Here is a 72,089-nt window from a genome sequence, read left to right as displayed (position 1 = left end):
GCTCAACTTCTGAAGGCCATAACTCATGAACCATTGCTCTGATTGGCTATTAGAACCACTTTTTAGAAATGCTAGCTCCTGATCTACAGGCTTGAAATTGTGCTAGCACCCTTCTATCGAGTTTTCAGACCTCATCTAGGCACTCTAAGGCCTCCAACAGTGAGCCTAAAGATTTTTTTGCAAATTATTCCATCAAAAATCTGCAATAACTTCTCTGATACTAATGCTTGAGCAATGAGATATTTATGTTAGGCTTACAACTCTAAAATGAACCTTCCTGTAGAAAATGAGAACATTATAAGTTCATATGAAAAACTTACTAAAAAGAGTGAGTTCCCATAAATAGTCACCACCCTATCTACTAGTCCTTATTAAAATAGAAAAGGCTGAAAATAAAATATTTTTAGGTGATGCAAGATTGCCCTTACACCTAGGATGCTCCTGCATTACTTTCTATGGTTGTTGCATCTACTATTTATATGTTTCAAAATTAATAAGGACATTGAAAGTTATTTTAATTACATATCTAGTTCACCCCCACCAATTATCTTGGTGGACTTTACTTTCTAATAGGAACTATATATCAAGATAAGAGCTAATATCAATTTTCAATGCATCTCTCAAAAGAGAAAGGTTAAAAGAAGGTTTAAAGATACCTTCTTGCATTAAAATGGAGTCATTGAGATGGGGATCTTTAAGAGGACAATAAAGGGAATCTAGAGCACTATTACCTTGACAAAACAGATTTCTACTCTATTTGCACAAGTAGACATGTTATGTATAGACATTACAATAAATTAGATCTAACCATAAGAATATAGAAGACTGCTAATGAAAACAAGAGCATACAAAGTATATCTAGATGCACAAAGAATCAATCTAACTCTAGAAAAATAAGAAAGGAAATAAGAGGATCAAGGGATCTAACTACAAAATAAAGAAATGGAGACTATTTGGGTTCACCAAATTGTGTAAGGTGAAATCCCAATGCAATCAAATAAACTAACTTCAAATAGAAAGGTGCACAAGTCAGGTTCTTCAAAATGTTTAGGGGGGAGTTTAAGCAATAAATTTATTAATACAAACTAGATGAGATGAGTTCATTAGTTAAATAACTCCACCCTAAGTCATTCGATACAAGAGAAAGAGGGGCTTCCAAAGATAATTCTCAATATAACCCAAGTTAGATTAGCAAAACCCAAATAGGATGAAGGGATGCCAATACTAAACCTAAATCACACTAAGGAAGTATGTAAGAAAGTATTCTTTCATCATATGTTTATTCACCTTAGATTTGTAATTCAAAGATAAATTGATTAGATTGAATTGACTACATTGATTGAGATTGCAAGAAACATAAACAAAATAAGCACATGAAAGATTAGATCTAGAATATCAAGGTGAGATATATGGAAAAATAAATGCCTTAAGAGAGGAAAGTATATAGATAGAGAAGAATGTTGATTTTCCACCATCTACAAGTCATGAAAATGAAAAAGCTTTATGTAGGCCACACAAAAATTGAAATTTTAAACTAGGCCGGTCATTGATTTTTCCTAGGTGTAGGTTGATTTCCCAAGTATAGTTCAAATTTATGGGTATTGGTTGACTAGGTCGACCTAAACTAGACTTCCAAAATTCTATGGATCCAAAAAATTCTTCAAAAAGGGTATAGAAATATGTATTTTAAACTCTGATCATAAATATGTAAATAGAAAAAAAATGATTATGTTTATTGAGAGAGGGCTTACCTTAGTCAATCCCTAGATTGAAGAATCAACCTTAAAATTAAAATGTAAACGTATGTAAACAAGATAAATGTAAATATTTCCTTGTTTGTTGAGGACACTTAAATATTGAATTGCTTGAATCTCAAAATATGTAATGAATCTACAAAGCCTTTTCATAGATTTATGGATGAAACATGCTCAATAGAATAAGGATGAACAAAGATGCAATGGTGATGAGTGTATATCTCCTCCCTTGGTGACTGACTCCACTATTAACAATGAAAGAAGCTAGATCTTGAAGAGGAAATGTAAAATGAAAGAAGAGCCTCCAATGAATCTTTCATGAACTCCTTGAATGCCAAAATCTCCAAAATATTTCTTGAGAGCCAAAGTGAATGCTTGCATAATATATATATTGCTATAGGATGTTTACATGGCTTAAAGAGGTGATGCGAAAATGAAATGAGAGAGCTTCCTTTTATAGATATCTCAAAGTGGCCAATTCCTTGAACTTTAAAATGAGGCGAGACCCATCTTAAAGTGGTGAATTAAAATGATTGGGCATAATAAGATATTTTGGGAGAATAAACTAAAATATTATTTAAATATCAATAAAAAAGTATTAATTTAGATTAATAAAGGCCTACCTCAATTAAAAAAATTAGAGGAGACACATAATATTAATTTAAAAATTGATTAATAAATATTAATTAAGATATGGCCTAATTAATTCATTTAAATATCAATCTAAATTAATTAATAAAAGAGGACATATAATATTTAAGAGAAATCAATGTTCAAACCATTTTATATTAATTTATATTAATAAAAGGTCTAATGAGATGAAATGAATTATTTAATTCGAGGAAAAAATAGAGGAGCACTCTTAGAAATAAGTGATAATCTTGAGTTTTGAACCAATTGAGTTAATATTTAATACTACTAGTCACAAGTTTTTGTGCTTGTAATGATGAGCCAACAAGTGTTTACTTTAAGTAAAATAAAATTTAATTTTGTTATAAATCAAATCAATAATATTTATTTATTTAATTATCATATACTAATAAGTTATCATCTAAACAAAAGTCCCATAAAAAATCTATTATGAAAAACTAATAAGAAAATAATATGAAAAAATAACACGTATAAAGTGGAGCAAAATATATAAACTGAAATAATTATAAAAACTAAAAATTAAACTAAGGGAAGTCTTGGTGCTTAGCATCACCTAGATCCAATGACTGTGAACTGTTCTATTTATAATCATGAGAGATAGATTCTTGTAAATCACTACTTGAATTAAACATGAGTCAACGAGTTTGACTCAAAAACTACATAATTAAACTCTATTAACAATATCACAATTTAGATTGTTGTGGAAAAATATCTCCTACTTATTACTTTAAAGTCTATTAGCTTAATATTTCGACTTTGGTCAGGTGAGTGGGATCTTTATCTAGAATTTCTAGCGTGCCTAAAATTAGTTCCCTCTTAAAATCTACCAATTTAAACATATGAAAAAAAATCATTTGAAAACAATCTCCGTAAAAATTAATATGAAAAATATTGTTAAAAAAAATTTAAAAATAACAACTCCCACAAATATCACATCATATTGGCTAAACTAAAAATCAATATTTAAAGTGAAAAACTAAACTAATTTTAAAAAAAAAAAAAAAATTAAAATTTAAAAAATAATTATTAAAACTAAAAATTAAACTAATTTAAAGTCTATTGGCTTAAATATATGAAAAAATAATTATTTTAAAAAATCTCCAAAAATTAATATAAAATTTAATATGAGAAATGTTAAAAAATATAGTTTAAAAATAGGAACTCCTCCCAAAAATATCCTATTGGCTAAACTAAAGATTAATATTTGAAGTAAAAAAAACTAAACTAATTAAATTAATTTAAAAACTAAAACTTCAATCAATTTAAAAAATCAAAATTAAATAAAAAGAAAGAAAAACATGAGTTAAAAGTGGAGATAACAACTAAATAATTTTTTAAATAAATGGAATAATAATAATTCAAAGTATAGATAAACTAATTTATAAATTAAAAATAAGAGTTAAAAATGGAGATAAATAAATAAATAAGAAAAAGCAAGAGTTAATATTGTAGATAATAGCTAATTAAATTAAATAAGTAGGAAAAAGAATAAGAGTTAAAGTAGGAGTGAGATAAAACTGGTTGAAAAATAATTAACGACAAGGGTTGATAGTTTTCTAGTCAAAGGCTGACAATTTTTTGGCCAAAAAAAAAAAATTAACAGGAATTCCCACATATAGCATATTGGCTAAGTAACAATTAATTAAGGTTTTGCTACATTTTGTATAATTGAAAGAAAAATAAAAATAAAACTTGTTCATTTATAAAAATTACTATGATTAAACAAGTTATCAAGGAGTCTAAGAATGATAAATATTTATTTATTTATCATTCTAAGACTCCCTAATATTTCTAAACAATTATATTCTTTATATATTTTTAAAATTTTAGTATAAAATATTCCAATTATATTCTTTATATATTTTTAAAATTTTAGTATAAAATATTCCTTAGAATTTGAATAATGATTAAAAATTTAACATTTGTAATCAAATTTTAGTTTTCTTTGTTGAATTTCACGTGCAAGATTTATAATTTTTTTTTAAAAAGTTTCTGAATTAATCAACAACACACTTTAGTATAAATCTAAAACTAAAATAAAATTAGATATAAAATCTTTCTTAAATTATTTTAGATAATGTCTTTGTAAATTGTTTTAGATAATATCTTTCTAAATTTATATATTTTTTAAATAATAAATTTAAAACTAAAATCTAGATAGAAATAGAATATTTCTATAAATTTCTAGTTATATTTAAACATTTCTATAATTTTATATAGAAAAACATCAAATTTTAAAAGAATACACCAAGCAAAATGCGCAATTTTAGGCTCAGTAACAGTTCACTGGCCAGCTTGGACGGGGATTAGTTTTAACACCCTTCTTGTGACCTCTAAAGCTATTCAAATTCAAGGCACTTTTGTTGTCAAAAGTATTTGGGAAGCCTGGGAAGCTGTTAAGCCCTAGCTTCGCTAGGTTGGTGATGGGTTTAGAGATGGGCTCTCCATGAACCAACATAATCTCTAGTGGTCACCAATATTTGCTATCCAAGGTGTTCCCCTGGCCAAAGTACATGGGGCTAGTGCTTTATGTTTTTTCAAATGCAGCATAAGAACCCCTAAAGATCTTTTCTCCAGAGTTACTATGAGCTTATGGTCGTAGGAGGATATGAAAGTGCAATTCTGGCTCACTCGTCTAGATTGCCATACCTTTGATCTTCTAGTTTTTGTGGTGCCTCCCCATATGTTGCATAAACTTGGCATTCAGTCTACTCACCCTTGGTGGAAAGAATGGAAGTGGTATCTAGCCACTCCGATAACCAACTACAAGCCTAGGCTGGATTATCGATGGTCAGTTCCTCACCTGTCGATGGTCAAATTTCTCAACCAGATTGGTTTTCAGACCCTTCTTGTGACCACTAAACTTGTTTAGATTCAGGGAAATTTTGTTGCCAAAAGTATTTGGAAAGCCTAGGAAGCCATTAAGCCCTAGCTTCGCTAGGCTGGTGACGGGTTTAGAGATGGGCTCTCCATGAACCAACATAATCTTTGGTGGTCACCAGTATTTGCTATCCAAGGTGTTCCACTGGCCAAAGTACATGGGGTTAGTGCTCTACATTTTTTCAAAAATGGCATAAGAACCCCTAAAGATCTCTTCTCTAGTGTTAGTATGAGCTTACAGTCATGGGAGGACATGAAAGTGCAATTTTGGCTCACTCATCTAGATCGCTAGACTTTTGATTTTCTAGTTTCTATGGTGCCTCCCCATATGTTGCATAAACTTGGCATTCAGTTTTCTTGCCCTTGGTGGAAAGACTGGAAGTGGTATCTAGCCACTTAAGTAACTAGTTACAAGCCTAGGTTGGGTTACCAATAGCTGGTTCCTCACTTACCCATAGTCGAAGTGCTCAACCAAAGATGGCATTTGTAATCTTCTCACCATGCTTGGAGTCATAGGTTTTCCACTATGTGGAAAAACATTACTGAGGCTAAAATTGTACATTTCACCTAGTGTATTCTTTTCCAAGGCTTGCCTTTGGGCCCCCAACTATGGCATCGAGGAGTTCTTGATCACTATTGCCCTTTCTGTGGTTAACCAGAGACCTTTTTGCACTTTTTTTGTTTCTATCATTGGGCTCAATGTTGCTGGCCATGGATCCATGATTTCTTTTGCCCCTTCCACCCAAAACCTTTCTCTTGGCATATGGTTGTTCTAGGAGATAACACTAAGATTCCCTTCAAGTACTCCCAGCTTTGGCATGCTTTTAGATTAGAGATCTTATTTACCATTTAGAAAGATCACAATGTTGTCATCTTTTCAAATAAAACACTTGACATTAATGTTTCTATGTATGCTAAAGCATGTAATTATAACAATATCATGTTGCAGATTCAAGTACAGACAAATAAAGTGGCTTTGGAGGTGGCTCACCTGTAGGAGCTACTAGCACATTAGGGAAATGCCCCTTGTATGGTTTCTTGTGTTCCACTAGATTCTACCTATAGTGACTGTACCTCTCCTCATAGTCATCATCGAGGATGTAGCAACTCTACTCACCACTCGCACACGCCTTGCTCTCAGCTGTGTTGTTTCCCAGTGACAATGCTTTTGGTTAGCATCGCTCTCCTGGAGGCTCTGGTGGTTGGCACTAATCTACCTTTCCACCATGGAGGTTTGGTTTGGGGTGGTCCCCAATGGCTCCTCCTACTACTTCCACTATCAGTTGGTCCTCTGCTCATTCTGACCCCAAGTGGGTGTTTCTTCGGCTAAATTTAACCATTTCTTCTCCTAGACCTGAGCTGTAAAAGAAGATAACATTGTTGTTGTTGATGGATGGGCTCACCCTGAGCCATCTACTCACCCCACCCATGGGCGGAGATCTAATGATAAGGATCCTCCTCCCTTGGCTAGCACTGCACAAGTAGCCTAAGATTATTTTGTTTCTAAATTTTTTTCGATGAATAGTTGATCTCCGACCTTAGGCCGTATGAACTCGTAGGATGATCTTGTTTCCCCCAACCCCTTTTTTGTGAATATGTAACTTTATTATATTTGTTTTAATATAAGGAAGGGACTATTCATAAAAAAATAATTTAAAAGCAATAAAAAAATATTAAATATCATTGCATAGTTTCACAACAACATTTTAACAAATGAAAAATCACTTTCTGAATGAGTTGAGAAATTATGCATACGTAATTTCATTTTTAATGGCTCAAAACATGAAATGGTCATCACCCATGTAGTATATATGGAAAAATACTAAAAAATAGTTTCATAAATGATAATGGCTTGTTCGAATCATTTAACAATATTGGAATTGGCTTGACAAAGATTTATAATTGAACAAATAATTAAAATAGAAAGTATAAATGTAAACATTAATAAATAAAAAAATTCTTACTTGATATTGTAGCTACAACTCCAACTCCAATATAAATGTAGAGATAAATATTTTTTAAAATGTTCTTAATTTATATTGTAACTACAACTCCACTACAAACCTTGTTTCTACATACACAAATTGGTTTATTTTCTTAATGTTTCGCTCGTGATTAGTATTGTTAACCATTAATAGATTTCACCAATGAAGGGGCATTGCAAGGAAGAAAAAATGTTAATGAAATGTATTGCTATCCTTGGAAGAATGTTCTAAAAATTGGAAGCCATCTATTGGTCACTGTCTCATTAAGGGAGACAAAAGAAGCCCACAAATTAACAACTTGTTCCTTATACATGGTAATAAATGCATTGCTTATAAATGCCTACAACCATATCTAAATTTTTATATAAGAGATGTCTACTTATGAGAAATATTTCAACAAAATATGATTCAAGTGTATTGTGTCTAATTAAAGAAACAATGAGTTACACATGATCTAGGTATGAAAAATATGTGGAAACTCAGTACCAAGAGATCATGATAGAAAATAAAAGGAAAAAAAATGAAATGTCCATGGAGGAAGGAACTTGATATGCATAAACATTTATAAAAATCACATTAGAAACAAATTTTTGATGAATAAATCTAGGCAACATAGATATGTGTGAGATGCCTAAATAGGTATATTAATCAAATCATAAAATAATATTGGACAAAGAGATTCATAGTGAAAATACAAACATGCATTAGATACACGAACAAACATAAAAATAAAATAAGAAATAAGTACTTGACAAAGAGGCCCATTATGATAACGAAAATATAAAAATCATAATAGAAGTGGTTTGTTATGATAATCTAAATATAGATGAGATGCCTTAATATAAAAAATGACTAATGATGATGAGGTCAGTGGTGTGACAAAGGTTGCATTATATTATTTAGGCATTTAGCCATATCTTGTAAGAGAAATCAAAAGAAACTAGTCATTACAATACTCAAATTAGTAGATCGTGCCGTCAAACAACATAAAATCCAAATGCAAATATAAGATCAACAATATACATACAGAGAAAGAAATATTAATTTCTAAAACAAGAAAATTTATGAAACCCTTTAAATTAGAAACCAAAAACACCATATGAAAAAAAGGCAAGAAAAGAGAATATTCAATAAATAAACATTAGTCATTATTGTGGACCACAATGGACACCATATCTGTGGTGCAATATGCAATCCAATGGTTTAAAACTATAAAGTTTTTCTTTTTTTGAGTGAGAAAATCTAGCCATCCCTAATGAAATTTGAGGAGGTCCTCAAATAAAAGGGCTTAAAACCCCTAATAAAAAATTGCCTAAAACCCTAAATAAAAAATTTTAAATGCTATTTGTCTGACAAGGAACTTAGCAATAGGAGACATAAGAGAAATAGTAATGGAGACACGTAAGGAAAAATTTTCTTATTAGATAGAAGTGCAAGCATCAATGCTTCATCGCTTGATGTTTTATTCCTTAATTTGAATTATGCATCCTCCTTTCAAAGTTTGTCATTAAAGCCAAAAGACCTAAGCAATTCAACTAGAAAGAACTAAGAAATTTACCATAACATTCAAAAAATCATCACATAGAGGAAAGAATGCACAAGGACTTCAAGCTATTACCACTGAGTAGAAGAGAATGAGCAAATGAACAAATTGAAAGCCCCAAACAACTGTGCCAATTTAAGAACATGCCAAGCTAAAAGGTTGGGCATGAAAAAGGCAAAAACAAGAAAACCCTATGAAGAGGAAAAATTAAAAGAAATAAATATAATAATAGAAATAGAAATATTTGGATAAGAATTTATCATAAAATTTTTTTAAAACTGACCGACAAGGCTGACAATTTATCAGCGAGAATTAGCAAAAACTAGGAGCAAAGCTCCCACATATAAGCCTATTGGCTTAATTAATTTAAATTAATAAATGAAGACCCATATTATTAATTTAAATTAATAAAGGATGATGCATAATATTTAAAAGACCCAATTAGAACAAAAAAGTGAAGAATTTGAACTTGAATGCATCTATGTTCTTAGAGTTTACTAAAGAGGAGCTATAGTCTTTTAAGATCCCCCAAGTCAATGGGTGCTTTATTTTTAAGATGATACACTTACTCATATTTGTAATAATTTTTACATAGTTTACTTGTACTACCAAGAAATTATGGTGACACGCTAGGAGTTTCCATGGTTTATTAGTAGTCATCACCCTTGTTATCCATTTCTCCAATAAACAAACACATTGAGTTTTAGGGTCCAACTATGAGGCACAAATGGGGAAATGTATGGGATGAGTGTTTATTGGGATGATCTTGTAAGATGAGAAATAACTCATTGTTTGAAATACAATAGGAAAGGTAAACATTTTTTTTTTTTGGGGGGGGGGGGGGGGGTGTGAATCAGTAGTTTAAATTTGGACCCATAAAACTTACCATATATCCATCTCATACATTCAATGAATAATATATAAAGCATATACATCTAAATTATGTAAACACAAATAAGTAATCACACACATATGACACCATATATGATTACCTAGAAACCCTCCAAGTGAGAAGATCAAATTGGGGTGGGAATGACACCCACAAATCTTCACTATCACAATAATAAAGAGTATCCAATGAAGGTTACAATATTTTGACCATGAAAAATGATATACCCTATGAAAGGTCTGCCCTATTAAAGGTTTACAAAGGCTGTTAGGTCTCACCTTATTAGAGGATTTCAACACCCTATTAGAAGTGTGCCTAGTTAAAGGACTCTAACTTATAACTAAGTAAGCACCTTGTTAAAGGATTTCATATAGCCTATTAGGACTACTTTGTTAAGAGATTTTGACTGAAATCACTTGTTAGAATGTCTCAGCATAGATCCTACAGTTAGCACTTGATTGCTTGGTAACAAATCACCTCCAAACAATGTCTTCTTGATCCTTCTTGATCAGATATTTCTTTGTTGTATCCTTTTCTCTATCCTCTATTCTGTTCTAATTGATTCTGCAATGTAGTTTCAAATCATAACTTCTAAGCCACCATGACTTCTTTGTTTGCACATGAAAACTTCTCCTTTTCACTTCTTCAACACTCTTACATGCTCTTAGAAATTTTAGGATTTTTCCTCCTTAAGAAGACTATGGTGACTTAGGGTTAGGTATGAATCTATGATTGAGATTCATCTATTTTGCATGTAATTTCATAGGGAATCCAACTAGAGATTTGTCCTTATCTCAAAAATATCAAAATTCAATCTTAAGTTGGCTCAAAAATGGTTTAAATAGTTGTTTGTGTCTTTACAAACAAATATGTCAAAACTATCTTATTCAGCATCTGAAGTCTCTAATGCTTGGCATACATTAATCTTTTTGTTGTGACTCAACACCTATATTGCTCGACATCCACTGTTTACTTGGTTCTTGTGTCTCTCAGCATATACTATCTACTCGGCACTTGAGTGACTTGGCACATAAGTGACTCAACACTCACTATGACTCAACATGGTCTGTTATTTACATGTTGTGCTCAACATGTTCTAGTAGTTTGGCATGAACTAAGTAAATGACTTAAGTGTGTTAACACTCACTTGTCAAAACCAATTTGAGATAAAAAAAATCTCCCCCTTTGACATGAGTGTCAAAAACACTTGAGTATCCATTATCATCCTTAATCATACAAGCATAACATATGTCAACTTGGCTTACATACAAAATTTCAAAACATCAAAAATTTGTAATAACTTGTATACCTCAAATAACTCCCCCCGAGTTGATAGGTCTATTTTGTAACCAAAATTCTATACTCCTTTTGAGTAAATGTTTCTTTTCTAATATACTTTGACTTCATGCTCTATTTTGCTGATATTTTTTCATCTGATACTTCTTGTATTTTGATGCTCCCTCTTTATTTGTTCTCCCTTATGTCTCTTATTTCATTCTTCCCCTTTGTCCTATTTCTCCCCGAAAATATGTTTCCCCCTTTTTGACACTTATGTCAATGGGCTATACACTTATTATGTGTTTTTCCAGAAAAGATTTATGGACATCCAATATCATCTTAAGGGTTGCATCCCAATTATCACATGCTACATCCAATGATTTGATTTGGATTGCAAGTTTGACAAGGACTAGACCATCTAAGGTAGAAAGATTGGGGTCTTTCTTCATTATGGTTTCAGAATAGCCTAGTTCCTTGTGCAAAATTTCCATATGAGGGGTGAGAGTTTTCTAGATGCTAGTCAATTTGGCCCTTATGTTGGCCCCATCTACTGTCAATACAACTAACTGACTCTTGGTTGGAAGCAATGTCCTGAAATGCTTCTCACATTCCTCAAGCTTGCTTTATTCTACCATAAGGACTTGACTTGGACCTTTTCCTTGTGTTGTAGGTGTAGATAGTTTTGTTTAACCTATTTCTTGCTATTCTACAGTAGCAACATGTGTTTCCATTATGCTCTTCTCTATAGTATCAATCTTGGCAATCGTATCAACCTTATTAGATGTATCTTCTGGCATTTGGACCAAAGGTTGTACATTAATTATTGGAGGAATGATAGAAGGTGATCCTTGTGGATTTACCTTTTGCAACATCAGTCACTAATTTTTGTAGCTCATCCTGTAACGCCCCACCAAGGGATCCAAAGAATAAACCTAAAGTTTCACTAAGTTTGGTAGCATTTAAAAAAAAAAAACATGAAAGTAAATCCATTTACAACTTATACATAATAACGGAAGCAATAGCAATGTTCATCTAAAAGTAAACATAATAGGTTATATTCTTTAAGGATCCCTTAAGGTTGAATTACATCTAAATCAACTAACATTATTGAATCTATCTAATACAACAATTCACATGAAATAATAATGATAAGTCCAATGTTTATACATTACATTTCTAAATGCTCACTCATCCAATGTACATGTCACAGGGTATGAAAGGCTTAAAAGAATATACACATGTGAAATAAGGTACATCTTCCTATTCTAATCCATGATGTAACCAAGTAAAGGTAATCACATGTCATACATGATACATCATCATAGAAGATAGAGACATCCATCATAAAAGATCAAACATAATAAACTAAGTGCACGGTTCCTCCCAACTATAAATAACATCATTAGACCATCGTATGTCCTAGCCATCCCTCCATGCGTAACATTCCAAATCATTGAAGAGATCATCAATATTAACATAGTAGGAATGTCACTCCTATAAACATACTACATCATATGCAGAAAGTAATCTAACATGCAAAGTAAGCATAAGATAACATCATCTAACATATGCAAACCATCAATATAAGGATACATGTCCACCATCATAATAATGAATACATTAGCCACGGTGTTTCAAATGGATCTCAAATGATAAGAGTGATAAATCACTACCACCCGACTGCGTGGAACCTAAGTGGTCCACTCCCACCACGTTGAGCAGATAATCTCAAGTCCCAAACAAGCTATCAAAATCACATAGCATAAATACTCTCTAAGTCTAGGAATCCTAAAATTATACTAACTCAAAGGTTCCAACACATAAATTGACATCTAATTCTGCGAGGCACACAATGACATGTAGGAAACCTACTCTATAAGTGGGAAAATGTCATCACATTAATCATGTAGAAGTTACCCTGGCAGTTAGCTTAGGACTCCAGGGTCCTTACTGATTCTTATGCGGCCACTAGTATCCTCTCATACTAACAAGGCATACTATGGAATGCAAGGTTGCAACCAAGCATTCTCTCTACTCCCATCCTAGTCTATACTAGCACTCGAGGCATGGGCGAGAACAAAAAAATTATCTTATTAGGTTTATTTAGTTAGTATTAGGTGAGAATGTTTTCACTTATTAAAACAACTTACAATGAGTTACCTTGGAAGCCACTTAGGGCCCCGACCCCCATTGCAAGCCACTTCCTGACACTACAAGAAGATAACCTACCCTAAGCTCATGGAATCATAAATCTCATAATCACCCCAGTCCTATACAAGTGACAAGAAAGAAATACCAAAAGATAATCCAAAATAAGAACATCAAATATCCATAATAAAAGCATCAAATCTCCATGAGAAACTGAAAAGCATCCATAGATAATCATGACCACAACAATTCTCTATTGGCAAATGAAGGTATCACTGATAATCAAAAGTATCCATTGGTTCTCAATAACCAAAATATATCTCAAAATCATACTAATCGAAGACTCCAAAATGGTCGAGTCAAAACATGTCACAATATGACATCATAAATCAACATTTCAATCCCATCATGACAACTAAAAAGTAATCCAAGGATAACTGATCGATGACTCAAAATGGTTAAGTCAGGTGTTTCAGATACATATAACTCAGCTTCACACAAGAAGACTGGAAAGAAATAACAATCAATAAATACAAACATCTCATAGAGGATACCATCACATTACCATGGTTGGGTTTTAAAAAGATCGAGATTAAATGATATCAACATGCCATCACATTCGCATAACTCCCAAGCCTCTGGTAGACGTCCTAACTAGTCAACACCCTAGGACCACCCAACCCCAAACATGGATAGCATAAAGAACAAGATACAAACACATATTTTATTTTTCTTTCGCAATCACATGGTTAAGCCAAATATGAGGTTTCAGTTTTTTGTTTCAAGTATACTTCAAGTGTTTAAGATTCTACGTTTAATTTCCATGTCAACATAAAATTATCCCTCCATTGTTTTATAACAATCATAAGATAATTATATACTTGTATAAATCCTTGTACTAGCACCCATTGAATTTTAGATAAAATCACTCACGCTATTCAAAACATTAGAATAATACTTATCAACTTTCAAATAATTAGTTTACAATTTCCTTTAAACACTTCAAGGACAATCATTTATTTAAAATGATCCTCATTGATTTTAAGTAAAATCAATCTCATTAATAATTCAATTATTTAATTCCACTAAACACTTATTAATATCTCTTTTCTTTTAATTCACCCTCATTTAAAAATCCATTTACTTAAATTGACTAATAATTAATTACACTTCTTCTACTATTAACTAATCTTAATTAAATTAAATTAAATTAAATTAGTTAAAAAATCATATAAAACTAATGCATAAAGATAAGATTCCATTTTAATTTGAACCCAAATCTGCTGCAGTGTCAGGAAGTTTAGTGGCGATAGGAAAATAGCATACAAAATTATAAATCTAGATTTGCATTGCGATAAGAAGTCTAGTGGCGACAGGAAAATAGCATACAGAATTATAAATCCAGATTTGCATTGCAATAGGAAGTCTAGTGGTGATAGGAAAATAGCATATAGAATTATAAATCTAGATTTGCATTGTGACAGGAAGTCTAGTGGCGACAAGAAAATAGCATACAAAATTATAAATCCAGATTTGCATTGCGACAAGAAGTCTAGTGGCGACAAGAAAATAGCATACAAAATTATAAATCCAAATTTGCATTACGACAGGAAGTTTAGTGACGACAGAAAAATAGCATATAGAATTATAAATCCATATTTACATTGCGACAGGAAGTCTAGTGGCAACAGGAAAATAACATATAGAATTATAAATCTGGATTTGCATTGCGACAGGAAGTCTAGTGGCAATAGGAAAATAGAGAGTGCAAATGAAATATGTGACAATCATGAGTGCACTTGGATACTGATGCTAATTTTCTATGCCTAAAACTGTAAAGCAAGCTCCTTCCTTCTCCAACATTGCCGGGTCCTCCAAACACGCCCTCCAAACGCTCTCCCAACGCTCTCCCTAAGCCTCTAGGAATGCCTTCATATAAAGAATTCTCAGGAAGCACCTAGAATGTCTCTAGAAACAACTAGAAGGTGTTGACAACTAAGCATGAGCTCTTTCCAACCTTCTAGATGAGTCATAAGGTTGTAGACACCATGTGCTTAATTGGTGCACTAACTCCTGCGTTGTTGACATATGAGAAATCAAAAAGGTGTGTTAACTCTTAGACAAGCTTATAACTTTTATTTTAATTTTCTTATAACTTTTATTATTATTATTTATTTATTTATTACTTTATTATTATTTTATTAATTTTAATTTTAATTTCTTTTATTTAATTCTTTTCTCAATTAATTTCTATTTAATTAATTATAATCAACATATCAAAGATCATGATATTATATTAATTTTTCCCAAATAATTAAATCTTTTAATTTTAGACTTAATTAATAGAAAATTCACCATAGACCTCCAAGATAAAATATGAAAACCCATCATAGAACAATTCATACAAAATCAGTCTAAAGGGTTAAAAATCATGAATTATGTCATCCAACACATTTGAAAGGTAAAATATCCAGATACTTGTCCTATCTCTTTAGGACAATGGTTTTAAGGGTTTGGGATTTGGACTTGAGAATTTATCTCCCTTCTCTTATCATTGAGATAATGTAATAGGGTACGCTCATCCTGGCAATTTAGGGAAGTTGATACCCGGTACCTACAACCTGAATAAAAACCATGCATGTACATACAATATATATATATATATATATATATATATATATATATATATATATATATATATATATATATATATATAATGCTAAGCTAAACAGACAATGGCAGGAAGTGGTGCATCGTGTAGATCCCAACTAGCAGGTGACTACGACTCCCTTCCTTAACCACATTAGAAACACCATTCAATAGGAACAAACACACACACCATACACATGAAAGTATTGGGTAAGTATCCATAATAAAACACATGAGATAATAAACCATCTAACTAATCATCATCAATAACTGAAAGCAATGTAATCATCATCATGCATACATGAAATTTAGAATCTAAATAATCTCATCATACATCAATTGAATTCATAACATAATGTTTGATAGTCTTGAAACAATGCTACTAATCCACCAACATAGAACTAGTCTAACATAGTCTGATAATAATAGCAACAATATGCCCAGAAAGATGTGAACGAGGGTAGGCACTACACATCCATATTGACCAAAACAAGATTATCAAAAAGTTTGGCCTATCGTGTAGACTGATCTAATATCTTCTTTAAATCATCTTTAGTAAGGGGATTGATGTTCTAAGTTGATAGATCAAAAACATCTTTGATAGTTACTATTTTAGTAGTCTCAGTTGTGACATGTGGAGTTGTCATGTCCTAAATTTACTAGCTAAAATACAACCAATTTTTTTTTTTCTATTACTATTATTATTATTTTATTGAATAAAGTATTATAGATGTTATGTATAGATCCATGCTCTATTGAATGGTGACAAGTCGATGTGTATTTGTATATGGTAGTTAGTTGATGGACGAACTCTTGTCAATTGCCACATTTAACAGTCTTCATGAATTTATTGATTATATTTAAATTTTTTATTTATTTATTTGATGTTATTAAACTTAATCTTTAATTTTACTAAATGCATCCTAAAAAATTACATGGCCATCTATTAATGTCTAAAAATCTAGGGTATGATTAGGTACTCTCACATACAATTTGATCCTTCATTATTTATTCCCTCATAATCTTATACAGTGATACATTGAAAAGAATCATCATCCTTATTTGATAATTCTATTTTATTTTATTTTTAATCTTTTATTTCCTTATTATGTATTTATTTAATTATTTAATTATCTGATTACATCATGATAATTTCATTATTATTTATTTAATTATTTAATTATACCATGACAATTTAAATATTAACATACAAGGTGATGGTCTAATAAACAAGCTTAACAATAGACACCTGTATAGAAAAAATATCAAATACTCCTACTGTTGGAAATATTCAAGATAAGATAGGTTACTGAGAGGGGAGGGGTGAATCAGTAACCTCAAAACTTTAAACAATTCAACACTTCAAAATATTCACCATTCATTCATCTAATCTACTGCATAAATTAGAAATCAAACATCCATAACACATGTACATAGTGATTTGGTGGCCGAGAAACCTTCCAAATAGAAAGTAAAATAGGGGTGGGGGTGATACCCACAAAACTTTGTTACTGCAGTATGAAGTTGGCCTGTTAAGGCTTACATTGACCATTTCTGGTGATCTTCCCTGTTAGGACCACAAAGGACTACTAGGTCCACCTTGTTAGAGGATTTAAAAACATACATTGAAGTATGCACTCTGTTAGGAGATTTATACAAAGAATGTTAAGTCTATCCTGTTAAAATATTTAAAAAATTGATTCACATGTTAGGATGAAATAGTGGATCTACTTACAAACTTGATTTGTTGATTAGATCCTTGACATATAGATCACTTCTTGTGACTAATAAATCTTTACTACTCCTTGTAGACCTTGTTGAATATTCTACTATTCTGCTGATTTGCATTTATACTTCTCAAAACATTACATATCTCTCTTGATACTCTAATCCACATATCACATACATATCTTGCAAATTATATAATACATTACATATATACCATTCCAATAATTACAATTGCAAGGTCGGCTAAAACACAAGAGAACAAAATATTACTAAGTTGGCCAAATAGTAAATAACTCAAGTTCACTGAATTGACTTGGTGACCTTCTGATACTCGATGTCCACTGCATTACTTGACATCATCATGCACTTGATAGAAGTGAAGGCTCGATCCATACTAATCACTTGATGTATTTCTAAACTCGATAACCATTGGAGACTCAGTGGATATAGTATCACTTGATAAAAAATGAATCCTTCATTTATCTTGCTTTCACTCGATAAACATTATACTTTCATTACTCGATAAACACTGTGATTGCATCACTAGGTAGACACTATGCTTTCATCACTCGTTAGGCATTGTGCTTTCATCACTCAGTAAACACTACAAAGCTAGGTTAACACTATAAACTCGGTAGACACTACTGGATTGCACATTCACTCAGTAGCTATACTCAGCTCAGTTAACACTAGAATGCTTAGTGAATGCTCGATATACATTATAGACTGAGTGATGAGCTCAATAGCTATACTAATACAGATAAGTGTTGTCACTAATGGCAATAATAACTTAATGCCAACAATCTCCACCTTCGGCATTAGTGACAGAAACACTTATAAGCCAAAACATATGTACACAGCTTGATTGAATGAATTTAGATTTTTCAAAATTGATCTTTGTAGAACTGCTACATATACAAATATACTTATGTACACATGCAAACTTTATTGTGTGCTAACTCCCCATATCACTTATAGTGATGACTTTCCTCTGAATCTCTCCCCCTTTTTGAAAATAATGCCAAAGGACTACATATATACAATTTATATGGTTACACCAAAGTGAGATAGAAATTCTTGATGTACCTTAAGAATGGTTGCAAAAGTACTATCCCAAGTCTGCTACAAAATTTGATAGGTGGAGAGAGCAATTTGAACTTTTGCTAATAATTGGATCAAGTGATTAGCCACTGAGAAGTTCTGATCTTGGACCAATGTTTTGCAATGTACATGATGTTTTTGCATTGTGTCCATGATAGGAAGGATCATGTTCTGGATGTCTATGAGTTGTGACTAGATCCTAGCTTCCTCTCTCAATAATTTTGCCTAAACATTTTCCAAATATCTGATCTTGGTGTGATGGGAGGTTATGGAGGAGGAGTCCAGCTTTAGCTTGGAGGCACTTGATTGCATATCAGTGTCAATCTTATTTAACTTATCCTTTATTTCTTTGGTGAAGCTAGAAACATCACAAAGTTTAGCAAAAAGTGATGCTATATTATTAAAAGAATTTTCAAAATTTCCCAAAAATTTTGACAATTCAACTTGCTTTATTGCTATCTTTTGAGCAATATGCTCTAGCACCTTATTATCAAATTTCTGTACAGCCTCTTCTAATTGAATCAAAATGTGTTGAGTAGAATCTACGTCAACACCTATAGCATCTGTAATTATGTTCTTGGCATTCTCAATTATCTTGTATTCCTTATCCCTTTCAGACCTTAACTGCTTCTGCATAGATTTCATCTCTATTACTTGACTAGCTAACCTCATCTCTTCAATGGTAGCATTTTCAAGCCAATCTTTGGAATTACTATCTCTGTGTCTAAGTCAATATCTTCTTCAATTTCCTTTCCAATGATCATAAGTCTTAATGGATGCTTTTGTTTGAGTTCTATGATGACTAGTTTGACCTTAGGAACAGACACAATAGTGGAGATGGAAGGGCTAGCGGTAAAAATTGGGATAGGCCTTGAGGATTGAATGCCAAAAGGAGTATTAACTGGATCAAAAATTGAAACACTTCCCAAAAATGGTATCATACTCGGTAGAGTACCCATAGTAGAACTGATTAGAGTGGAAGTGGATATAGTTGATGCTAATGGAAACAAAACTGTAGAACTTGCTAAAACTGATGAAAAAAAAAATGTGGAACTTACTGGTACACTTATTGTTGATGAAGGAGCTAAGGAGGTTGGCTCGGTAGCTAAAGAAGTAACAGTCAGCTCGGTAGATGAAGTACTTGGCACATTTGTTTTAGATACCTAGAGCTGGGAGGTGACCGGTGAAGATTGAGCAATTGATGTGACTGTTGTGCTCACAATCTCACTTGCAGAAGCTGTCTCCATAGTGGATGTAATAGTCTTTGGTGGAGAGTGAGGAAGGGATGCAATCACTTCTACTACAATTTTAACTGGACCTTCTTCTTCCTCATTTTCTTCTTCCTCCTTGTCTTCTTCCTTTTTTTTTTCCATAAGTGCATGCAGCTCTCCTAGAGTAACTGTGATGGATGGAGTGTTATCAAAATAATCACCGTCATTGCTATCATCATTGTTGATCTCAATAGGATCTTCACTAGGCTTTTGTAGATGATGGATGTTCTTCCACATGTTTTTTGCATCATTTACAACATGCTCAATGTCTTTAATTAAGATCAAACATGTGTGAAATCTAATCATCATTTTACCTTCATGGTTTTTCATTGCTGCCTTTATTTCTGCTCCAGTGAGACTTGATAGAAGATTCTTCAGAGATTGCTCATATATGTCTTTAACCATTTGGGTGGCTGACTCCCATCTCGATTGCAATCTCTCTAACAGTTCTTTGGAGATTTGAGAGGCAAGCTGGTCCGGGGAGTATTTCCATTTACCCATCTTATTGAGTACTAGATCCTCAATCTAAATTTTCTCAGCATCAGTTCTTGTTTCAAATTTCAATGCCTTGAAATTTGTAATGCCAAATCCTTCTTCCAATTTTTTAAGCCTTTCCTCAAATGTGGGTAGAGGCTTGACCAGTACAGGTTTCTGCTCGCCTTTTTTGGTTCTTCTAGAGAATACTATAGTGGGCTTTTTCTTAGGTTTGGTAATAGTTACCTTACCTTTCTTCTTTGGCTGTTCCTCTTCAGATTCATGTTCTTCTTTTTCTTCTTCTCCTTCTTCTTCTTCATTATCTTCTTCATCCTCACCTTTTCCCTCGGTAAGCATAAGAGGACTGGTAGTAGTTTTTAATTTTGCTATCTTCCTCTTGCCTTTGCTTATGGCCTGGGGTAGCTTGATTTCAAGCTCAATTTTGGCTTTTGCCTCATCATATGTTCTGAAGATTGGTTTCCTTGGATCTACTGGCTCATTCACTAGTGCTTCAATAATATCCCTGGCCTCATCAATATTTACCTCATAAGGAAGAGGTTTTACCCATGCAACTCGGGGTTTGACTGCCTGAATGTATACCTTATCACAGTCAACCATAAAGCATACATCATCTTTGTAGCCTTCAACTAATTTTGGTGGAATTCGAAACCTATTATTCATTCTCTCCTTGAAATCTTCAAAATAATTGTCCATGATGCTATCAAAATTTTCACCCATTTCTGCTACAAATTCATTAATCTGATAAATAATGGGAATGTGTTTTGTCCATACAACTGTTCCTTTTGATGGAAAGAATTTTTGAACATAGAAAAATAAACAAATCAATAAAGAGCCAAATTTACAAGGATTATTCTTTGAAGTCCGTATACTATCCATATTTTTATTCAATTGTCTCAACAATAATTCTGATAGATCAAATTCAAGGTTTTTCTTTACAATTTTAAAAGCCAAATCCATAGCTTCATACAATACATTGTTCAGTCGACTAGAGCTATAGATTTTGTGGACAATGACATGAATGTTGAATCTTAGTTTGACATCTGATACAGTGGTGACCTTTAAAGCTCTACCATCCCACTCAGCTAGGGTTTGCTTTTGTAACTCCTCCTGACCTAGGGTTTTGGTGGTTTTTGCTTTGTTGAGCATAGGTAGACTCGTGACTTTATTAATCATCTTCTTTGTAATTAACACTGGCTGCTCTAACCATAGTTTCCCATTGTGCACCCGACTCAAAATACCTAATCCATTTAGTTTGGAAGCTTCTAGGCATATGCAACATATGAGTCAAACTTTTGGTTTCAAGATGCTTGTATTCGAGTTTCAGAGGGTCATCTACACTGATTTCTCCTAGGGCATTGTCCATCTCTAGATTTCCAATTTCTTGAACAGAACATTTCAAATGAGTACAAATATCATTGATAAGAAGTAGCTTAGGTGGAATTTGTGATTGAGCTCCATTCGGGTCGAGCGATTCTGCAATGGTTGGAACAATTTTGAAGTTGGGCACTTTCCATTCTATACCCTTTACCAACATTTTTGAACCTCTTTTTGCCCTAGTGCCACTGCTACTCCTAGATGCCATTGCTGCTCGATAAGTGTAAGAAAATTTTGAATAGTTTTTCCACTTTAAAATCGCTTGAAATCACTTGGAGTTGCTTGGAATTTTCTTGAAATTTCTTAGCTCTAAAATCGCAATGAAGAATGAAATCAAATTCTGCCCTTTTGATGAAATTTTTTCCATAAATGCTTGGTACAAAGGTAGATGAGATGAAAGAGTGTTTGATAGGCTGTCATTCATTTTCTCGGTAGAAGCTTGCAACTCGATGGTCGAACAAAAATTTTTAGTCACTCCCAACCTAGTTCGGTATGGTCTTCAACTGAATTTTCTCAGTAGATGCAACTCGGCGAAAGATACACTTTCTTTGATCTTTGTGTATATGGAATACTGATTTGATCATTTTTCTTTCTTGCATCTGGAACTACTCTGGATATAGCTTGATGATACAGTTCCAAATCTTTTATGAATCTAATTGGTAATGATGGAGTCACCCACTTCTTGAGTGACATTGCCATCACTTGAACTATCTTGCTCGGTATATTTTGGAATCCATTGTTGCCTCATTTGCTTCCAAATGTTTTCAGCTTTAGATTTCTTTTTATCTTGAACTCTTCCTATATTCATGCAATTTTTAGCTATATGACCAAGTTTAGTGCATGTATAACATCTTACTATTGTGTCTCTTTTCCTCAAGTGATGCCTTAAGAAATCTTTGCCAATGTGTCCATATTCTCCGCAATAATGACATTTGCACCAGGTATTGTAATCCCATCCAAAGATTGCTTTAACAAGTTTTTCATTTGGATTGAATGATTTGGATCTGCATTGGAATGCCTTGTGACCATGTTTCTTGCACTTGTGACAATTGCCTTCAAATTTTGGTTTCTCCTTGCATTCATTAGCTTTATGACCAAGCTGACTACAATTGTAGCATTTACCATTGAATTTACCTTTTCCATTGCTCCAACATTTGTTTGATGTGTGACTTGGCTTACCACAGTGATTGCAAGTAGGTCTTTGATTCCTTTAGGCACCTTGTTTGGAAGTTTCACCTTCTTCCTTGTAACCAAGTCCAACTTTTCCTTTTTGTCTACGAAGATTTTGCTCACTTTGTCAATTTAATTGAGTCATGTCTGCTTGAGATTTTATCATCCTCTCATTGATTTTCTTTTCAGTGATCAAGTCACTTTTAAAGCTTTCATTGATTTGTCTTTTAGTAATTAGATCATTCCTTAGGCTCCTATTTTCAGATCTCAGATTCATAATTTCTTCATTTGCATTAGATAGTTGATCTACAAGATCTACATGCTAAAGGGATTGATTATTTCTTGCCTCTAAGTCTTCATTTTCCTTGTCTCTCTGTTCCAAAACTTCACATAGCCTGATTGATTGGATTTCTTGTTCTCTTTTAAGCTTTCTTACTTCTTCTTGTTCTCTGCTACTAGTTTTTAATATCCTCTGTACATGCGAACATCAATCTTTTCTTTTATACACATCATGCCTTTTTACAAATGATATCATACATTACATATATATCATTCCAATATTTACAACTACAAGGTCAGCCAAAACATAAGTGAACAAAATATTACTGAGTCGGCCAAATAGTAGAAAACTTGGATTCCTCAAGCTAACTCGATGACCTTCTGATACTCGGCATCTACTACATTTTTCAACATCATCATGCACTCAGTAGAAGTAGAGGCTCAGTTCATACTAGCCACACAATACTGCTTGGAACTTGGTAACCATTGGTGACTTGGTAGATATAGTGTCACTTGGTAGAAGCTAACTTCTTTGTTTACCTTGCTGTGCTCAGTGAACATTGAGTTCTTTATTTACCTTCCTTTGCTTGGTGAACACTGAGTTCTTCATTTACCTTCCTGTGCTCGGTGAGCACTGAGTTCTTTATTTACCTTACTTTGTTTGGTGAACACTGAGTTCTTTGTTTACCTTTCTTTGCTCAGTGAACACTGAGTTCTTCATTTACTTTCCTGTGCTCGGTGAACATTGAGTTCTTCATTTACCTTGCTTTGCTCGGTGAACACTGTTGAATTGCCCATTCACTCGGTATCCTCTGGAATGCTCAATGAGAACTGTTTACCTGCTAAACTTTATAAGGTAACCACTGAATGCTTGGTATACACTATAGACTAAGTGATGAGATCGGTAAGCATTCAAAACTGAATAAGTGTTTGCACTAATGACAAATATATCATAATTCCAACAATCTCCCCCTTTGGCATTAGTGACAAAAACACTTATGAGCCAAAACTTATGTGCAAAATTTGACGTAATAATTTACATATGTCTCCCCCATACAATATGCACATAGTATTTATAAGTATCTCATTCTTTACACAAGACTTCTTTTACTTACATATATCTCTTTTCTCTTCTTTGGTACTCTATCTCCCCCTTTTTGACAATAATGCCAAAGTAAACAATATGTATTTACACAGAAACAAAAAAATGAGAGATAAAATCAAAATGTACCTTGAGAATAAGAGCCAAAGTCTTATCCCAATTTTATTGCAAAATTTTGTAGGTGGAGAGTGCTATCTAAACTTCAGCTGAAAGTTCAATCACATGATCTGCAACTGAAAAGTTGTTGTCATGGATCAGTGTTTTGGAGTATGCAATGTGTTTCTGCATTGTATCCATGACAAGAAGAATCATATTCTGAATGTCAATCAATGTAGATCTGATCCTTGCTTCCTCTCTCAATAATTCTGCTTGCTTTTCTGACAAAAATCTAATTCTGAGATGATGGGATGAACTTGAATTAGGGTCAAGTTGTAGCATTTGGGCACTGACCTTCATATCCTCGTCAATTTTATTCAATTTTTCTTTGATCTCCTTGGTGTACTCAGTAACATCACAAAGTTTCAAGATTGACCAAAATTGTGGACAATTCTACCTATTTTATTGCAATGTGCTCAAGCACCTTATTATCAAATTTTCTTTCAGCCTTTTCAATCAATTTTTCTTGGCCAGAGGTGTCCTCATTGAATTTATTTACAACCTCTTCTAACAGAATCAAAATGTGTTTAGTATAATCTACTTCAACACCTATAGCTTCTATAATTATATTCTTGGCATTCTCAATTATTCTGTACTCCTTATCCCTTTCAGACCTTAACTGCTTCTACATAGCCTTCATCTCTATTAGTTGACTAGCATACCTCATTTCTTCAATGGTAGCATTTTTGTAGTCAATTTTTGGAATCACTATCTTTGTGTCTAAGTCAATATTCTCAAGAATTTCTTTTCTAGTGAGAAAAAGTCTTAATGGTTGCTTTTGTTTGGCTTCTGTGATGACTGGTTTGACCTTGGGAATAGACACAATAGTGGAGATGGAAGGACTAGAAGTGAAAACTGAGATACTTGAGGATTGAGTGCCAATAGGAGTATTTACTGGATCAAAAACTATAACACTTCCCAAAAATGATGATACACTCGGTAATGCAGTATTTGATCTAACTATATTTGAAGTAGATGTAGATAATGCAGACAAAATTGTAGAACAAGCTGGAATATTTATAATGGGAGGACTAACTGGTGCAAAAATTGGTGGTAATGTAGCTGACAAAATTGTGGAACTTACTACTAAATTGACTGAAGATGATGGAGTTGAAGGAGAGGGCTGCAGCTCAGTAGATGAAGTGGTAGACACTTCCATTGATGATACCTAGAGCTATGATGAGGTAGGTGCAGATGATAAATCTGATGTGGATGTTATCAAACCTACTGAATCTGACTCCAACCTTGATGATGTGACAGTTTTAGGTGGAGAGTGAGGAGGGGATGCAATGACTGCTGCTGCAATTTTTACTAGATCATCTTCCTCTTTATCCTCCTCTTTAGCTTCTTCCTCCTTGTCTTCTCCCATTAATGCATGTAGCTCACCTTGTGAAACTGTGATAGATGGAGTGCCATCAATATCCTCACTGTCACTACTGTCATCATCCTTGATTTCCACTGGGTCTTCACTGGGCTTATGTAGATGATAGATGTTTTTCCACATATTTGTAGCATCATTTACAAAATGCTCAATGTCTTTGATCAAAACTAAACATGTGTGAAATTTGGTCATCATTTTGCCTTCATGGTTTTGCATTGCAGTTTTTACTTCTGCTCCAGTGAGACTTGGTTGAAGATTCTTTAGGGATTGCTCATATATGTCTTTTACCATTTGGGTTGCTAACTCCCATCTCGGTTGCAATCTCTCCAGTAGTTTCTTTGAGATTTGGGAGGCAAGCTGATCCAGGAAGTATTTCCATTTACCCATCTTGCTTAACACTAGTTCCTCTATCTGCATTTTCTCAGCATCTGTTCTAGTTTCAAATTTCAATGCTTTGAAATTTGTGATGTCAGCTCCTTCTTCCAATTGTTTGAGCCTTTCCTCAAATGTAGGTGCAGGCCTGACCAATATAGGTTCCTGCTTACCTTTTCTGGTCCTTTTGGTAAATACTACATTAGGCTTCTTTTTAGGTTTGGTAATTATTGCCTTACCTTTCTTCTTTAGAGGTTCTTCTTCAATTTCTTGTTCTTCTTTTTCTTCTTCTCCTTTCTTCTTCATCATCTTCTCCTTTGTCCTCACCTTTTCCTTCTATTAGCATAAGAGGGCCAGATGCAATTTTTAATTTTGCTATCTTCCTCTTACCTTTGTTTATGGCCTATTCTAGCCTTTGCTTCATCATAGGTTCCAAAATTTTTTTGCCTTGGGTCTACTGGCTCATTTACCAGTGCTTCTAGGATGTCTCTAGCTTCATCAATATTTACCTCATACGGAAGAGGTTTTACCCATGCAATTCGAGGTTTGACTACTTGGATGTACACCTTATCCAGTCAACCATGAAGCATACATCATCTTTGTAATCTTCAACTAACTTTGGTGGAATTCGGAACCTGTTATTCATTCTCTCCTTGAAATCTTCAAAGTAATTGTCCATGATGCTAACAAAGTTTTCACCCATCTCTACCACAAACTCATTTATTTGATACAAAATTGGAATGTCTTTTCTCCATACAATAGTTCCTTTAGATGGAAAGAATTTTTGAATGTAGAAGAATAAACAGATCAACAGAGAATCAAATTTACAAGGGTTATTCTTGGAGGTCCTTATACTATCCATATTTTTATTCAATTGTTTCAAAAATACTTTAGATAGATAAAGTTCAAGGTTTTTCTTTACAACCTTGAGGGCCAAATCCATAGCTTCACAAGGTACACTATTCAATCTACTAGAACTGTATGATTTATATGCAATTACATGTATGCCAAATCTTAGTTTGACATCAGATACAATGTTGACCTTTAAACCTCTACCATCCCATTTGGCTAGGGTTTGCCTTTGTAACTCCTCCCGACTTAGGGTTTTGGTGGTTTTGGCTTTGCTGAGCATAGGGAGACCCGTGATTTTGTGAATCATTTTCTTAGTGATTAGCACTGGGTACTTTAACCATAATTGTCCATTATGCACCCTACTCAAGATATACCTAATCCATTTGTTTTGGAAGTTTCTAGGCATATGTGAGATATGTGTCAAGCCTTTGGTTTCAAGAAGCTTGAACTCAGGTTTCAGAGAGCCATCTACACTCATTTCACCTAGGGCACTGTCCATTTCTAGGTTTCTGATTTCTTGAATAGAATATTTGAAATGAGTACGAATATCATTGATAAGAAGTACCTTAGGGGGTATTTGTGATTGAGCTCCAGTTGGGTCGAGTGATTTTGTAATGGTTGAAACAATCTTGAAATTGGGTGCTTTCCATTCTGTACCCTTTACTAACATCTCTGAACCTCTTTTCGTCTTGCTGCTATTGGTGCTTGTGGATGCCATAGCTACTCGATAAATATAAGAAAATCTTGAACAAATTCACCGCTTGAAATTTGCTTGGAATCACTTGGGATTTGCTCTAGATTCACTAGAAATCTTTTAGCTCTGAGTATTCTTAAGTCTCGGTGAAAAATGAAATCAAATTCTGCCCTTTTGATGAAAATGTTGTCATTAATGCTCGGTATAAAGGTAGATGAGATAACATAGTGCTTGCGAGTCTATCATTGCTCTACTCGGTAAAATCTTTGCAACTCGGTGATCAAACAAAATCTTTGATACTCTCGACCTAGCTTGGTAAGGTCTTAAACCAACCTTGCTCGGTAAATGAAACACGGTGAATGATAATTTTTCTTTGGTCTTTGAACCTAAAATACTAATTTCATCATTTGCACTCTTTCACTCTGGAACTGCTTGAGATATGGCTTGATGATGCAGTTCTTGATTCTTCTTAAATCTAATTGAAAATGGAGGAGTCACCCATTTCTTGAGTGACATAACCATCATTTGAACTATCTTTCTCAGTAGATTTAGGAATCCATTGTTGTCTCATATGTTTCCAAATGTTATCAGCTTTAACTTTCTTTTCATCTTCAATTCTTTCAGTATTCATGCAATTCTTGGCTATATGACCAAGTTCTATAAATGTATAACATCTTACTATTATGTCTCTTTTCCTCAAGTGATGCCTTGAACAATCTTTGCCAACATGTCCATATTCTCCACAATAATGACATTTGCACCAAGTATTGTAGTCCCATCCAAAGATTTCTTTGACAAGTTGTTCAGCTGGATTGAATGATTTGTATCTGCATTTAGATGCCTTGTGACATTGTTTCTTGCATTTGTGACATTTGCCTTCAAATTTTGGTTTTTCTTTGCATTCATTAGCTTTGTGACCATGCCACAGTGATTACAAGTGGGTCTTTGATTCCCTTGGGCACCTTGTTTGGAGGATTCACCTTCTTCCTTGTATCCAAGACCAGCTTTACCTTTCTATCTATGAAGATTCTGCTCATGTTGTTGATTCAATTGGTTCATGTCTTTTTGAGATTTCATCATTCTTTCATTGACTTGCCTTTCAGTGATCAAGTCATTTTCCAAAATCTCATTGATTTGTCTCTCAGATCTCAGATCACTTTGTAAGCTTGCATTGATTTGTCTTTCAGTGATTAAATCATTTCTCAAACTTTCATTCTTAGATCTTAGATTCAAAATTTCTTCATTTGCATTAGATAGTTGACCTACAAGATCTTCATGCTGAAGGGATTGATTATTTCTTACCTCTAGGTCTTCATTTTCCTTGTTTCTTTGTTCCAAAGCTTCACATAGCCTGATGGATTGGATTTCTTATTCTCTTTTAAGCTTCCTTACTTCTTCCTGGAAAGAACCATTCTTAGCTAGGAGTTCCTTGATTGCTTCATTAGCTTCATTTGAACTGCTTGATGGTAAAAGGTCTTCAATCTTTTCTTCAACATACTAATGATCATTCATTTGTCTTGCAAGTTCCTTCCTTCTTTTTAGAGATTGAGAAAGATGCTCCTTTGCTTCTTTGAGTTGACCTATGGCCATTTCTAGATCTAGCTTTTCATTTTCAATAGATTTGTCAAGTCTGAATATCTCCATTGTCCTTGATCTTTGACAAGCTATCAAACTTTATCTTGAGAACCACAAAGCTTTGATACCAATTGTTGGAAATATTCAAGATAAGGTAGGTTACTAAGAGGGGAGGGGTGAATCAGTAACTTATAAAACTTTATCTTATTCAGCATTTTAACCATTCACCATTCATTCATCTAAACTACTGCATAACTAAAGGAACAAACATTCATTGCACATATACATAGAGATTTGGTGACCCAGAAATCTTTCAAATAGAAAGTAAAACTGGGGTGGGGATGATACTCATAAAACTTCAATACTGCAGTATAAAGTTGGCCAGTTAAGGCTTACAATGATCACTTCTGGTGATCTTCCCTATTAGGAGCAAGTAGGACTACTAGATCCACCTTGTTAGAGGATTTACAAACACACAGTGAAGTATACACTTTGTTAGGAGATTTACAAAAAGACTGTTAGATCCACCCTATTAAAGGATTTATGAAATGATTCACCTATTAGGATGAAGTAGTGGATCTGCTTACAACTATTTGCTGATAAGATCCTTTTTGCATTGATCACCTGATGTGATAGATATACCTTTTCTGCTCCTATGTTGACCTTGCTATGTTCCTTTTTTTATATTCTACTGCTAGTTTTTAATATCCTCTATACATGCGAACATCAATCTTTTCTTTTATAGGCATCATGCCTTTTTACAAATGATATCATACATTACATATATATCATTCCAATATTTACAACTACAAGGTCGGCCAGATAGTAAAAAACTTGGGTTCCTCAAGCTGACTTGGTGACCTTCTGATACTTGACATCTACTACATTACTCGACATCATCATGCACTTGGTAGAAGTAGAGGCTCAGTTCATACTAGGCACACAACACTTCTTGGAACTCGGTAACCCTTGGTGACTCAGTAGATATAGTGTCACTTGGTAGAAGCTAACTTCTTTGTTTACCTTGCTATGCTCAATGAACACTGAGTCTTTTATTTACCTTCCTTTGCTTGGTGAATGCTGAGTTCTTCATTTACCTTCCTATGCTCAGTGAACAATGAGTTCTTCATTTAACTTGCTTTGCCTGGTGAACACTGAGTTCTTCATTTACCTTGCTTTTCTTGGTGAACACTGAGTTCTTCATTTACCTTCCTATGCTCAGTGAACACTGAGTTCTTCATTTACCTTGCTTTTCTTCGTGAACACTGTTGAATTGCCCATTCACTCGGTATCCTCTAGAATGCTTGGTGAGAACTATTTACCTGCTAAACTTTATAAGTAACCACTAAATGCTTGGTATACACTGTAGGCTAAGTGATGAGCTCGATAAGCATTCAGAATCGAATAAGTGTTTGCACTAATGAAAAATATACCATAATTCCAACACTTACTTCGCTAAACTCTTGCATGAAAACACAACACCAAAACACACTCAACACCCTCCCATGGCTTGCACAATGATTCTCCATTGGAATCATAAAATGTTAGGTGAAGATGGGCTCTTCAAAGAGGAGATATTATAACAACATAAATAATATAATGACATTGGATTTTCCTCTCAAGGTGTTCAAAACAGTCATCCCTTCCTCATTCACCAAAACCTCCTTGCACCTCCCAAACAAACAAGATTTATGGCCTTAATGGAGCCCATACTCCATAGTATAAACAAAATCTCATCATGAGGTAATTCTCTCAACTGCAATATCAAGTCCAACTTATGCCCTTCACCCAAGGCTTCTCTTTCCTCCCAAGGGTGAGTGAAGCCTTCACACCCATAAGAACATTCAAAATTTACATTCAAACAAGAAATAAAAGAGAAGAAACAAGAAAATAAAAAACCAAGAAGAAATCTCCAAGATCACAAGACACATTCACCACTCTACAACACAATGAAAAAGTCCATCACACAAGATTTACAATGTAATGCATACACCATTGATAACTCTTCACACTTGCAAATTTACTTATCCATGCTAAAGGAAAGAAATGAAAAGAAACATGTTTGAGTCACCAACCTTGGCCCAAGCTAGGGTATGGATAGTTGTAGTAGAGGTCCTTTGATCTCCCTCCAAAACTTAGTTGTCTCTCAAATTAGAGAGTGGATGAACAACCCACTAGTTTGTCACCCCTCCCCTAAAAAGACTCCCCACTACCCCTTTTTTAGTAGAAACATCAAGCCACCCTTTTCTTACATTGTTGTTCCTCCAAAATAAGAAAGTTGACCAAGTGGGATGGTGAGGGTACTCTCATGGGGAAACTCAAAATTTCGAATTGGTTCAAGATGACTTTGTTTAAGGGGTTCCCTAAGTTAGGAAATCACTAAAATAGTGGAATTTAGGCCCCTAACATGTCATACTACAATTTGGGTGGCTTTTTATCAATAAAATAACACTCTAGGATCCCATTTAGGCCCCCTAAAATCCCTAACAAGTCTAAATCCGAAAATCAACATGATGGTGACCAATCCTTACACTCTCTCCCAAGTGGGTGTACTTAAACATTAATTGGAAGGGAAGAAAAGTAACAAGATTAAGTGACCTTGTGACCAACGCTCTAGGTGACATATCACTAATACATAGACAATACAAGTGTCGAGTGACATATAAAAATAAATCACACTTCACCTTGGCATGCCTTTAATGCATCTAAAATATGATTAAACATATTCACAAGCAAGTAACCATGCAATTATGAAGAAAAATAATTTCACAATGAGGCTTTTGAATCTTCCAAAGATTTTCCTTGGTTAAACTGTATTCACAAGTTTTGGAACTTGTTTCCCCCAAGAATTTCCATGGTTCCACTTTCCTGCACACATAGCTCAATGTCAATATTCCAATGAAATAATATAGGAATACATGTAGATAAGTGCAGAATAATCCAATATCACTTAATTCACATTAATTTTTTCAGTTAACTTCCATCTAATTATTTCCATAAAATATTCAAAACATTTCAATATCAAAATATGTGTATCAACATTTATCTTTCTTATCATAATGTAATTACCATTCTAAACACTATCACAATACTTGTCAATCATAACCATAAACACTAAACTCATATCTATTAAATCATTTAAGAAAATAAATGGATCGTAGTATATGTATTTAAATAGAAATCACTAATATGTAGACTTGTTAACTAATATCATTTCAATCAAGTTAAAAATAACGACATTCCTAGCAATATCCCTTCATTACATTACGAGGGGTTTGTGTGTGAGTTTCTAGGGTTAATTCCTTAGACTGTTAGAATGTTTCCATAATTATGTCATCATAATATAAAACCAAATTTTGAATGTAACCATATGTCTTGTTGTCCTCATTATCAAATTACATTTATCTGCATATCATAATCCTTCATCTTATAAAGCATCATAATCGAATAAACATTTATGTACAATCATAAATCATCATAATCAAATTAACATTTCGCATCACATCAAAATCTAATAGTATCAGGTCATAAAACTCTATCCATATGTGTTCAATCATTTCATACAAAATAATAGGTTCTTATGTAACATGATCAGATTAACATTCTGAACAACCTCATAATCTATTCTCTATCATGGTGATGAAATATTAAATTCATGAATATTAAGTTACAAGTCATGTGAGTTTTGTTTGCTTTCATATCTAAATCTATCCTTTGGTGCCAATTTTCATTTGAACATTACAATTTGACATTCAAGTATTTATGTATTTCAATTTCCAATAAAGCAATTGAAATAGCTTAGAACATGAAATGAAATCATTAAATATAACAATTAGGTTCTAATAAGTGTGAATCATCAAAATGTTGATATTAAAATGACATAACCCTGTAGTCTCAAAACTATATCAAAACATCAAATTAAAAGTACCAAAATGCAATTATGTCATCTATAATATTGTGGATTGGGTGAGGCCTCACAGGAGGACTAACACTTGGCAATTGTGTGTCTTGTACACTCTATTCTTCTAGGTGCTCTGGCTTAGATATTGCCTTGTCATCTACATGTATTTCTATTCCTCCCTCAATAGTGTTATCTTTGTCATCATCTTCTTCATCATACTTGACATCAATGGGTTCTTTTTCACCTTCCTTTGTTGTAGTCAATCCATAAGTGAGTTTCCATATCTGTGTGGACCTTTTGAGTACATCCTCAATATTATTTTGTAAAATGCTAAAGTCTTTGTATTTAGGTGTGAAGCTAATTGCATACTTCTTTATAGCCTTAGAAATTTGTGCCTTAGTTAATTCAAACATCACTTGGGCTAGTGTGGTCCCCCTAATTTGTCTTTCTATGTTTAGACAATAGTGCCATTTTTTCTCAACTGTGTCATATAGACTCTGTGCATAGAGTTGGCAAGTTCTAGTGGGGTTGTCTTGAATTTTTCCATCATAGCATATATGGCTTCCTCCACTTGGTTTTTCTCCACTTTACCCAATTTATCAAAATCAATATGTGTAAATCCTAATAAGTCTGCATTATTCTTAACATTTTCACATAAATTTTTAAGATCTGAAAGAGGATCATGACTAACCACCTTGACTTAGCTGATGTCATCTAATTTTGTTTTCTCCTCATCAAAATCTACTTGTGCAACATACTTCCTTCTTGGTCTGTTCTACTCTTGACCTCCTTGTACTACTTGTTTGGTCTTTTCCCTAGCCTTTTGTGTAGTTGCATGTGTGTTGGCTCTTGTGCTAGGTGCAATGGGCTTGGGCTAACTTGGTTTGACAATTTTCTTAGTCCTTGCAATAGGTTGTGCCTTGGCCTTCCTCTTCTTTTGCTTGGTACGAGTAGGTGCTTCCTTGGCTTCTTCTCCCTTAAAAACTTTAGTCTCCTCCTCTTCTTGGTCCTCTCCTATACCTTGTGTCAAAGCTAGAGGTGCTTGTACTTGGGTTTCTTCTTCCTCTTCATCCTTTTCTTCTTTTTCTTCTTCCTCAACAGCCTCTCCAAACTTAGCTTTCAACTTCTTCACTATCTTCTCCTTTTTCTTAAAATCTGAAGAACTCTTCAATTCCATGGTAATCTTGGACTTTACTATCTAATAATTTCCAAATACTTTTGCAGCTTTATCTACCTCTTCTTCCAGTAAAGTTGTTATAGCTGCAAAGGCTTCATACACATTTATTTCATAACCTAAGGGTCTCAACCATCTTACCCTTAGTGTATCAACTTGTACATATGTATAATCAGCATCCACAAGAAAACATACATCATTATAGTGTTTCTCAACTAAAGATATCAATATTCTCAATATTTATTTCATTGAATTCTCAAAGTTTTCAAAATAACTTGTCATCAAAGATTCAAAATTTTCTCCTAACTACTCAATATACTCACCAATCTATACAGCTACTAATCTATTTATTTTCCATACCATAGTTCCAAATGAGGGGAATGTATTTTTCACATAAAAGAATATACAAATCAATATAGAGCCAAATTTGCATTGTGCACTCTTAGTTTTCCTAATCACTCCAAGATTCTCCATCAATTTTTGCAATTGTAGCTCTATTAGATCATATATATGATCTTTTTTGAAAATCTTGTATCCAACATCCATAGCTATATAGGGCACACTATTTAATCTACTAGATTGATAGAACTTGTGTGATATAACCCTTACAAAAAAGGTCATTAGAGGATCATTGATTGTGTCTATTTTCATGCCTCTCTTGTTCTAGACAGCTCTAGTATTCTTTTCAATCACTTCCTTTGAATCACTTCTCAGTGTCTTAAGCCGATCTAGGGTTGGGTAACCATTAACCGTATGGATTATTCTCTTAGTAATTTTGATATGTCCATTGTCCAACCATAATGAACCATCATGAATTTAGCTAAGAACTATCCTAATCCACTCTATCTTGAGTACATTCAAAAAATCTAGGGCTTGTGTTAATCCCTTTCTCTTAATGATTTTGAACTCTTCTTTTAAAACACCATTATCATAAAGTTTTTTGTATGCTTGCCTAATTTCCATATCCCCAATGCTTCCTATCTTATAGTTTTATATTTTTCTCACATCTTTTACTATTATTACATTTAATGGAATTATTGACAATGCACCAGAAGGGTCTTGCTTATAAGAAATGTTAGGAATAGCTTTGAAAATAGGCTACTTGACTTCATTACTTACTAACTAAAAATTCAAAACTTCCTTTCCCTAGACATTCTTCAAACTTGATTCTCTAATGTGAAACTAGGGTTTACAAAATTTAAACTATGTAGCTTGGCTCTTGATAAATAACTTATGAAATCTGACAAATTGGTTTGAGATTGCTGCTAGAATCTTTTATAATTGCTTGGAATGGATTTCTAGATCACCTTTTTCTCTACTCTCTCTTTCTCAAATTTGAAATAATGAAAAATGAGCGAAAAATCAATCAAATACCCTTTGAAAACCCTACAATTAATGTTGAGTGCTTACACAACTGTAAGCTTGACATCAACCAATTTTAGGCTAACTCAACATTCATTGACATTTCCATCGCTTGGCAACCACTACAAGCTCGACATCAACTAACTAGTCTAATAGCTCAACATCTTCTAACATTCCACTCAACACACATGAAATTTTTCATGCTCGACAACAATATGTAAAACTCAAAGATTTATCTTGAATTCCTAACAACATCTTGCATCTTTATTTATGCTAATATAGTCCTTTTAGTACTAGAACTTTTTGAAACTGATGTATGATGTAACTTTTAAATATTAGTCCCACATACCTTTTGATTTACTAGTTTGATGAGGTGTGATCACCTAACCCATTGGGTGAAGTGATCCCTTCTCAATTTGATGTGCTACAATCATCTTTCTTTTTCCATGTGTTTTTCATCTCATCTCTGATGTGTTCAATATTTTCCTTGCCCTTACCTTTATCAAAATCATAGCTTGGTGCTTTTGACGTTGTTAGACAATACCTACTAGTGTGAGTAGTCTTCAAATAGCTAAAACATGTGATTTCACTGAACAACCTTTGGTAGTTACCACTGAATTGTGTTATAATACAATTTTTAAGAACATGTCCATATTCTTGACAATAATGATAACTATATCTTGTATTATAATCCCATTTATAACAGTTTCCATTGTTCCTTACTTTTGCTTGTCTGTTTAATGACCACATGGGTTTGGATCTGCATTCAAAAGCTCCATGTCCATACATTTGATAGTTGTAACAATATCCTTCAAATCTTTTTGTATGCATGGTCTTAGTTCTACATTCATTTGCCTAATGACCTTGCTTGTTGCACTTATGATACTGAATCATGCTCATAGGCTTAACATTCTAATTTTTAGTCTTGCTCCTGCGCACATTAGTAGTATGTCCTTTTTTACCACAATTAGGATAAGTAGGTTTGGAGTTCTTACCTTTGTTGCTCATCTCTTCAACATTTTTGGATGACTCTCCTTCTTCAGTGCTTGTGTATCCCATTCCAAATGTATCATTGTTAGATCTAGGGGATCTCAGTAATTGCTCAAAGTATTTGATGGCTTCTTTTGGCTTGTTGATACTTTCAAAAAATTCCTTTTATCTCTTTAGATCACTCTACAATTTCTCATTCTTTAATTTCAATGTAGTTATCTCAATGTCCTTGACATTTAGTTCATAGTTGGAATTCATCATTTGACTTAGAGTATCCAATTACATGTTGGAAATCTTGGTTAGCTTTTTTGAATTCTCTTCTAGTCTATTGCTCAAATTTTTTTTGTCTTCTTCAATAATGGCTTTGTCTTCCATAGCTTTCTTCTTTTGTTCAGTTACCTCACATAGTAGTATAGCTTGTGATTCTTACTCTAACTTGAGTTTTCTAATTTTCTCAGCTTGGACTTTATTCTTTTCCATCAGATTTGCAATTAATACATCAAATTCATTGGAGTCACCATTGGAAAATAGCTTGGTAGTGTCAATCTCTTTGTATTGTGTGTCATTTTCTGCAATAGCAATTTTTTTCCTTCTTTTCAAGGACTTCTTTAGTTCTTCTCTTGCTTCATCTAATGGATGTAGAATGAGTTGTATCTCAATTCCCTAATTCTTAATAATCTTTCTAAAATTGTAGACTTCCATTTCAAGATCTTTCCTCAAAGCTGCAAAGCTTTTCTTTCAAAGAACTAGGCTCTGATACCAATTGTTGGCATTACAATAGGAAAGGTAAGCTTCTGGGGGGGGGGCTGAATCAATAGTTTAAGCTTGGACCCATAAAACTTTCACCACACATCCATCTCATACATTCAATGAATAATATATAAAGCATATACATCTAAATCATGTAAACACAAATAAGTAATCACACACATATGACAACAAATATGATTACCTAGAAACCCTCCAAGTGAGAAGGTAAAATTGGGGTGGGGATGACACCCAAAAATCTTCACTACTATAGTGATAAAATGCATCTAATGAAGGTTACAATGTTTTGACCATGAAACATGATCTACCTTATGAAAGGGGTTCCCAATTAAAGGCTTACAAAGCCTATTAGGTCTCACCTTGTTAGAGGATTTTAACACCCTATTAGAAGTGTGTCTGGTTAAAGGACTTTAACTTACAATCAAGTAAGCACCCTATTAAAGGATTTCATACAACCTGTTAGGACTATTCTGTTAAGAGATTTTGACTGAAAACACCTATTAGAATGTCTCAGCATAGATCTTGTGATAAGCTCTTGATTGCTTGATAACAAATAACCTCCAAAAAATGTCTTCTTGATCCTTCTTGATAAGATATCTCTTTGTTGTATCCTTTTCTCTATCCTTTGTTCTATTCTAACTAATTTTGCAATGTAATTTCAGTTCATAACTTCTAAGGCACCATGAATGCTCTTTTGGTGCATGCAAACTTCTCCTTTTCACTTCCTCAACACTCTTACATGCTCTTAGAAAGTTTAGGGTTTTTTCTCCTTAAGAAGACTATGGTGACTTAGGGTTAGGTATGAATCTACAACTGAGATTCATCCATTTTGCCAATTAATCCTTCCTATTATCTAATTGGTTGCATGTAATTGCATAGGCAATTCAACTAGAGATTCATCTTTATCTCCAAAATATCAAAATTTAATCATAGGTTGGCACAAAAATGGTTTATATAGTTGTTTTGTGCCTTTACAAATAAATATGTCAAAACTATCTTACTCAACATTTGAACTCTCTGATGCTTAGTATACACTAATCTTTGTACTATGACTTGGCACCTGTATCACTCATCATCCACTATTTATTCAACTCCTATGTTACTCAACATAGACTATCTACTCAACACTTGAGTGACTCGGCACATGAGTGAGTCAACACTCACTATGACTTAGCATAGTCTATTATTTACATGTTGTGCTCGACATGTTCTACTAGTTTGGCATGAACTAAGTAAATGGCTTAAGTGTGTTGACACTCACTTGTCAAAACATATCTAAGATCAATGCTCATCCCATATTTCATCTATCTTTTGTTATATTAAGAAGGGAAAGGTACCCACTTGACTTAAGAGAACTCACACATTAAATAGTTGTAAAGTATTTTCCCTTCACTAAAAGTTGATTGCTTGATTGAATTTGGAATGAAGGAAATTTATTTAATATGATAAAATGGAAGTAATATTTGAATACACATAATAAAAAAATTAATATGAAAATTCTAGAAACTGATCCAAAAAGAAAATAAAGCTACTGATATGATAAAAAAGTTTCAACCAATTTTAGATGTTAGGAGAAACTTGGAGTATAGGTGGAAACTAGAGTTTTTTTGTATCTATTGGAGTCACCCTTTCTCTACAAAAGTTAGATGAAGAAACCTAAGATCTAAATAAAATTGCCATGTCCTTTTGAATCAAAATCCAAATCTTTGCGACCAATCATCTAGACACATAAACTATGGAGAAAATTGTGGGAAAGGGGTTTATTGTAGTCAAACACCTATTTAAGAATCAACCTTGAAATTATATTAAAATTTCATAAGAAAATAAATGTGTTTTAAGTAGAAGAGTTTTGACAAATGTTATATCTTCACAAACATTGGATATTTCATAAAGATACTTGAAAATTGTCTTCATGTACACTTGACCTTAGATCTATAATGGAAAGACTAATTTATTTTTTAATGCATGTAAGATATTGGTATTGTAGACACCTAAAAATCCTTTAGAAAATAAAATATTTTTATTTTCTGAAAAAAGTCCCTGATTACATCATCATTAATTAATTAATTAATTATTTAATTAATTTATTTATTTTTATGCCATTAAATCCCTTTATCTTAATTAAAAATATTTAATGAAAGAATCCCTCCCAAAAATGTTTAAATCTTATTTAAACATTATTTCCTTATTTATTAATTATTTAATTAATAAATTGACCAACAATCTTAAAATAAATAATTTATTTATTTTTTGCCCAAAACTTGGCCAATTTCCTTAAGACCACTAACCTCTTCCAAAATCTTCTAATCCTTCTTTAATTTTGATTAAAGGCTAATCCCATCATTTCCTACCCCTAATCCCAACTCAAAATATTTAATTAAGATTAAATATTAATCCTCATGTTTATTAATTTTTTAATAATAAATATCTCTTCAACCCAAACCCTTGAAATAAATAAAACTTTATTTATTTTCTAAAAATCTAATTTATCCTCATCTTAGGAAGTTCTAGACTCTTCTAGAAAGTCTTCATCCTCATCCAAAGTTTAGACTCTTCTAGAAGATGTCTTTAAACCTAATCCTAATCCCCTCCTAACCTTGTCACATTCCCTAAACATGGGTTAAGACTTGCTAACCCAAGCCAAAGTTAACAAATATCTCCTCCTTCACCCACCCTCATTAAATGTCATCCACTTACCCATCTCTAACATCCCTAATCTAATCCTATGCCATCTCTAATCCTACCCTTAATCATTTGCACAATCCTAAACAAGCTTAAGACTTTCCTAAGCCAAGCCAAAGTCTATCTCCTCAAAATATCCCAACCATAAAACTTTATGAAGCCCACAAAGCCATAAATGACTCTTACAAGCCCATTCATTGTTCTTACAAGCCATTATGAGGGTCTTCATGAGCTTTGAGCCTCCTTTGTTGACCACTCAACCCCTCTTGCTCTAACCAATGACCCTATGACATGTGTCACTCCCTGATTGGCTGTAAAGAAGCACAATCCATGTGCTCTCCTCTCATTCAATCTAAACCTTCCATAAGCTTTCTCCCATCCTTGCATCCTAGCCCTTGATCCCTCAAGCCCTTTGCCTATTTAAGGAATCCTCTCCCAAGACATTTTAACACAATCCATGAAGTAAAGTCATAATGTCATTTTAAGAAGCCATTTTACATCAAAACCATACACTCACACCCAAATTCCAACTTCATTTGAAGCCCTTTTTGAAGCATAAGCTTGAGTATACATCCTATCTATTTAGACAAAGCCACTCTACAAGAGAGCTTCTCATTGAGAGAGCCCATTAATGGCTCATATTCTCAATTGAGAGCTCATCTTAGTCTATCTTGAAGTTTATGATTTTTTTTTAGTTTGTAAAAGCTTTATTTAAATTTGGTTTCTATTAGCATACTAACATTGCTCATATACATTTTTGCATGCCCGGTGGGACCCCGCATGGGTCATCTTCATTAGCCTTTTTAGTCAAGTTTTGTATGTCATTTGCTAATTTTGGCTAATTTTGCTTATTTTTGTGATTGGTAGGATTGTATAAATTGGTTTTCTAGGTCCACATGAGCATGAAGAAGACAAAGGAACTCATAGTCTATCTCATAGTGTTTGCAGATTTTTCAAGCTTATAGGTGGAAAAAGCACTTGGAATTCTTTTTCCTCTTCTTGTCTATATTCTTCTTATTCCATCTACTTCTTGTTCTTGTTCTTGTGGGAGATCTAGGCCATTTTTTTTTTTAAGGAAGAAAAATCATACACACTTCTTTTTAGTGCTTAAAATGAACCCCCAAATCATACTTAAATCCATTAAAAACTAAAAATTTGCAAAAAATAAAATAAAATCTTTTAACAAGTGAAACTAAACCAATCCAATCATTTGCATCCTTGCAACATCAAGATTTTAGATGCATTCATGCAAAGTTAGGAACACTTCATTTTTGGGAATTTAAAAAGAACTTCAAGTTTCCATTTCAAAAGGTTCAAAATCAACACTAAGTGCACACTAAAATCTAAATCAGACTCAAAGCATCAATCAAGGATAAAATGAACCTCATTTGCAAATATTTTAAAGTTCTTTTAAAAATATCATGAAAACTAAGAGTCCTAAATGGTTGCCAAAATTGTCTTAAAAGCTTTGTTATTTGTTCCAAACAAATGTCTTGTTGCAAAATCTTGAATGTTTCTTAGGTTTTTATGCATCAAAACAATCTAGGAATATCATTTTTGGGCTTAAAACATGCAAACTAGAACACAAAATCTTGACTGAAAACCAAAGTCCAAAGAGTCATTTTCACTTTTGAGTCCAAAACAATTTTGAATGATCTAAGTTTAAAAAAAAGCACTTCAAAGTTCTTAAAACAACACATAAAATTTCAATCTTGAATGCTCAAAGGAAAAAACTTGAATGTTTAATCACTTGTCTTTGAATGCATGTTGCTAAAATCACTCTTGAGTGCCATGGATTAAAATCAAGTTTTTTTTTTTTTTATGAATGCATGATTAAAAAAACAAATCCAATTATGAATGCAAAAGGTCAATTAATCATTACAATATCTCACACTTCCTCTTTTGGGGCATAAAAATAATCTACATTTTAGAAACTTTCTAAGTTATAAAAACAAATAAAGACACTTTGAGTGAATTTGTTGTTGGACACACCCTCTTTAATCACCCATCATTCTAACCATTGGTTGCAATATTAGCACCATATATGGGGATGGGTCTACCTAAGAAGGTGTTAAGTGCTCCACAAAAATCAAATTCCACTCACTTGAGTTTGTATTGGTTTTCTTAAGATAGAAAATTTCTTGAATGCACATTAGTCTCGCTAACACTTCATTTGGGCATAAAAATTGAACAAATTTTAACCTGGAGGGCCTCCAGGCACACGCTTGAAACTAAGTTTTACACATTTTTATTTTAGGCTTAAAAAAAATTCACACTCAATCTTGAATTCCTTAAAGAAAAATCAATTGATACTTGACGTGGAGGGCCTCCGGGCATGCGAGTTTACTTTTGTTGACCCTAAATATTCTTGGTGTATTCATTCTTTGATCAATTTTACTTTTGTTAATGCTTCAAGTTGGAATTGAACATTTTCATTCTAAACATGTGTGTTTGCAAGGTCTAGATCAAAAAAACTTAAGCGTCAGTTGGAAAAGAATTTTGTCTTTTAGCTCAAGATCATCCAAGTCTTCTCTCCCCTTGTTGTCTTTTGAGGCGATCTTGCGTGCATAAGATTAGGATCCAAAATCTAGTTTAAATTTTAGGAGACCTTCTTGGAGATTTCATCACCCCTTGGGATGACCTCAACTCCAGCGTTTTGACGGAGTATAAAGATCAAGAGGTGAATCCAAAGAAACCTCTCTTGGGATCAAGATTTTGTCACTCGAACTAAGCCTCAAGGAACTTTATACCCTTGAGAAGTGAAAAAGGAGAAGTGGGTTACCGCTCCTCTCGGCTGTGTGACATTTTTTTGTTTTCATCTACGAATTTGGGCCTCATGTACCTTGGGTATATCAAGGACTCCCTAGCTAAACCAATTGTCAGCCTTGCAGACAACCATCTAGGGTGTTAATGTGTTTGAAGTGACTGATCAAAACATTTGTAGAACATACACACTCCTTGGCACAAGTATCACATTTTGAGAATCAAAAACTTCTATCTTGTTGCTCCTATCTATTGCTTGATTTTTTACTTGTTAAATAAATGTTTGCCAAACTTGGTCAATCCTAGCTTAGAGCATACTTAGCATAGTCACTACCTATTCTAGAAGTTGAATGAGTTGAAGAAAAACAACCAAAATCTCTCTAAGCCAAGCAGATTTAGGAATTTATGTCAGAACAACCCAAACCCAAAAAGAAGTTTCACAAAGCCAAACTCAAGCCATCTCAGGCATACCAAGAAATTGCAACTAAGAAAAAGGAAGTAACACCAAGCCCTCGAATTGCCAAACTCCACAAAGTAGAAAATAAAGCTGTCGACGAAGCCCTTCAAGATGCTTGGTAAGATGACACTATCAAATTTAGCAAGCATCTAGGAGTTAGCCCTACTTATGCCTTACCAACTAGGCATGATTTCTATGATTAGGCCCCCTTGTTCCTCCACATCTTCTTGCATAAGCTCCACTTTATAGTCATCCTTGTAGGTAAGCCAGCCACCCTTAGTCATCCCCTTAAGAGTTTTAGCTCACCCATCTCATTTAGATCTTTGCCTTAGAACCAAACCAATCCCCTCAAATCTAGCTAGCATCCCAAAAGCCTAAAATTCACATCCAAGCCTTCAAAATTTTTGTCACCTTGCCAAAGTCTACCATTCCTACCATCTTGCAAATCCACCAATCTCACCAAGGTTATCCCTTTGACAGAGCTTTATCTAGGGTAATATAGCTTTGTCACTTGTTATCCCTCATCACCTTGAGCTAAAGGTTGGGATCCACAAGTGGTCAATCTCGTATTTTTCCTAAAGGATCATCAGTCTATCCTTAAGTTGACACAATCACCACCAAGCTTGCACATAGGAAAGCAGACCTTTCATGATTTGGTGACATATCTTTGAAATTAGAATCCCCAACCCAATCCTCCTTAGGTTTTTCATATAGCTTTTCCTCAACCTAGGAAATCATTTGCATAAAAAAGCCTTCCCCCTTTGCATCCATCAGCATTGTTGCATCTCATCCCTAGGAACATTTTCTTGCCACCCATCACTCGCTTAGCCAAGAAGAAGAAAGAAATAATGGAACCCTATCATTTGGATCAAATAGCATCGCTCCCCTTGAGCACTCAACCATCCTTCAACCTAGAGAACACTATACCATCACCTACTGACATTGAAGCTTTCATGAACCAACCAGGAAATGCAGTATTGGTGAACGTCATTATAGATAAGAACAAAGAAACAATCATGGCTAACTTTCGAAGGAACAATATAGGAGCCTTCAACTTTGGAAGACCTCCTCCCTTATCAGATCCATCTCACCCATTTTTTGGACAACTACCACTCCCAATAGGCTCTTATGATTTAGATTATTCTCAATATGTGGCAAAGGAAGAGCCTCAAGCCAATCCTTATGATTCAACAAACCCAAACATACCAACCTCCACTCAAGTTGAAATCTCCCTTCCGCAAGCCAATCCAGCCACCACCACTCCACCATTGGTCCATACCACTCCATCCGAAACCCCCTTCACCCAAAACACCTCATCATTCACTCCCTTCACTATTGTTGCTCCTGCTCTCCAACCCAGCCTTTCAAATCCACCCATCTCCCAAATCAGTGCTAGCATCTTTGGCCAACCTCAACAATATACAATTGAGATGCCACTCATGGGGCCAAGAAATCAACCTTTCATCACCCCCAGCTTGTTTACCTCAGCTTAGAGCACAATTCCATCATTTCCACTAGGTCCTTGGAGCTTAGTGCCATCAGCCAAAAATCCACAAGCTACTGCCCTCACTCCACAAAGCTATCAAACCCCACAAGCTACTACCAATGTTTTTCCAAGCTCTCAAGTGACCCAAGCTCCTGCCACCACTCTACCAAGCTTTCAAATCTAGCCACCAAGCTATCAAACCCCATCAGTTCCATTCCCAAGCTTTCAATTCCCACCACCTCCACCACCAACTAATCCATTACCTCCTATTACTAACTATTTTTCTATGCCACTTCTAGGAGGAAATCCACCACCACCAACCACCAATTACTTGGCCTCCTTTGCCATGATACCCTCCCAAATGGGGGCACAACCCACATATATTGGTCAAACTCCTCAAATCCCAAGTCAAGTTCCAAAAGCTCCCCGATCTTTTCTCCAAGCTTCACAACCATCTTATACCTTACCTCCACAAAGCAATCCATTTATCCCATAGCTAGCCTACGTCCCTCAATCCCTATCCCAAATCCCATATCAACAGCAAGCCTCACAACACATGCAGCAATATGTGCCTCCTCCACCTCAACAACCCATCATCCACCATTCAGTTGCCTAAGCCATGTACAATCTCTACTAGCCCATACCTCAAAGCCATCCATACTCCATTGCCCCATCTAGCACATACCTACCTCAGGGCACTCCTACATTGGGGGCACCCAAGCCATCACCCATTAATTCAGAATGGGAAGCCATGAAGACAACTTTGAAGAACATCTAGGAGGGAAATGATCCAAAAACCTTCAAGTTTGAGAATGTGTGTCCTTACCCATTTGACAAAGCCATTACCATGACACCATTTCCCAAACACTTTGAGATACCCAAGTTTGACAAATTCAGAGAAAAAGGAGACCCTGTCACACATATCAAAGAATTTTACATGCACTGCCAAGAAGTGGCATACGGTGACGTCTTCCTCTTGCATCTCTTTCCCAAAAGCTTGGCCGGACCAGCTCTTGAATGGTTTTATAGAATCCCATATGGCACAATCAAAAAATTTGTTGAATTGTCTGAGGCATTTGTAGCCCAATATGCCCATTTTGTTGAGATAGAATTATCAGTGGTTGATCTTGTCCACACCAAGCAAAAAGGTGGAGAAATTCTTGGTGAATATCTACAAAGATGGAAAACCCTTGCCACTCACATATCTTGCACCCTGCCAGAGCGCCATTTGGTGAAAATGTTTATTGATAATGCCCATCCCAGCTTAGCTCACCACATGACCATGAACTGTTTGCAGACCTACAAAGATATCAAAGAAAAAGGAATGATCCTTGAGCAAGGACTTGTTAAAGATGGTGTGGTCAAGATTTACAAGGAAGCCAACCAAAATCAAACACATTCAAATAACAAGTCTAGGTATTGGAAAAAAAACAAGCATGTTGCAATAGATGGGGTTACTGATACGAGACATGTGAATATTGTTGGTCCTTCCCAAAATTAGTCCAACCCACCGTATCAATCAAACAATCAACAAGCTATCAACTACCAACAACAGAATCACCAAAGCTATCAAAGCCACAATCCAAGACCCAAGTTTCAAGGGTCTAGAAATCAAGCTAATGCCATCAATGTAGCTGCAAGACCAAAGCCTAAGTTCCAACCTGCACCTAGAAACTATACACCCCTTGGTGAGCCATTGGATGTCATTTTTGAGAAATTGACTAAGGAAAACCTCATCAAATTTCCTCCTACCTAGCAAATTGACCTAGGCCAATCCAAAGCTGCATGGTACAAAGACAATGAGTACTACAAACTTCATAGGGTAAAAGGTCACACCACCCTCAGATGCATGAAACTGAAAGATTATGTGCAGGACCTCATTGATCAGAAAGAAATCACTGTTGGTGCCCAAACCTCTCCCAATGCAGGCTTACAGATCTATCAAAATGCTTTTCCTCCTCACAACAACCAAAATCCTGAAAAAGCATCTATCCAAACTAATAACAACAATACCAACAACCACTAGCCAAACCAACAACATTGGAAGAACAATGACCACAGTTCATCCTACATAGACTATGGTAGCCTCATCAGTTTTATATTTGAAAAAGAGCCTTTTGTCAATGTTATCAATATCCAAGGCCCAAACAATGAGTGTGCAGTCACCACTAGAAGAGCATGATTGAACATCACAGCCCTATCAGTCTCATCAACACTATCAACCCCAGCAGTATCATCAGCTCCGTCCAAAAGCCAATACAATATCTTGGAACACCTTAGGAACATGCCAGCCCAAATCTCCATTTTAGACCTTCTCCACACTAGTCCTATGTACAAAACCATCCTTGAAAATGCTCTCATAGAATCTCGCATCCCTTCAGATATCAATGCTACTAATTTTCATAATCTTGTTGAACACCTATCCTCCTCATGTGCCCTATCATTCAAACCCACCGACATACCCGTGGTCGAGCCGGATCACACCCTTTCGCTTCGCATAGCCATCATGGTATCCAATTTTGTTATAGAAAGAGTAATGATAGATAATGGATCAACCTTGAATATTTGCATCCTAAAATTCATAAAACAAGCTAGGTATACTGAGGCAAATATTATCAGTGAGGTTATCACCATCAAAGCTTATGACAACTTGGAAAGAACCACAGAAGGAACTATTTTGCTACCAATCAAGGTTGGGCCAGTCATCCAAGAAAACTCTGCCTTGTTATTGATCTAAACCTACCATTTAACATCCTCCTTGGTTGCCCATGGATTCATGCCATGAAATTCATTCCATCTACTTACCATCAGTGCATCAAATTTCTGCATCAGGGCACTGAGGTAACCATCCATGCTGATCCAGAACCCTTTGCTTACTACAATGTGGTTGAAGCTTCATATACAAATCATTGCCCTAGAATTAATATTGGCACAACCATCACCAACTCATCCCACACTTGTAATGACCCTGAAACCATCCTCGCCTCCACCCTATCTACTGTGAAGATCAATAACAAAGGCTATGGAGAGTATAGTCTGTCGGATGCATTTGTTGTCAGGGCACTCCCACTTGATCCACACACCCATGGATGACTGACATATCACAAAGCTAAGGAGATTCCACCTCCTCGATACAAACAATTTGGCCTAACAACCTTTGTATCCTCAAAAATCACTCTTCATGAGGAGCTCACTCTAGATATTAACAATTGGTTACATAAGGATGCACCTCCAAGAAATCAAGCACGCCTTAATCACTTCAGCTAGAAGTATCCCCAAGAACATAAGCTCATCACTGACAAATGGAACTATCAAGTTGGTGGTCTAGGACCAGAAGAAAGAGGCATGTAGTGCCCCATCGACGCTCACAAGTGGGAATTGAAGTTAGGTCTTGGCTTTGGCATACCCACAACTGGGGGCACCAATGAGAACAGTCATGCTTTTCAAACATTCCTTGCAACCTTATCAAAATTGAAGACATTCCTGAGGAAGTTGAAAAGAGAGCCTATTATGATATCCCAAACCAAATCTTTCTTGGAGACTCTATTCTCCAAGAACTATCCATCCATTTCATTGAACTACTGCTTGCCCATCCACAACTCATAGATTGGGACCAACCAAGTGTCATACACATTGATGAGTTCACATCAAAGGAAGTGCTTCTAAGATTCATGGGAGCCAAAACTCCTCACAAGAAAACAAAGCCAAATTCTACCTATATCTATAAGCTAGATCCCAAGGGGTATTTTGGAGAAAATCCCCAACCTAGTTCCGATAAACCCAAAACTAGAACTAAGGTGAATCCATGACTAGCTAAGGTAGTGAAGAGAACCCCTTAGCAAGAAAATCTAGAGTCACAAGTAGAACATGAGGATTTAGCATTGCCTCCTCAAGATAATTGATCAGAGGTGTCTTCTATTCTAATTGAGGATACTAGAGAATTCAACATTGGTTCTTCAGAGATCCCCAGACTTGTTCACATTGCTGCATCCCTATCACAAGACCAAGCTGACCTCCTCTTTGAGGTCCTAAGAGAGAACATTGGTTGATTTGCATGGTCATATTAGGACATGCCAGGACTTGATCCAAAGCTTGTAGTTCATCATCTTGTAGTCAATCCAAAGATCAAGCCTGTCAAACAAAAGGTTAGAAAAATGCACCCCAAGGTGGCATTACTGGTCAAAGCTAAATTAGAAGAATGTTAGCTGCTAAGGTTATCTAACCTATCAACTAATTAGAGTGGATCTCCAACATGGTCCCTATCACTAAGCCTTCTGGTGACATCAAAATCTGCACTAATTTCAGAGATCTTAACAAAGCTTGTCCAAAAGATGATTTTTCCTTACCCAACATAGATATGATTGTAGACCTTACAGCTGGACTGAAATTCTATCCCTCATGGATGGATTTTTTGGGTATAATCAAATCAAGATTATAGAAGAGGATTAGCATAAGATAGCATTCACTACCCCTTGGGGAACCTTTTGCTACAACATGATGCCTTTTGGCCTAAAGAATGCTAAGGCTACCCATCAAAGAGCTATGACAACCATTTTCCATGATCTAATCCATAGCATTTTGGAGGATTATGTGGATGATATCTTGGTTAAATCTCAAAGTTTTATGCATCATCTTGCTGACTTGGAGAAAGTCTTCGATACGCTAACCAAATATCATGTCATGCTGAATCCCAAGAAATGTGTCTTTGGGGTCACATCTGGCAAGCTTCTAGGCTTTATAGTTTCTAAACGAGGTATAGAGATCATCCCCAAGAAGGTCAAAGCTATCTTAGACATGCCTCCTCCCCAGACACTACGACAACTTCACACTCTTCAAGGAAAGCTTCAATCCATTCGGTGCTTCATCTCCCAGCTTGCAGATAAGTGTACGCCATTTGCACACTTACTGAAGAAGGAAGAAAAATTCAAGTGGGATCCTTTATGTCAATGCAACTTCAATCATCTCAAGTAGTATCTCATCAATCCCCCTATCTCGGTTCCACTAGTTCTTGGTCGTCCCTTGATCTTGTACATATCAGCCACGCCTACTACTCTAGGGGCACTTCTAGCATAGCTCGATGACTACGGTAGAGAAAGAGCCATCTACTACATCAGTAGAAGCCTAGTTGGTTATGAACTCAATTATACTCCTATGGAAAAATCTTGTTTGGTTGTTATTTTCTCAACTCAAAAGCTTCGCCACTACATGCTAAGTCATACCATCCAACTAGTCTCTAAGATCAACCCTCTCAAGTTTATGCTCTCCAGAACAAAACTTACAAGCTATTTGGCCAAATGGGTTATGATCCTTAGCAAATTTGACATCCAGTATGTGGACAAAAAGGCAATCATAGGGCAAGCTATAGCAGATCACCTAGCTGATGCGCCTCTAGTAGATACATATCCTTTGATCACAGAATTTCTAGATGAGCATATCTGTCTAATTGAAGAACAACCCCCATGGAAACTTTATTTTGATGGCTCATATACATCTCATGGATCAGGGGTAGGAATATTTTTGGTCACACCTCAAGGAGATTACATTCCAAAAGCCTTCAAGCTACAATTCCCTAGCACCAACAATATAGTTGAATATGAGGCTCTCATAACAGGATTAAAGATAGTTGCAGAATGGAACATCACTGAGTTACAAATCTTTGGCAATTCTCAGCTCATCATCAAGAAAGCCCTAAATGAATATCAAACCAAAGATGAAAAGCTATTACCCTACAAAGAGCTAGTTGATCAGCTAACCCAACATTTTACAAAGCTTCAGTTTACACAAGTGCCTCGAATGCAGAACAAAGTAGCAGATGCTATGGCTACTATCAGCTCGCTCTTGGAAATTCCCCAAGCGGTTATGCAATATGAGTTTTTAGTTGAGCAACTCCTCACACCTACTTATGTGAATGATGACTCAAACCATGTTTGTATCTTGGTTGTTCCCCAATCCCCTTGGTACCATGAGATTCACGCTTACCTTAAAGATGGTATCATCTCCCCTCACCTCACACCTACCCAATGCCAAAACCTCATCCAAAAATCATCCTGCTATGTTATCATAGCCAATACCCTATATCGTTGAGGTTATCATGATACTCTCTCTCGATGTTTAGATGAAAATGAGGCCGCGATGGCGTTAAAAGAAGTACACTTTGGACTTTGTGGTGCCCACATGAGTGGTATTTTCTTCACACGACAAATCCTTAGAGTAGGCTACTATTGGCCTACCATTGAAGAAGACTCCTATGACTTTGTCAAAAAGTGTCTCCCATGTCAGCAACATGCAAATCTTGTGCATGCTCCAGCACAGGATGTACAGCCTATTGTACCACCTTGGCCTTTTGCTTGTTGGGGCCTTGATCTAGTTGGAACTATCACACCTCTCTCATTTGATCGACATAAATGGATAATAATAGCTACAGACTATTTTACTAAATGGGTGGAAGCAGACCCCCTAGTCTCAGCTACAGGAGTTCAGGTCTCTAAGTTCATCTTGTACCACATTTCGGCATCCCATCCACCATCTTCACCAACCACGGAGGTAACTTTGAAAATCTCAACATGGAAGAATTATGCACTTCCCTCTACATCCATCACCACTTTTCTAGCCCATATTTCCCACAAGGTAATGGCCAGGCAGAGGCAACTAACAAAACCCTCCTCAAAATCCTAAAAAAAATGTCAATGATTCCAGCTGCAATTGGCACCTACAAATAAATCTAGCCCTATGGGCCTATCAAACTTCCTTCCATACAACCATAGGCACAACTCCATACTCCTTAGTCTATGGTGCCAAAGTAGTACTACCCATAGAGGTTGAACTTCCCTCCTTGTGCATATCTTTGCAAGGGCAAATATCAGGTGAAGAATACAGAGTAGCTCGGCTCACCCAACTAGATCTCTTAGACAAGAAGCAACAAGAAGCCTATGATCATCTCATAGTCTATCAAACTCGTCTCAAAAGGAATTTCAATAAGAAGGTGCTTCCATGACACTTTCAGCCGAGCGACATGGTCCTCAAAGAAAATATGAAAGTCCAAGCTGATCAAGAAAAGAAAGGCAAGTTTGAACCTACCTGGCTTGGTCCTTATGTTGTCACTGTTGCCTTTGGCTCTAGAGCCTATCAGCTATCTACACTAGAAGGAGAACTCTTGAATGATCCTACTAACATCATTCATCTCAAGAAGTTCTATGCTTGAAGATCCTTGGTATACCCAACTTTTGAAACATACAAAAAAATAGTAAAGAGAAATAAGCGTCCAATGGTGAAAACTTGGCAATTCAAGCACCTTGGATAGGTACTTTGGTGAAAACCTATAAATTTAGGTGCCTTGTGTACTAAGACTAATCCATTATCTATCACTATCCTATCCCTCATCCATTAACCCACCATCCCATAAAACACCTACTTGTTCCCTTGGTGTTCCAACCAAATATCCAAAATCTAATGAAGCTTGTAAATACCTCCTGTACAGCTTGTAAATCTTGTACCTCAGCTTGTAAATCTTGTACCCCAGCTTGTAAATCTTGTATCATCGCTTGTATCATAGCTTATATATCCAAATCTTGTCCAAATCTTGTACCATATTCTAGCTTGTATTATATACCAAAGCTTGTATCCTAGTTTGTATCCTATCACATGCACACAAAGTACCTCATTTTCACTTAAGATTTTTGCAAACCATCTACCTATCCACCTATCAACTATTACAAACATCCCACCCTTCACAAACATTTCCATCTCAAAAAACCAAAACATGAACAACCTTGTACATTTGTAACATATCTTGGTCTGTCAGCTTGTACATCCTCTTTAGCTTAGTACCATTGTATCTATCTAGCTTTCATGTTAGTTCATCCTTCATCAACATCTTGGACACATCGTACAACTCTTGGTTAGCTATTCCAATGCATCCTTTAGCTAGATCTCCTATCACCAAAGTGTTATCCTTCTTAGTTCAGCTTGCTCGATGCATCACTCATCCAAATCCACCAGCTTAGGTGCTCTCTGATAGATCCTTGTAGGATATAGCTTTCCTCATGTCTGATCTTGGTTTGTTAGTACCTCATCCTACCCATCTCATTAGCATACAGTTCTCTTTTGGATTTTCATTTTCTTTTGATTTGGAATCTTCCCTTTTGGGTCTTGACGTATCTTTTCCAAGCAATCTTTTTGTTCCCTCCTCAAAGTTTCCACAATCTTCCATATCATGGTATGCTGTGAATAGGGCACTTTGAGCGTACAATTTTGATCACATATTTCATTTGTTTCTTTTTTTGCTTGTGGGTTACCCAATGGCTGTCCCACAAAGCCATAAATGACTCTTACAAGCCCATTCATTGTTCTTACAAGCCATTATGAGGGTCTTTATGAGCTTTGAGCCTCCTTTGTTGACCCCTCGACCCCTCTTGCTCTAACCAATGACCCTATGACATGTGTCACTTCCTGATTGGCTATAAGGAAGCAAAATCCATGTGCTCTCCTCTCATTCAATCTAAACCTTCCATAAGCTTTCTCCCATCCTTGCATCCTAGCCCTTGATCCCTCAAGGCCTTTGCCTATTAAAGGAATCCTCTCCCAAGCCATTTTAATACAATCCATGAAGTAAAGTCATAATGTCATTTTAAGAAGCCATTTTACATCAAAACCATACACTCACACCCAAATTCCAACTCCATTTGAAGCCCTTTTTGAAGTATAAGCTTGAGCATACATCCTATCTATTTAGACAAAGCCACTCAACAAGAGAGCTTCTTATTGAGAGAGCCCATTAATGGCTCATATTCTCAATTGAGAGCTCATCTTAGTCTATCTTGAAGTTTATGAATTTTGTTTAGTTTGTAGAAGCTTTATTTAAATTTGGTTTCCATTAGCATACTAACATTTCTCATATACAGGTATTACTCAATATACCATGGTTAATTCTTGAATTTACTTGCTTGTTCCTTGAATGCTTAATTTTCTTACTTAAAATTTTGATTGGTTTAATTTATTCATAGATCCCAAAATAAGGGAGGGAAATCTATATTTGTACATCTCATATCCATTTTAGGGTTTTATGAACCCCTAATATGGTCTTAATTTACTCTAAAATTCATCTTTTAGGATTTTAAATGTATATAGATCCATGGTATTTTTTAATGTTTTGAGATAAATGAATGTTACTTCTTATATGTCAACATACTTTAGAAATAATATGTACTCCAATTCCTTAATATTCTTCTAGTCATTAATCATAAGGTGGATTCTAGAATCATTTTTTCTCAAGTACATACATAATCAACTTAAGGCTCCCTCATGGATCACACCCATATTGAGTCTCTTATGTCCCAAAGTGATTGAATTAATACTTTCCTTGTGTAAACTCCCAACCCACTTGCTCATTTTAGTGAGTGATTTTACCATCTTAAATATGAAGCACCCTAATTCAATGATGGTTTAGAACCTATTTAATGTGATTCCATCATTCATTTGCACTCTTTCCCTTTCTTCACATTTCTTCTAGTTAGAATTAGGGTAAGACCTAATTGATCCTCATTGGTGTTCCTGTTTTACGATATGCAAAATTGAGGTAGGATATAACCCCTTAGGTCCTCCCTTGCCTTCATCTAAGCACTCAAAATATATTTTCCATATTATAAAAATCTTATCTCAAATCTACACCTATTTCCTAGGATTTGAGGCCTATTTCAAGACCCCAAAAGAATCTCAAAGGTTCAAGGTCCTAGTTAGAAGGAACATAGTGCAGTTATACTCAATAAAGGACATTGTACATCCCTACTAGGCCAATCAAGGATGCAATGCATCCCTGTTAAGGCCCTATCTTTCGTCCATTTCTTGGGTTCCATGTCCATATTGATATGAGGTGCTAATTTCTAAGTCTAGATGACCTATAGGAGAAAGCTAATTTGAGCCCTTTATAAACCCATCAATTTTCTCCATTTTTCTTCCACTAATCATATACAAAAGTCTTCAATCACACATTACACACACTAGCACTCAAGCACTCAAGCATTCAAGGCATTCAAACAAGTTTTCCAATGAATATCAAGTATTCAATTATTCAAATAATTAAAAGAGTCTCTGCAAGATCTAGCATTTTCAACATCCAAGATCTCCTTTCATACATTCAAGATCCTCTATTATATCTTTTACACTCATCTCCCCAAGATTAATACGCATTCCTAAGATGAATTTCAAGCACATTCATTCATGAAGGTTTTGGTTTCACTTTGATTTCCTTTCCTATGGTTTGTGAAGTTGAGTAAATTTTATTGCATCAACATACTTCATTACATTCCAAATTCAAGCCTATACTCATAGATTTACATTGCTTTAAGTTAGATATATTTCTACTACTTGCTAGCATTCTCTATTTTCTATCTCAAATCAAGGTTAATTACTAAAATGGGGTTTGTCTAATAAACCCCCCACATCAACAAAACCAAAATCCTTTATTTTGCAAGTTGTGGATCTTGGAAGGAACAAAAGATTTCAGATTTTAATATCCTTTCCATCAATATTCAAATATCTACAATTTGTTTTGAGATTGAACATTTCTAATTAAGGTTGTATTTATTTCCCCTTGCCTAAAGTGACAAAATTATCCCTACAAAGAAAAGTCAACTTTTCTAGATAGCTAGATGATTTCCAAGTTTTATAGATCTCATAGTTTTCAATTCAAGTTGCAAGATTTAGTTGTTTTGGAGATCACTTGATAGCCCATTTACAAGTTTGTATTTTGTAAGGTATATCATGTTTCTTTCTCCATTTGAATACACTTTATCATTTTTTTTTATTTCAACTTTTTATTGCATTTCTCCTTTCCTAAAACCCTCTTAAGGTGGAGATTAGGGAAAAGTAAGCCCAATTATTTCATTTTTCGCATTAGGTTACACATTGAAACTCTATTTTGTGTTAATAAAATCTACATTAGGAGGGGAAGCTTGGTTTCCCCCCTTCATTAGTTGGTAGAGTGGTTGATTTTGTTTCCCCCCACACAATGATTAAAGAATTGACTTAGTACACATTATCATATTTATATCACAAATATATGCTAGAGTTAATGTTTCTAAATAAGCATCCAAGTTCATAATGTAGAAGTTGAAAAATACAACTTCACAAAACTCAAAGAACACTTGCATGTAAAATAACTTGTCACATGGAAGAAAAGAGAAAAAGACAAGAAGATGGGTCTAAAAATAGGAAAAGTCTATTTTATAGATAATGAACTTGGATTATATAATACAAAGGATCAATCAATATAAAAGGAGATCAAACCTAAAATGTAAACATTTAATAATTAAAATAATTATTAAATGTACCAATGCATAGAGTGAAATCTTAAGAAGCCATAAAAGGTAACTTAATAAAAAAATTAAGTTAAAACTTTTACTCTAACATGTAATACATTTATAAATTAACAACTTTAAGTCTCAATTCCTTCTCTCCTAAGCTAAACCCTAGGGAGAGCATAGCTTTGTAGGGTTCTTGACACTAGTACACTCTCTAGATTTACTTTGTCTCTCCCTACACAATACCAACTATTAACTCCCAGGAATATAGAAAGAAAATAAATCACTTTATATTCTTAGCTCTCTCATCCTTATGATGAATCTTTAAGTATGACCTGAAACATTGATGCTAATAAACTTACACACAATCTTAGCTAAAAGCATAGATGTAATATATTCATATGCTATATAACATATATATGGTTATGGTTTTACCATTATTAATATGTTTTGTGTGTGTGTGTGTGTGTGTGTGTGTGTGTATAAATAAAAAATTACCTAATGCACCTTTATATTTATATAAGAATCGATAATCATTTTATGAATTATAACACTCATAATCACAATCCTTTTGAAAATTTGCAACCTTTCATAATTAGAATCATTTAAGTCACAACCTTGCATAATCACAACCCTTTCAAAAATTCACAAACCTTCATAATCATAATCCATACAAAAATTCACAACCCTTTATGATTACAACCCATTCAAAAAGGTACAACCCTTCATATTACAACTCTGTCAAAGAGTCACATCCATTCATCATAGTTCTCTTTTAAAAAAATCAGTTGCTTTTATCTATATTCATTTTCTCTTCTATTAATCCTTCTTTAACTTCTCCATTTTTCTTTTTATCTTCTACTTTTCATTTTCAAGTGAGATCTACTAACTCTTATATCTTATTTTCAAGGATCCACATCTCTTTGTTACATATCTCTTGACCTTTCATAATATTCTAGATAAGATCTTAGCTTCTATGATTGAAAATATCTTATCTAGGATATTTAATCCTATACAAACAAACTTTGTCAAAGAGAGGTATATTCTTGATAACTTAATCACTTACTGGGAAACCCTAGATTAAGCAAAAATCTTTGGGAAAAATGTTGAGATGTTACTTATATACTATTGAAAATCCTATGACAGGGTTGAATGTGGAATTTTCCTAATGATGTTAGAAGCATTGGGTTTCCCTCTAGTTTTCTACCAAAAGATCTCCACCTTGATGAAAGAGGCTAAAGTTATCACTAAAATTGATGGGGAGAGATTAGAGACCTTTGAGTTGACCAAGTCTATAAATAAAGGTTTCCCATTGGCACTAACATTATTTTAAGAGATAATTTATATCACCTAGGGTCAAGGTCCTATTCTCCCCAATCATGAAGAAATATCTAAAGTTCAATTTGTTGATGATACAAAAATACTAAATTTGTTCTAGAAGAGCCTAACATGGGTCACCTAATGGTTAAGCTATCACTTTTTTCCTCTACCTCAAGAAGCAATATTTAAATCTCTAACTCCATCTTACTTGTATGGGTATCCCTACCTCCAACATGGTGTAACAAGCATGGTATTGGATGGGGGGGGGGGGGGGGTGGGGGCAAGAACCTAACCACATGGTTAGGTATCTTGGAATCTCCTTTGCACTATGCCCAAATATACATGACATTTGGTTGTGGTTTAAAGTGAACATTAGTGCAAAATAGAATTGGTTGGAAGAGTCTAGTTATCTTCATACTCAATTTATTTCTATACTACTTGGCTTTTCAATGTTGACCAGTTTGGTTTTATAAAAAAAATCATTGCAAATTTTTTATGGTCTAATGCAAAAGGTTGCAAAAAATACTCATGTTGTAAGGTAGGAATAGTGCATCATGGGTAAAGATGTTGGTGGCCTAGGTTTTAAATACCTTAGAACTAAAGGTTTAGCCTTGACAGTTAAGTGGATTTCTGAATCTATTCAAGGAGATGAGCCATGGAAAGTTCTTATTAGGAATAATATTAGTAGGGGATATCCTAGTGAAGTTAAATTTTGGAGCAGATTGGACATGTTGGACCTCTTATACCTAGAAGGAAAAATCATGATGGGAGGATTCAATTTGTTTAGGCCACTATGGAAAATATTTACTAGAGTAAGACCCTTACTTATAATATATTTAGGAAAGAGAAAGGAAATAAATGGTGTGGATAGGGTTCTATCTAGTGGAACAATGGAAACAATTGAAAGCCACTTGCACTTGTGCAAGGGTGTTCAACAAAAAAATGGGCCAAAGTTGGAACCTGCACTTTCATGGATATCTATAGTAATGATGCCTTATTACAATGTTCAAATTGGAAAGAAAGATATTGTCTCCCATGAACTCATTGGAGGACCTATTGTTTAGTCAAGGATGCACTTTCCAATGAAGGCTATAGATTTTCTTGTTGTTCCCCTACATCTTGTACCTTTCAAATCCACTAGCCTAATTCCTCTCCCCTCTACCTAGTCAAATCTAAGTATATCTACTTGTCTCTTACCTCCTCTTCTTTCATTCTTGAGAATTTGAATTCTTGTTGGAACCTTACTCTTGAATCTACCATTTTGAAAAAGTTCATTGTCAATATGTGGGCTAGACTTGTTGACTTGAACTACTCTACTTTCTTTGGAGGTTTCTATTGCACAAACTGCCATTCAAGAAACCTTGGGGGATTTTAACATTTGCTATGTGTGTAATCATCCTAAGTCTATTCACCATGTTTTATTCACAATTTTTTTTCCCCAAGAGATTCAGGGGATATTTGGGTTTATTCTTGATAGTGACTTTACCATGGAAAATGTTTATTTTTGGAAAAAATCTTACCAACAACAAATGGTGCAATGTTTTTGGTCTTTTCTTTCTACTATCTTGCTTTGGATTATTTAGAAATATAGGAATAATGATATATTTCAAGGTAAATTTAGGTTCTTATTGAGTCTCTAAGTAGGCTCATATATTCGTATGTTGTATTTCTAGTTACTCTTGTGCTTAAGCTTAAAGAACACAAATTCTTACAGATTTTGCGAGAGGGTAAAGGCACTATGGATAAATATAAGATAGCTAATGGCTATAACATTATTAAGGATATTTATGGATTCAATTAACTACTTACTCAATGTTGGAATAATGATAGGAAAGATAAACTTCTGGGGGGGTTGAATTAGTAGTTTAAACTTGGACCCATAAAACTTTCACCACACCTTCATCTCATGCATTCAATGAATAAATTGAAATAACATGTAAAGCATGTACATCTAAAATATGTAAAATTAAAAGTAATTACACACACATGACATAAGATATGATTACCAAAAAACCCTCCAATGAGACGGTAAAACTAGGGTTGGGATGACACCCACAAATCTTTACTACTATAGTAATAAAGTGTATCCAATGAAGGTTACAATGTTTTGACCATGAAACATGATCTACCCTATGAAAGGTCAACCCTATTAAAGGCTTAAAAAGATTGTTAGGTATCACCTTGTTAGAGGATTTCAACATCCTGTTAGAAGTGTGCCTTTCTAAAGGACTTTAACTCACAATTAAGTAAGCACCTTGTTAGAGATTTCATACAACCTGTTCAGACTACTCTATTAAGAGATTTTGATTAAAATCACCTGTTAGAATGTCTTAGCATAGATCATGTGGTAAGCACTTGATTGCTCGATAATAGATCACCTCTAAACTAATGTCTTCTTGGTCCTCCTTGATAAGATATCTCTTTGATGTATCCTTTTCCTTTCCTCTATTCTTCTTTAACTGATTCTAATTTGTAATCTCACATCATAACTCCTTAGCCACTATGAATGCACTATTTTTGCATGCAAATTTCTCTCTTAGCTCCTTCAATACCTTACTCAATGGAGAGTTGAGAGTTTATCCTCCTTAAGAAGACTTAACTGACTTAGGGTTAAGTATGAATCTACGACTGAGATTCATCCATTTTGTTGCTTAATCCTTCTCATTTTATGATTGGTTGCATGCAATTGCATAGGGAATCCAACTTGAGATTCATTTTTATCTCCAAAATATCAAAATATAATCTTAAGTCAATTTAAAAATGGTTTACATAGTTGTTTTTGTCTTTACAAACAAATATGTCAAAACTATTTCACTCAGCATCTAAAGTCTGATGCTCACCATAAATTGTTCTCTATGTTGCGACTCAACATCTATATTACTCGACATGCATTGCTTGCTTGGCTCCTGTGTCACTTGACATACACTTTCTATTTGTCACTTGAGTGACTCAGCACTCACTATGACTTGGCATGCTCTATAATATACATGTTGTGCTCGACATGTACTACTTATTCAACATGAACTAAGTAAATAACTTAAGTGTGTTGACACTCACTCTTCAAAACCAATCTAAGATCAAAAATCTCCTCTTTTGACATGAGTGTCAAAAATAATTGAGTATAGATTAATATCCTTAATCTCATGAGCATAACATATCTCTAACTTGGCTTATATACAAAACTTTAAAATTTCAAGATTTTGTAACAACTTAGATACTTCATAATCTGATATCTCCCCCTAAGTTGATATGTCTAATCTATATCCAAAATGTTGTACTCTTGCAGATTAAATGTGTCTTATCTGATATTCTTTGACTTCATGCATTATTTTTTGAAACTCTTTCATCTGATACTTCATGTATGTTGATGCTTCTCCTTCTTTTCTTACTCTCCTTATATCTCCCCAAAATTCTTATTCTTTATTTACTCCCCCAAAAATATGTCTCCCCCTTTTTGACACTTATGTCAATGGGCTATAAACATGGTGTGTGTTTGTCCAAAATAGATTTATGGACATCTAATATTATCTTGAGAGTTGCATCCTAGTTTTGACATGCCACATCCAAAGACTGTTTGGATAGCTAGCTTGGTAGCAAGGTGAACTAGACCATCTAAGGTTGAAAGATTTGAGTCTTTCTTCATTAGGGTTTTAGCATAGCCTAGCTTCTTGTGAAAAATTTCCATATGAGGGGTTAGAGTGCTCTAGATACTAGTCAAATTTTCCCTCATCTATTGACAATGCAGCTAACTAACTCTAGGTTTGAATAAATGTCCTAAAATACTTCTCACTTTGAGCTGGATTCATAGGTAGTTTGGCACCTGATGAACTTATCTGACTTTCCAAGCTCAAGATGTGACTTCTAGTTTCTTGGGTGAATAGTATTGGATTACACAATTTAGTGTACAATGAGAAGATATTCTCAAGTACCTTCTTCACACCCTCAACCTTAGTTGCCAATGCAACTTGTGTCAGTGCTATGTCACCTAATATTTTCTCATTGACTTTTCTTTGAAACTTCTTTTTTGACCATTCTAATAATTTGGCATTTTTGTCTAGGTTAGCATCACTAACCTTTTCCACTATATTTTTTAGTTTTTCTATTAGTGGCTTGGTCTCATATGGAGATGATAGACTAAATGCATCTAAAAAGATGTCTTTGATTTCTTGCAGTGCTTGCTTCTACCTGTGCTCCCTTCTAAGCATTTCTTGATGCTTCTTGCTTACTAGAGCCTATTGAAATATGCTCATTTGTTTTATGGTCATTGTATCATAGTCATACTTGAGAAAAATAATTTCTTCATCAAGGATCACATCTCCATATTGGATCACTTCTTTTGCCTTTGATGAACTCAGGCTCGACACTGAGATCTACAAAGGGGTTGCATCTATGCTCAGACTCTAAAGAGTATGACTTGATGAAGTGCTTGATACTAGTAAGGTTACTAGGGCTTCAATGGTTGATTACTCCTTCAATTGAGGTGTCATATCACTCTCTTTAGGCTTGTCTATTCTACCACAATGAGTTGGCTTGCACCTTGATCTTGTGTTGTAGGTGTAGATAAGACTATTTGACTAGTTCCACTTTGATCTTTTGTAGTGGCTTGTGGTTCCACTGTACTCTTCTCAACTATAACAACCTTATCTAATGTATATTTAGATTCTTTGACCAAATTTTGTATGGTAGTGACTTGAGGGATGATATAAGGTGGTTCTTGTGGATTCACCTTTTCCCTTCTAGTATTGGTTACTGATTTTTGTAATACATCTATACTAACCAAAACATGATTTTCAAAAAGTTTGGCCTATAGTGTAGACTGATCTAATATCTTCTTCAAATCATCCTCTATAAGAGGATTGATGTTTTAAGCTAATAGGTTAGAAACATCCTTAATAGTTATTGTTTTAGTAGTCTCACTTGTGACATGTTGAGGATTGACACTCAACAACTATGTGTCTTGCACACTCTATTCTTCATGCTACTCTAGCTTAGTTATAGCCTTGTCATCTATTTGCATTGATGTTCCTTCCTTGATAGTGTTATCTTTTTCATCATCCTCTTCATCACCCTTTACTTCAATGGGTTCTAGTTCTCATTCCTTCACTGTAGTTAACCCATAAGTAAGTTTCCACATCTGTGTGGACTTTTTCACTACATCGTCAATGTTGTTTTGTAATATGCTAAATGGTCTATATTTACGTGTGAACCTAATTGCATATTTCTTTATAGCCTTAGCAATTTGTGCCTTAGTTAGTTTAGGGATCACTTGTGCCAATGGTAATTTATCTCTCTAGGTTTAGACAATAGTGTCATTTTTGCTCAACTTAGTGATATAAACTTTTGGGCATAGAGTTGGAAATCTATAATGGAGTAGTCTCTAATTTTTCCATCATGGCATATATGGCCTCCTCCACTTGGTTCTTCTGTACTTTACCAAGATTTTCAAAATCTACATGTGTAAATCTCGATAAATTTGTACTATTCTTAACATTTTCACATAAATTTTCTAAGTCTAAAAGAGGATTGTGACTCACTACCTTAAATTGGATATTATCATCTAACTCAGTTTTCCCTTCATTAGACTTGGCTTGTGCTACATACTTCCTCCTTGGCATTTTCTAAAATTGACCTCCTTTCTTTGGTTGTTTGGTCTTTTTTTATCCTTTTATGTAGTTGCATATGTACTAGCTCTTATAATAGGTGCAGTAGGTTTGGCTTGGATTGGTTTTATAGTTTTCTTAGCCCTTGCCACTAGTTGTGCCTTGGCCTTCCTCTTCTTTGTATAAGTGGGTGTAGGTGCTTGCTTGACTTCTTCTTCCTTGGAACCTTCAAATACTTTAGTCTCCTCCTCTTTTGGCTGATCTTTACCCATACCCTGAGTTAATGCAAGAGGTACTTGTTCTTGAATGTCTTCTTTCTCTTCTTTCTCTTCTTCCTCCTACTCGGTACCCTCTCCAAACATAGCTTTCATTTTCTTTACTATATTCTCCTTTTTCTTCATGGTAGATATAGTCTTGAGTTCCATTATGATTTTGGATTTATCCATTTCATAATTTCCGAATACCTTTGCACCTTTATCTATCTTTTCTATAAGTAATGCAGTAATAGTTGCAGAGGCTTTGTCCACATTGATTTCATAACCTAAGGGTCTCAACCATCTCACCCTTGGTGTAGCAGCTTGTACAAAAGTTTAGTCAGCATCCACTAGAAATCATACATCATCATAGTGTTTCTCTACTAGTGACTCTAGTATTCTCAACCTCTTCTTCATTGACTTTTTCAAATCATCAACGTAGCTAGTCATCATAGATTCAAAGTTCTCTCCTAACTATTCAATGTATTCACCAATCTAAACTGCTATTGACCTATTGGTTTTTAAAGCTACTGTTCCAAAAATTGGAAAGGTTTTTTGCACATAAAAGAATATACATATCAATATAGAACCAAATTTTTATTGTGCACTCTTTTTCTTTTTGATGGATCCAAGGTTATCAACTAGCTATTGTAGTTGGAGTTCTGCTAGATCATATGTATGGTATTTCTTGACAATTTTGCATCCCACATCCACAACTATGTAGGGCACACTATTTAATCTACTAGATTGGTAAAATTTGTGTGAAATAACCCTGATAGAAAACTCAATCAATGGATTAGTGATTGTATCAATAGTCATACCTCTCTTGTTCCATACAACTCTAGTATTCTTTTTAATCACCTCCTTTGAGTCACTTCTTAGTGTCATAGGCTGATCTAGGGTTGGGTAACTAGTAACCCTATGAATTATCCTCTTTTTTATTTTGATAGGTCCATTATCTAGCCACAATGAAATATCATGTATTTGGCTAAGCACTATCTTGATCCACTTAGTTTTAAACACATTTATAAAATCTAGGGCTCGTTTCAATCCCTTTTTCTCTATGATTTTGAATTCTTCCTTCAATATACCATTATCACAAATTCTATCATGTGCTATTCTAATCTCCATATCCCCAATACTACCAATTTTATGATTATAGCATTTCCTTACATATTGCACCATTAACACATTCAGTGGAATCATCAACAATGCACTAGAAGGGTCTTGCTTGTATGCAATATTAGTAATGATGGATTTGAAAATGGGTTTCTTAACTTCATTACTCACTAATTGAACATTCCAAACTTCCTTTCCTTCTACATTCTTCAAACTTGATGCCATTATGTGAAACTAGGGTTTACAAGAATATAAACTACATAGCTCAGCTCTTGATAAATACCTTATGAAATCCAATGAACTACTATAGAATCATTGTTCAAACCTTTTGCAATCACTTTGAATGGTTTTCCAAGATCACTTTCTGGTCTTCTCACTCTTTCTCAAATTTGAAATGATGAGAAATAAGTCGAGAATCAATAAAATACCTTTTGAAACTTGGCAATTAATGTTGAGTGCTTACATAGCTATAATCTTGGCATAAACAAATTTCAAGCTCATTTGGCATCCATTGACATTTTCATCACTCAAAAACCACTACGAGCTCGATATCAACTAGCCTGTCTATTAGCTCAACATCTTCTAGCATTCCACTTGACACATAGGACACTTTTCATACTTGGCAGTGACATGAAAAACTTAGATTTATCTTGGATTTCTAACAACATCTTACATATTTGTTCATGCTAATGTAATAATTTCAGTACTACAACCTTTTGTAAGTGATTTATAATATAACCTTTTTAAATATTAGTCCTACATACCTCTTGATTGCCTAGTTTTATGTGGTGTGATCCCCTAACCCATTGGGTGAATTGACCCCTTCTCAATTTGATGTGTTGCAATCATCTTTTTTCTTCCATGTCTTATTCATTTCATCTCTAATTTGTTCAACATCTTCCCTGTCTTTGCCTTTATCAAATTCACAACTTGGTGCCTTTGACCTTGTTGGACAATATCTACTAATGTGACCAATCTTCAAATAGATAAAACATGTGGTTTGACTCAACCACCTTTGGTAGTTACCTCTGAAGTGTTTCCTAATACAATTCTCAAGAGCATGTCCATATTCTTGACAATAATGACAATTATATCTTGTATTATAATCCCAATTATAAGAGTTTCCATTGTTCCTTACCTTTTTTTTCCTATTTGATGACCACATGGGTTTGAATCTGCATTCAAAATCTCTATGTCCATATTTCTATTAGTTATAGCAATATCCTTCAAATCTTTGTGTATTCATGGTCTTGGTTCTGTATTCATGTGCTTGATGACCTTGCTTTTTGCACTTATGGTAGTGAACCATGTGCTTAGGCTTGATATTCTGATTTGTAGTCTTGCTCCTGCACACATTAGTAGTATTTTCTTTCTTACCATAATTATGACAAGTACATTTGGAGTTCTTACGTTCTTTTTTTCCTTTTCTTTAGAACTTTTGGATGACTCTCCTTCTTCAGTGCTTGTATATCTCAGTCTAGATGTGTCATTATTAGATCTAGGGGACCTCAATAATTGTTCAAAGTATTTGATGGCTTCATTTGGCTTGTTAAAACTTTCAGTAAATTTATTTTCCCTCTTTAGATCACTCTACAATTGCTCATTATGTAATTTTAATGTAGTTATCTCAATGTCCTTGACATTTAGTTCATAGTTGGCATTCATCATTTGACTTAAAGTATCTAATTGCATGTTGGAAATCTTGGTTAGCTTTTTTGACTTCTCTTTGAGTCTATTGGCCAAAATCCTTTTATCATCTTCAATCATGGCTTTGCCTTCTATGGCTTTCTTCTTATATTCAGTCACTTCATATAGCAATATGGCTTGGGATTCTTGATCTAACTTGAGAATTCTAATTTCCTCAGCTTGGGCTCTATTATTTTCCATTAGATCTGCAATTGTTGAATCAAATTCATTGGAGTTACCATTAAAAATAGCTTAGTAGTGTATATCTCTTTGTATTGCGTGTCATTCTCTGTAATAGAAATTTCTTTCCTTCTCTTCAAAGATTTCTTTAGTTATTCTCTCACTTTATCTAGTTGATGTAGAATGAGTTGTATTTCAATTCCCTGGTTCTCAATAATCTTTCCTCAAAGCTGCAAAGCTTCTCTTTCAGAGAACAAGGCTTTGATACTAATTGTTGGAATTATAATACGAAAGGTAAACTTCTAATAGGGGGGTGGGGGGGGTGAATCAGTAGTTTAAACTTGGACCCATAAAACTTTCACCACACCTTTATCTCATGCATTCAACAAATAAACTAAAATAACATGTAAAGCATGTATATCTAAAATATGTAAATATATGAGCAATTTCATACATATGGCACCAAATATGATTACCCAAAAATCCTCCAATTAGAAGGCAAAAATAGGGTGGGGATGACACCCACAAATCTTCACTACTACAGTAATAAAGTGTATCTAATGAAGGTTACAATGTTTTGACCATGAAACATGATCTAACCTATGAAAGGTCTATCTTGTTAAAGGCTTACAAAGACTGTTAGGTCCTTGTTAGAGGATTTCAACACCCTGTTAGAAGTATGCCTTGCTAAAGTACTTTAACTAGCAATTAAGTAAGCACCTTGTTAGAGGATTTCATACAACCTATTAGGACTACTCTATTAAGAGACTTTGACTAAAATCACTTGTTAGAATGTCTCAACTTTGATCCTATGGTTAGCACTTGATTAATTGATAAAGGATCACCTCTAAATTGATGTCTTCTTGATCCTCCTTGATCAAATGTCTCTTTTTTGTATCCTTTTCCTTTCCTCTATTCTTCTCTAACTAATTCTACAATATAATCTCACTTAATAACTCCTTATCCACTATGAATGCACTATTTTTTCTTGCAAATTTCTCTCTTAGCTCCTTCAATACCTTACTCAGTCGCTAGAGAGTTTAGGGTTTGTCCTCCTTAAGAAGACTTAGGTGGCTTAGGGTTAGGTATGAATCTACGACTGAGATTCATCTATTTTACTGCTTAATCCTTCCCATTTTCTAATTGTTTCTTGTAATTGCATAGGGAATCCAACTTTAGATTCATCCTTATCTCATAAATATTGAAATATAATCTTAAGTAAGCTTAGAAATGGTTTACATAGTGATTTGTGCCTTTACAAACAAATATGTCAAAACTGTGTCACTCAGCATCTAAAGTCTTTGATGCTTTGCATAAACTATCATCTATGTTGTGACTTGACATCTATGTTACTAGGCATACATTGCTTACTTGGCTCCTATGTCACTCAGCATACACTATCTGTTCGACACTTGAGTGACTTGGCACATGAGTGACTTGGCACTCACTATGACTCAACATGATTTATAATATACATGTTGTGTTTAGCATGTACTACTTGTTTAGCATGAACTATGTAAATAATTTAAGTGTGTTGACACTCACTTGTCAAAACCAATTTGAGATCAACACCCAACTTCTATAGAAAATCAAACGAGAAGGAAATTGGAGGCACTTGGATCTAGATAAAGAGGTTCGAACAAATCTATTCATGCCCTCTCTAGTTTGCTTTACTACTTCTAGTTCTAGTAGCAAGGAATAAACCCTCTTAACTTTATAGTTTTTAGTATATTGTTCAATTAAAACTCTTTGTGGACAACTAGTAAGGCTAGTTTTTTGTAATATGGGTGGGTGTGATTATTTTTTATTGTTAACATAGGATTGACACAATTACAAGACACAAATATTTAATGTGGTTCACTCAATCATTGGGTTATGTCCACCAAATAATGAGTCTAATATTCTTATTATCTAGTGATTACAACCTGATTACAATCTATAATCCCTTACAAAACAATACCACTATAAGAAGCTACAATCTCATCATACATTATGAAATCCCTAACCCTAAACCATTTTATACAAGCTTTTTACCACTTATAAAATGTCTAATAGAAAAATAATAGATGATAACTTTTACAATAATAAAGTCAGTTGAGATTTTGGGGGTGCTATCCCTCAATCCCACCATTACCACAATAGGGAGTGCACCTAGGGCTTTGCCCCTTAACCCTATCTTGGGGGCACTACACCAAAGACCACATAGAAAAGCATGGGGAGAAGTCACACCTAATGACATAGGAATAAATTAACCTCTAAGTCCAATTAGGTTCTATATAACAACAATCTCCCACTTGGAGACTAGGCAAACTCCACAACAACAACCTCCCACTTGGAGACTAATCATATTATTGCTAAACTGGTAGCTCTCACTAGAATGAAAAACCACCTTGGACTCTATCATTCTTTTATTCTATTTAGTCTAGAAGATTAAATGAAGTTGAAGAGGAGTTCAACTACTCCCTTGCCACTCCTATTGTAAACATACTTGTGTGATTATCATACATATGTATCTTTTCTAGCTTTAACTATCTATCATCCAAAACTGGCTGAATGAAATGATGCCATAACTATATGTGTTTGGTCTTTGAATGTAGAGAAAAATTCTTTGTATGATGAATGACACGTTAGCTATATGTAAACAAATAATTGTCCATCTAAGAGTGTCCTAAATCTTCCATGGAGAATTTAAGCTATATTATCTCCTTAGTCACCTTTGTAGCAACAACATACATTGTCTCTATAGTAGATAAATCATTCACCTTTACAATTGAGAAACCCAACTGACTGTTGTTCCACCAACAATAAAGACATATCTTGCACTACTCCACCTAATATTTAGATCCCCTACCAAATTTGAGTCAACATAACCTTGTAAACTAGTAGTTGAGCCTCCAAAATGTAAACATTAATTGGATGTGCCTCTTGAATATATGAGAACCCATTTGAATACATCCCAATGCTCAATCCCAAGATGACTCAAATACCTACTAACAACTCCTACTTCATGTTGAATTTATGGCATACTAAATACCAAAGCACACATAAAACTTTCTAAAGATGAAGAATAAGGCACCTTGGACATCTTATCCTCCTCTTCTTTTTTCTTTGGATGCATATCCTTAGTCAATTCCAAATTATCAGGAAAAGGTGTGTTGATAGCTTTGGCATTCGTCATACATAAACACTGCAACACCTTCTCAATATAATCAACTTGAGATCAATCCAATTTCTTATTAGACCTTGATGTGATCCATGTTAGACTAAGTTAAAACCATATCATCAACATAAAAGCATAAAATAATGTATTTTTCATCATCTAATCTCTTAAAATAAACATAATGGTCTGAATGACACCTAGTCTATCCATGCTCATGCATAAGATTGTCAAATTTAAGATACTATTGTCGAGGTGATTGCTTCAATCCATATAAACTTTTCTTCAATTTTCATACTAATCTCTCCTTACCTTCAACCTCAAATCCCCATAGCTATGCTATATATTTCTTTATCCAAATCACCATGAAGAAAAACTATTTTAACATCAAGCTTCTCCAATTAAAAATCTTCAGTAGCCACAATACTTAAAACAACATGAATAGAAATATTTTTAACAACAAGAGAAAATATCTCATCAAAATAAAAATGCCCTTTTTATGCAAAACCTTTTATAGTTAACTTGGCTTTAAATCTTTTTTTATCTCCATCCTCTTCTTTTAGCCTATAAACCCATTTACTCTAAAAAGCCTTTTTATCTGCAGACAACTTGCATAAATCCCAAATTTAATTTTTTAAACAAAGAGCCTATTTATTTTGTCATGATAGACTCTTATTGAAGCTTTGTATCCACCTACACACCTTCATCATAATATTCTGGCTCACCCAAATCTGTTAATAAAATAGAATAAAAAGAGATAGAAAATTTTTGGAGGTCTACTTAGCCTTGTTGACTATCTAACATTCACTGGTGTGTGGGGTATTTTTTGTTGCAATTTTTGCAAAGCATGAGGGACTACTAGAACATAATCTTTTGGAGTATCATCCAACACTACATAATCATTTTCTTTCTTCTCATGTTGTTGCAACAAATCTTTGTACAACACTTTATCATTGAATATGACATCCCTAATTCTTACAATTTTATGATTTAAAAAATCATAAAGTTTATAATGGAATTCATCAATGACATATCCAAAAAATATACATTTCTTTTCCTTAGCTTCCAACTTGATTCTAATTTCATAATCTATATGTGAAAATGATTCACAACCAAAGGTTCTAAGAAAAGAATAAATCACCTTCTTACTAGTCCATGATTACTTCAGAATAATATAGCCTAAATGAGTAAAGGGACCTCTATTGATCAAATATGCAACAATATTGATAGTCTATTCCCATATGCCCACACTATTTTTCTGTAAAGTCTATTGAATAATTTTTTTTCCTATGAATAACATTAGTGGAATAATACTATTCAAACTCATTGCTATAATACTCACCACCATTATCAAATCTAAGACATTTTAGCCTTCTACAAGTCTCATTTTCAACCAAGCATTTCCATTTCTTAAAAGTTACAAATACATCACAATTATATCTAGGAAAACAAACCCATACTTTTCTAATTGTATCATCAATGAATTCAACATAATAATGAGAGCCACCAAGGGAAGATACCTATGCTAATCCCCATACATATGTATGCACAAGCTCTAATTTGTCATTTTTCTTTTCCTTCCCACTCTTCACAAAATTCACTCTCTTTTGATTTCCATATACACAAATTTCACATAAAATTTATATTGACACATATCAAACATGGTAAAACTTTGTTTGAATGAAGTATTTTCATAAATTTCTCACTCATATGCCCAAGTATGTTGTGTTATAGTGTTGTTTTAGAATCCACAACAATTGTTTGCTCTCCTTGTTAAACAGTAACAACTATTTCTAAACATTCATTTTTCTTTGAAGCAATTAAAGTAGAAGGAATGATATGACCTATACAAAGATATAAGCTGCCCACTTTCACACCTTTTGCTACTACTAAGAAACCTTCCCATTTTTTATCATTAAGAGTAACTATACAACCCTCATCACCTAGTTGCCTTTTTGAAATTAAATTCCTACTCAACCTTGGAACATGTCTTACCTCTTGTATTAGCCAATGATTCCCATTCTCAAACTTAATCTTAATTTTCCCCTTTACAACAATCTGGTAGGGTTCATTATCTCCCAAATAAACTAGCCAAAAATCCCCTTGGACATAATCAAGAAACTAACCTCTATGAGGAGTAGCATGAACTAAAGCCCCTAAATCTAAAAACCATAAATCATCAACATTTTTTAAGGAAAGAAGAAAAGCATCCTCTTTGAATTTGTTACTTACCACATTTTCCTCCTTGTTTCATTCTTGTTTGTTTCCTTCATTGTTATTTCAAGTCCAACAATATTTCTTCTTATGCCCTAGTTTTCCATAGTACCAACAATGTCTTAGTGCCCTAGATTGAGACATCTTTCTCTTTGATTTTCCTCTTAATTTCCTATTATTTCTAGAGTTATTTCCTATCATTCATTTTGTCTCTACTTTGTGTGTTCACAACACTTCCTAATGTAGATCTACCTAATCTTTTCCTACAAGTTTTCTTACTCAAAATCACACTAACAATATCATCAAATTTTAGGGTATTAGAACCATAAAAAAATTTACTAACAATCATTAC

This window comes from Cupressus sempervirens, chromosome 10 (assembly GCF_028749045.1).
Source record: "Cupressus sempervirens isolate cs-2001-9-10 chromosome 10, ASM2874904v1, whole genome shotgun sequence".
Classification (NCBI taxonomy): domain Eukaryota; kingdom Viridiplantae; phylum Streptophyta; class Pinopsida; order Cupressales; family Cupressaceae; genus Cupressus; species Cupressus sempervirens.
The sequence above is the reverse complement of the archived record's forward strand: the minus strand, read 5'-3'. Positions refer to the sequence as shown.